This window comes from Castanea sativa, chromosome 4 (assembly GCF_040712315.1).
Source record: "Castanea sativa cultivar Marrone di Chiusa Pesio chromosome 4, ASM4071231v1".
Classification (NCBI taxonomy): domain Eukaryota; kingdom Viridiplantae; phylum Streptophyta; class Magnoliopsida; order Fagales; family Fagaceae; genus Castanea; species Castanea sativa.
Window position 1 is genome coordinate 33650345 of NC_134016.1, and position 72089 is coordinate 33722433.

The 72089-nt window shown below is 35.1% G+C and overlaps 2 protein-coding genes and 2 pseudogenes across 2 annotated transcripts; all 4 read left to right on the forward strand.

Moving 5' to 3' along the window:
- Nucleotides 1–9208: 9208 nt before the first annotated feature.
- On the forward strand, nucleotides 9209–13629 carry LOC142631697 (isoaspartyl peptidase/L-asparaginase-like). The gene is made up of 4 exons (XM_075805945.1): nucleotides 9209–9483; nucleotides 10707–10940; nucleotides 12439–12525; nucleotides 12867–13629. The coding sequence occupies exons 1-4, from the start codon at nucleotides 9322–9324 to the stop codon at nucleotides 13347–13349; spliced, it is 966 nt and encodes a 321-aa protein (XP_075662060.1). The 5' UTR covers nucleotides 9209–9321; the 3' UTR covers nucleotides 13350–13629.
- A 5150-nt stretch (nucleotides 13630–18779) lies between these two features.
- On the forward strand, nucleotides 18780–19800 carry LOC142631029 (flavonol sulfotransferase-like; annotated as a pseudogene).
- Nucleotides 19801–22393: 2593 nt separating this feature from the next.
- LOC142632752 (cytosolic sulfotransferase 18-like) lies at nucleotides 22394–44861 on the forward strand (annotated as a pseudogene).
- Nucleotides 44862–52324: 7463 nt separating this feature from the next.
- LOC142632178 (flavonol sulfotransferase-like) lies at nucleotides 52325–53736 on the forward strand. Its single transcript, XM_075806590.1, has one exon. The coding sequence runs from the start codon at nucleotides 52463–52465 to the stop codon at nucleotides 53501–53503; it is 1041 nt and encodes a 346-aa protein (XP_075662705.1). The 5' UTR covers nucleotides 52325–52462; the 3' UTR covers nucleotides 53504–53736.
- Nucleotides 53737–72089: the final 18353 nt, after the last annotated feature.

The window sequence follows — 72089 nt, forward strand, 5'->3', positions numbered from 1 at the left end:
ATGTTATACTTATTTAATCTTTTTAGATTGAGAAAGCTAGGGAGTTGTTAAAAGAAATTCACGGTTACTTTTTTTAATATAAATATTGTTGGCTAGTGTTGAAGGATTTTCCAAAGTGGGCATCTACTATGCCTAAGGAAGATTCAAGAAAAGAAATGCCTTAAACTCTAGATTCAATAGATCAAGGAGGGGGGGGGGGGGGTTGATGACACTATGGATTTTGAGAGGCCAATAGGTAAAAAACTTTTGGTTTTGTTTATTTGTCTCCTCTTCTTATGGAGTTGCCATTAAAACTTTTGATTTGGTTTATTTGTTTCATTTTGTTTATGAAGCTGCCACTAATCTCATTGGCTATGTTTTTTTGTTGTGTTAAGTTTAAGTACTAGCCAATTGTTTTGTTGTGTTAAATTTAAGTACCATTTGTCATCAAGAAAGTGGCAAGCTCAACTCTGTTTAATTCAATGGGTTTTCTATGTGAGTTAATGTTATTGGATATGAGTTATGTGTGTAAGGTTTCTATGGACTACATTGGTAGTTTAATTCAATTGAAACAACTTCAACTTGACAGGTTGGCTTTTAGATTGCATTTATAAATATGTTTTTGGCTTTTTATATGAGTCTTGACAGGTTCAACGTTTTTTTTAATTTAATTTTTATTTTATTTTTAAGGTGACAGGTTCTGAGGTTTTTTTTTTTGAAGGTGATAGGTTCCAAGTTTTTTTCATTTTTATTTTTATTTTTTTTAAATGCTTAAAAAAAATATGTTACCACTAAAAAAATATGACAGTTGAATTAAGAGGATTATTTGAAAATGTTACCATTAGAATAAGAATATTTGAAAATATGACTGTTGGAACAAATAATAAAGAAAGAATAAATAAAAATTAAAAAGAATGAAGAAATAATATTTAAATGAAGTGGTAAAAAAAATAGAACTTCTGATAAATGGTATATTGCAAAATGATGTGCTAAAATAATAAAGTAGGCTTTTGGTGTGTTAAAATGATATTTTTTTATGAAAGACCTGATGGTGATGACGACATCTTGACATGCATGGGTCGTGAACCATAGGCCAATGGAGGAAATGGCAAATAGGGAAAGAGCGGGTTTGGCCCATGAAAAGGAGGTTGAACTTGTACATGTGACAGGGCCATCACAGGAAGCCCCTTTCCCCTAGCCCAATGCCTAGCAGACGAAATCATCAACCTCGGTGCTCATTAACCAAAAAAATTGCCGAGGCGATGTTGAGGAATCACTACCTAGGAACCATAGGATAGGAGGTAGGCCTAAATTCAACAACAACCATCTCTGCATTAATTAGATGTTCCCATCAAATAAAAGATGCATTTATTACTAAACGATTAGCTTGAACAGTGTCCCACACTTAATAACCCCTCAACTTTTCCAGAAGGAGAAAAAACGTCTGATGAGACAAATATCTTCTGAATCTCCTCATCACCATCTACTACTGAAGGAGGTAGAAACCAATATAAATAGAACCCCTAGGGGTTCAGAAAATTAGGAGAGAAAGTATTGTGAGAATTGTAGAATTGATTCTTGTACTTGTTCGTGGTAATACTTATCTTCGGAGGCATAACATTTGTATCATAATCCAACTCTTTGTATTTAATGTCTTTTTTTCCTTCTATAGCTCTCCTATTGTAAACTCTTCAACTGTACTTATATATATATAAAAACTGAAGCGTTGCATTTATTATTAGAACGCTCCGATTAAGCCAGATTAGCGTCCATGTCATTATCTTTTTTTTCTCTTCAATTTTCCTATGATTGTTTTTAACATTTATTTATTTTTAATATTTATACTTCCTCAACCTTTCTCCGTCCTTTACCTTTTCATTTCCCCACTACTTCTCCAACATTTCTTCCTCTCTTACATTTTCATCTCCCCACTAACCTCTACATTAATGTCATTCTTCCTCTTCCTCTTCATCTTCCTTTATTTTTGTCTCTTCTTATTCACACATTCTTACTATAAATTCGTCACTATCACTTCCATTTTATGCATAGTTTTCCCTCACAAAACAAAGGCTCTCTCTCTCTCTCTCTCATTTTTTTGGGGTTTTTTTTTTTTTTTTTCTTGTATCTCTACTTTAGGCTAATAATTTTTTATATTCTTCAAAACTGTACTTTAGGTTAATGCAATTTAGTTTAGTTTTTTAAATTTTTTTTTTTTGTTCTCTTTGATTGTTAAATTTTATCTTATTGCATTATAAAGAATTAAATATAGCACATAAAAATATAATATTATTCTATTACATAGCATGATTTGGATAATTTGATATTTATTGTTTTTTTTTGTTTTCTTTGATTGTTAAATTTTATCCTATTGCGTTATAAAGAATTAAATATAGTATATAAAAACATAATATTATTCTACTACATAGCATGATTTGGATAATTTGGTATTTACTGTTTTTTTTTGTTTTTAATTTTTTTTTGTTCTCTTTGATTGTTAAATTTTATCCTATTGCGTTATAAAGAATTAAATATAGTATATAAAAAATATAATATTATTCTATTACATAGCATGATTTGGATAATTTGATATCTATTTTATGACACATCATAATTTTTTATAGTGCTCAATTTAGATGTTAAACTATGAGACTTTACTAATTTTTGCTTATTTTTAATTCTTTGTGGTGGACAAAGTACTCTTAATAATTGTATTAGAAGTACTCTATAATGTCATTTATTTAGAGCAGAGCAAAGCAAAGGCCAACCAAACAAAAATAATCAGATGGGTGACAAATTTTAGCTTTTTCAATTTTACTTTAATTGTTATTATTATTTTATAACAATGTATATATAGAAATTTAATTCTTAGATTTTACTAATAATTGTTTATTTGATAATATGTATTGGGTGGATGAAATTACAATTTACACAAAGAAAATAACTTAATAGATTCTCAACAACAAATTGTTTTTCCTAATTGGTCCAATTAATCATTGTTAAGTTTATTAATTTTCTTAGTTACATTTTTTGGTGTTTTGGATTGTAGGCAGAAAAAATAAGGTTTGAGAAAGTATGTTTAAAACTAAAAGAATAATTTCCAAATTTTATAATCTATTTAATGATTCACAAAATGTTATAAATAACGTTTATTAAAAAATGAATATTTTCGTTAACTTGCCTTTTGAATTTTTGAGAAAAATTGTATTGTTTTCATTTTGGTATGACAAAATTTATATTTATGATTTATAATTGTTCTTATATTACATTTATGATTGTTTCTAGAATAAATAAAAATATGATTATAAAATACATTATTCTTTATTAAATTAGTTTAATTGTAAAAAAAATAAAATAAAACCACCATAAAAATGATTATCACGCACAATGCTTGGGTTCGCGATTAGTGGAATTTAAAAGGAATTCAATTCTTTGAATTTTATCACTCTTAAAATCCCAAACAATTTCTCAAAAGCTAAACAATCCACAAAGTTATTCATCAACCAAACAGGCCAACTAGAGTCCAAAACACAAAAATTCCAGCCACAACACAACCATCTACTTAAACTGATGTACTTTGAAGAATTTAAGTTTCATTTAAAAAAATTAAGATAAAAAAATTTAAATTGTTAGACCCCAAGTTCTATACAAAAAAATAAAATAAAATTAAGATTCAAACTCTACTATCTTTTCTCTTCCATTTTCACAATTTCTGGGTTACCAAACAGTCCAATTAATCAGTAAATGACAAATAATTAATATAAGAAAAAGGAAATCTAATATAACTAATGTGTATTGAACCATAAAAAGCAAATTATCAAGCACCACCCAAGAAAAGCAAAACATTTATTCCCCTTCCTTCAAAAGTTTCTAAGAAAAGAATGGTTACCAATTGATTGGTATGATCTTTAATAGAATAAAAAGCTTCTAATGGTTGTGAGGCTTGATTGTTGGCATCTATCAATGAGTGGACAAACGGAATAGAGATAAAAAAGAAATTTAGTTCACTATATAAAATGACAAGAAAAAGAGAACAATAGCAATTTTTCTTTGGTGAAAATAAATGTCACTCTTGCTATAAAACAAAGACCAAAATGAAAAAATCAAATTGAAGTTAATTATCAAATAGAAAAATATTATAGAAAACATATTGAGAGTAACATTCTTGCAGCCTAGAGAAGGGAAACCACAAAACAATTTATAACAAACATGATCAAATGCCAAACTCAAATCAATTTTGAAAAAGAAAAAATATATTTGAATAATTTTGAGGCAATGAAAACTCAAACTCATTCATCATGAAATCCCAAAATTGAATTACATTTTTTTTTTTTGTAATGAGATGGAAATAAATAAATAATGAGAATAATAAAAATAACAAAACTCATTTTGAGTTCACCCTTTGGACTACGCTACTAATATTTGCCTCTCATGTGTTTCAGTTTCATTTGCAAGCCCTAGAGTCATTTTTTGTCTCTTGCACTCATTTGATTGGATTTTGGCATACTTAAGTCATGATAGAAAGCTCTTATAAGAAGGCGAGACCTTGTTAAATTAATTGTGATGACCGAGGATTTGCGAGTTTACACACCTCTGAATATTCGACCCACACAGAAGTCTTTGTGGATTTTAGGGTTTTTATCTAGCCAGAACAATATGAAGCTTACAATTCCATCCTACATCAATTAATATTAGAGCCTTTTATTTTTCTCTTGTAATTGCTAACGAACAGGACTGTAGCATTTTGGTGACTAAGATTATGAAGAATCGAGTTCCTTAAAAGAAACTAATTACTTCAATCCTAATTGCGCAAGTGAGATTTTACTGCTTGGATTCTTGATTTGGAAGAGATTATGTTGAATATTGGAAGACAGATTTGTAAGAAATCTAGAATAGCGATAGAAAATAATCATAGCTCCAACCATTGTTGTTCAACTGATGTTTAAAGAAAAACCCAATGCAAAGTAATTAATTTATGGGAATTGCGTTTAGCTACATCGATATCTAGCATATTAAGTATTCAATTTTGTGCCAATGCAAGTATGATTATGTAGGAAGAGTTAGTACATAATTAGACCCTGGAACAACTTAAATCCATAAAGTAGAGATACTGACAAAATGTGGGAGGTTTCTAATTAGGCCGAAAGCACCTTTGTTAATTTTACTAACAAAATTTGAAACTTTTCATTAGATAGTCATGACTTATAAATTTTGGGATTTAAATTGTTAGGTTACTAGTATATAGATTGGCAAACAATGAATAAAAAGTTAATTTTTGTGTGTGTTTTAGAGTGAATTTCAAGATCAAGACTCGTGCCCTAAATATCTCAAGAATAAAAAAAGTTACTATAATCTTAACACATAGTTTGACACTTTTGGTTCGATCAAGACAATTTTGATACTTGTCGATCAATCGAGAATTACAGATCTTGATTTTCAATCAGGCTTAATAACTCGCCCAAAGTCTAGAATTTCAAGCCCCACTTGCTAGAGTATAAAAGGACTAATTAGGGATGCCAAAAAGAAATTTTGGAGAGCTGGGGTTTTGTGGCTGAATTTTTGCTACTTCTAACTTCCCAATATTTGTAGGACCCGTTATATTCTCTCCTTTAAAAGATTGCCTTAGGCCCCGTCTATTTGGAGTGAAAATAAGGAGGATGGAAAACTAAAGGAGGAAAATAGACATTTTTCACTGTTCGTTTGGAGAGAAAAAAAAGGGAGGATGGAAAACCGGGAGAAAAATTTTCCTCTCGGGCCCACAAAAATTTTCCTCCCAAATTGGGAGGAAAATGGTGGGGAGAAAACATTGGGATGGGGGCTTTTACTAAAAAGCCCCCATCCCACTTGACATGTTCTTTTTTTTTTTTTTTTTTTAACGTTACTGTCTGAAAGTTTTTTTTTTCAACATTTTACATATTATGTAATAAGGGTATAATAGTTAATTTATATAAATTATATTTTCCATTCTCCCACTTTTCCACCCCTCCAACCGAACACACAAGAGAGAAAACTAAATATTTTTCATCCTCTCAATTTTCCATCCTCTCACAATTTTCTATCCTCCCACTTTTTCACTCCTTCAACCGAACAGAACCTTAATGTGCTCCAATTGGAAATGAAACAGAATCAATTACCTCCATTCATGAAAGATGGAGGCTGACTGATGTGAAGTGGAACTGACCTTGGTGGAGGTTGATTGGCGTTTTGTTAAAATAATCTTTCCTCTATTTGTCTTTTCCTTACCTCCAAACTGCTAGGCATAAAGAATCAAAGATTAATCTTATTGCAGACTTACTTTTGTTTATCTTACCTACTATAAGGATTTTTCTATGTATTTTATTTTTCGTTTACTGGTATGGTGGTGGGGGGTGTGGAATATTGTGGGAATCTCACATCATGAAACCTACAAGTGAGATCAACATGAGAGGTGTCTTTTGGCTCTTTGCAACCACCATTCTTCATCAGAAAAACTTGGGAATACTATCATATATGTATGGCATATGAAACCGGGTTGGAGTGGTGTCTACATATTGTCAAGCGAGAACTTGCATAGCTGATTTGGCATGTGTTAAAAGAAGATAAAAGAATATGTAATCTATCGATAAAAAATTTAGAGTTGTATTAACAAGCAGCGTAAAGTGCCCGTTAATAATAATTTTTTTGTTAGTTTTTGGTAGTAATAACAGTTTTTGGGTAACTATTGGCAGTTTTTTAATTTTTTATATCTTTTTTGGCATTTTTTTGATATTTTTTTTCTTTTTTTAAGTGAGATCCATAATGAAAAATCTTAAAAAGCACAGTACGATACTTGTTAACATTTTCTATAATTTTATATTATTAATTCAATAAAAAGTTATTAAGTAGTGTAACTTCGATTAAAAGTACACTACCTAATAACACATACATACCGACCACCACGTATACACCTGTGTTCTCCATTTATTGTGGTGTCTGTGTCTCATATGCTGCATATATGTTAAGAATGGTCGGTTTATATATATATATGTTAAGACTGGCACCTGTGTATTCTTGTCCTTATCTCTTTGTTTTTTCCATTAGTAGGGTTGGTGGAGCAGAAGAAAGATTGCATAGGATTCTTTGGTTACATTTTTTTTTTATTACTATTTTTTAAATAAGATATAACCAAAGAGATTCAATAAGCAAAACATGCATTTGTATTGTCCTTGTGTCTGTATTTATAAATAGATTACATAGTACTTCTTTAGATTTGCCTAGCATTTGCCAGTATTTCTCCCTCAATATTGAGTTTCAAAATACTTGGTATTCAAGAATTGCCAACATTCAACTTCCAAAAGCAAATATTTGCAGCGTAACATCTAATTGGTTTGGTTTCTATAGAATCTGGAGAGGAAGAAACTCAATCTTTGTTACTGTTGAACTTTCTCTTCCTAGTTCCTAGTTCTTCATAATTTCATATAGCTCCCAGGTGGGCTTCAAATATTAAAGATTGACTCATAAAAAAAAAAGATTGATATTGTTAAGGGCTTTATAAATTTTAATGATTCTATTAATTAGCGTCATTGTTGGGATCATGCAGCTATATATGCATAAAAATGTACTTACATGTATGTATTTGTACGTATGTTTCACTTCTTTTGAACTCAGTATAATATTGTTTTGTTCTAATACATTGACTAGCTAATAAGTTCTTTAATAAAAAGAAAGCCTTTGGTTTTTATTGACTTCTTTTAGCGTTCATTTGGTTGGGAGATTGAAAAGTGAGGAAATAGGTGAGATTTTAGTTTTTTCTCCGTGTGTTTGATTTGGAGTGAAAAAGTTGAGATGAAAAACTTATTTGTTTGGTTAAGGAGAAAAGTGAGATATAAAAATGTAGTTTGTATTATAAATTTATTCTTATACCTTTATTACCTAATATGTAAGAATTAAATTTTTCTATATCATTAAGTGTCCGTTTGACAAAGATTATTTTTGCTAACTTATTTTACTATTCAGTTTATTTTTGTTACTATTTATGGGTCCCATTGCACTTTTTGGTATTATTCATAGATCTCACTGTACTATTTCAGCTAATTTTTACCCTTATCTATAGTATTTTCAGTAAAAAAAAATTTCAATTTCAACCAAAGTAAGTGGATCCTAAACGGGTGTGACATTGATTATTTTTGCCAGCTTATTTTATTATTCAGCTTATTTTTGCTACTATTCATGGGTCTTACTGCAGTTTTTGATATTATTCATGGGTCACACTTTATTATTTCAGCTAACTTTTACTTTTATTTACAGTATTTTTAGGAAAAAAATTTTCAATTTCAGCTAAATAAATTGTTCCCAAACAAATACTAAATAATAAAAATATTACTTATTATCAACTAAATTAATAAAATAAAATTTTATAACAGTTTACCCATCATAAATATTACTCTTCCTTATTATTGTATGTGGATCTCAGCTAGCTTAATTGATAAAATTTTTAATAGTTGAATAAGAGATCTGAGTTATATTCAGATAATGTATAGGTTGAATATCTCTCTATCTCAAACAGAAAATCTTATTATATTATATGAGAAGAAGTGTGGCCAGGGGAGCGTAGATGCTGTTTTAAAGAGGGGTAAAAACGTAAATGTACCGGCTGAAGCAGCTTTCCACAAAATCAATCAATTTTTCTTTCTAATTTAGGTAGAAAACATTTTGATTTGCTGAGAGAAAATATCTGCGCCTACCAACTTCTCACCTACAATCATTCCAACCAATACCCAAAAAATCATTTTTTTTTCTCTCTCTAAAATCAGCCCAACCAAAAGGGTTTTAATATTGCCGCATAAACTTTTTAAAAGTTCATATATTAACCATAATCATTTTTTTTATAAGAATTTATTATAAAAATACAATGTAACGTTACTAACGTATCATTACTCTACTCTAATAAGTATTATTAATTTTGTTTGTACTTTGTAGAGTGAGTTACAAGTTGGATTTAAGTAAATGTCGTTCGTTTGAGAGAGTGGAGGAGGAACTTTATCGGTTTGTTGATCGAAACATCTCTTGACTAGATACACCTGCATCTGAAGAAAACAAAACGAAGTTCATGGCACGAGGTACTTTGACAGCTTCCATGAATCATTTTCTTAATCACCTTTGCATTTACAATAATACCCCTTGTCCCCCCTCTCTCTCCTTCTCTTTCTCTCTCTTTCTCTCTCTCTCTCTCTCTCTCTCTCTCTCTATATATATATATATATATATATATACATCCTTCCAACACTGGCTTCGCAAACCAGTTCTACTCAGCTTTCTCTGACTCTCTCTCTCTCTCTCTGTTTTCCAAAGGAGAAAGCCTCCTGAGAGAGAGTGAAAGAGAGAATAATGGGGTGGGCCATAGCTCTACACGGCGGCGCCGGGGATATCCCAGTTTCACTAGCGGCAGAGCGACGCCAGCCACGTGAAGCAGCGTTGCGCCACTGCCTAAAGGTCGGCGTGGATGCTCTCAAAGCCCAAAAGTCTCCACTCGACGTTGTCGAACTCGTGGTACGTAAACTACTGACCACCCCAACATGCCCAAATCTCTCTCTCTCTCTCTCTCTCTCTCTATATATATATATATATATATATATATATATATATATATATATATTATATTTCTTCATATAATTATAATACTCCGTTTTTCACGTGTTGGCTATGTGTACGTAGGTAAATTGTTGAATCGTGCAATTTGTTGTGTCATGTGATTGGCTTTTGTGTCTGTTATTTTTTATTTTTTATTTTTACGTTTTTTGATTTCAAAATCTGGGAATTCGTGTATATTTCTTAACAGCTCTTAGTGAAGGCGTTGTTCAATAAAAAAAATTGAACTAGTATCTAATTAATGTTATGCATATTCTTATACCTTTTGTTGGAAATTAACTCGTAGATGTTTCTTAGTCCTAATTGGCTAGCCACAAAGTTAAAAAATTCATTTTACATTAGTCCTAACCCCTAATGGTTCAAATTTATTATCATCTTTGAGAAACTGCCTCTGCTCAGTGGTAGCTTTTCCAAATAAGAAAATTCTCAGCACATTGACGCCGATAATAATTCTATTACAGCTTACAACAATAAGAATAACAGAAATGTTCAATGAGCACTTTTAGTATTAAATAATAGAAGAAAATGGGTTTAGTGACTTTACTCTATTTGTTTCCAAATTAACATTTTCTAAAAAATGAATGATTTTTCAAAATTATTTTCTAAAATCCTACCCTAAATAAGAGAAGTTAAGAAATCGTTTTCTTATGACCTTATTTTTTTTTTCCTTGAAACTACCAAACACATTAAAATGCAAAAAACTATCTTCACATCAAATTTTTCATTGAAACAAATAGATATATATATATATATATATATATATATATATATTTATTTATATTTATATAAAGGTGCATAGTAACGTTTTTGATCAATCACTTTCATCTCACCTTTAAATCAACTAAGTTAACTGCAATTAAATTTAAGAACAGGTATTTGTTAAATATTAGCATATTAGGTTAAAGGACATTTGTACTTGAAAAAAAATGAGCATTTTGAAAGCTGTTCATAAGCGAAATAAGCTAAAAACTAAACAAAAAAACCTGTGACAAATGGACAGTTGAAACAGTGAATCTCTGGCTAAACACGGTCATTAGTATTTTCTTTCTCATTGAAGGATTTTAAACTCTGTTCTATATTTAATTCACTTTCTGATGCTACCATTGATGATTTCCCATGTACAGGTTCGTGAACTAGAAAACAATCCACATTATAATGCGGGTAGGGGATCTGTCTTAACTAGAGAAGGCACAATTGAAATGGAAGCTTCTATTATGGATGGCAACACTAAAAGATGTGGAGCTGTTTCTGGGCTTACTACCGTAGTTAATCCCATATCCTTGGCACGACTTGTCATGGAGAAAACTCCTCATATATATCTTGCTTTTGATGGGGCAGAAAGATTTGCAAGGGAACAAGTGAGTGAAAATCTTACTATGTACTTTTGCTAGCCTTGAACTTATTTCTGTTGCACCCTTAATTTTCTGTTTCCAATTGAAGTCAATCACATGATTTTCCTTATTCAGAAAAAAGTAATAATTTGTTGATGGCAAAATGATAGCAGTTCCACAAATTTAGAATCTTCTGTTGTAATGCTGATAAGGTTTGCTGCCTAGAGGTCAGCATCTCTATTCTGTTCTTGGTCACAATATTAGAATTGCTACACTAGCATGCTACTGAATCAATACTTAATTTTAATGTTCCCTTTTCACTTTCTCCATTTTCTTTGTCAGAACAATTGGGTGAGATAGGCATTTAACTGAGTCTCTTGTTTCCAGTGATTCTGAAAACCCAATTTTGTAGCTGTGCAGTCATTATAATGGACATCCTTCAATCTTTTCAGAACTTGAATTTAAGGAATGGGTAAAAAAAAAGGTTAACATAATCCAACTTTTTGTGAACTCCACAGCTAGGTTCAATTTGGTTTGTCACTTCACAAATTTAATGGGTGCTTTAGTAAGATGAGTAATTTTGAATTTTGGTCAACTCTGATATTAAATTGAACTATTTTTGGAAAAAACCCTCTGTTGCATCCCCTACCCCTTGTCTATTGTGCTACTGTCTGTCTTAGTCATCTTTAGCCTTGAGATTTATCCCAAATTATTTATTGAGCTGTTTGGAAAATTTTTTGGATCTTTTGTGATATTTGTTTATAATGGCCACGTCCTAAACTATTGTAGGTGCAATATTTTCCTCAAATTGAAGAGTTGTAATCAACTGCAAACTTTTAAAATCTATGCCTCTTATGTCATGTGACTACCATTTAAGCACGTTGAGCTGAGGAAAAAGAAATCAACATTGAGATCAATGTCTAGCACATATTTTCAGCAACCATGTCGATGCCTTAGAACATGGTTAATTAATTATTTCCTGAATGTAGCCTTATATATCTCATTAAGTTCAGTAATTTAGTCTCCTTGTGAGTTTCATTCTATGAAATAATTGCTACCAAAGGCTAGCCTTCAAAACATGGTTATATAGATAATACATTTCGAATTTCAGTAAAATAAAACTGGTATTGCTTTTGGTTTTTTGTCTAGATTGGAACAGAGCAAGTGATATATAGGAATTATGCTTGGTTCATTGATGCTTTCACTTTGATCACCCCCTAGTTGTAATAATAATGATGATGATGATGAAGTGTTGTTACTTATCCATACATACATGTATGTATTCTAGTTGTTATAATCATTATTATTTTAATTGCATTTACCTAAATGTGTGATTTGTCTTCATCAAATTTCTTGTGACTGTTCTTAAATTGTCCAGGGTATTGAAACTGTAGATTCAAGCCATTATAACTACAGAAACTGTATTGTTGTTGTTAAAATCATTGTTATTTGAATTGCGTTTACCTATATGTGTAGGTTATCTTCATCAAATTTTCTTTTAACTGTGACTTCTTAAATTGTCCAGGGTATTGAAACTGTAGATTCAAGCCATTTTATAACTCAAGAAAATATTGAGAGGCTAAAGCAGGCAAAGGAAGCGAATAGAGTTCAGGTACTTTCTTCTCTAATTTTTTTGGGAGAGTAGATAACTATGCTGAATTTGCTCTTTGAGTTGATATTGGCTTGTGAAATTGTGTTTCCTCATTTACTTTCATGGTGCATATCTCTACCATTTTGGTTTCCCAACTGCTAGTAATTTCTTTGTCTTGGCTACAACCTAAAGCTCTTCAGAAATTTTCAGTACATTGAGCAAGCTAACAAATCATTTGACACGGGTCGTTGCTCAAGTTTCTAATTTTTGCGGGTCTAAAACCTGTTTTCCAACCATTAGTGTGTGTGATAGTTTTTATTTTATTTTATTTTTACTTGGTAACTTCTTCTGTAAATTTGCAGATTGATTATACACAACCGATTCAAAAAGATGAGAAGAAAGAGACACCAACAGCTGATGGTGATAGCCAAATTGGGACGGTTGGATGTGTGGCTGTTGATAGTCATGGGAATCTAGCTTCTGCAACTTCTACTGGTGGATTAGTGAACAAGATGGTTGGTAGGATTGGGGACACGCCCATCATAGGGGCAGGGACATATGCCAACAATCTCTGTGCAGTTTCAGCTACAGGAAAAGGTGAAGCAATAATGCGTGGCACTGTTGCAAGAGATGTGGCTGCTCTTATGGAATTCAAAGGTCTTTCTCTCAAGGAGGCTGCAGCTTATGTTGTAGAGGAGTGTGTTCCAAGAGGCAATGTTGGCTTGGTTGCTGTCTCAGCCAAAGGAGAAGTCACAATGGCTTATAATACAACAGGCATGTTTCGAGCTTGTGCTACTGAAGATGGGTATTCAGAGATTGCAATATGGCCTTCTGTGCAAAACTGAGTGCTTTAGGTGAGTTTCAGTTACTTGAGTCCAGGAAGTTGCTTCGGTTGACTCATTGTGAGTCACCCACACTCTTAGTATTTGGCAAATGACTAGTATTTATATCTTGCTGTATTATCCAAAATAAAGGCAAATGATTGTTATTATGTGGTCGGACCAATAAGTAGGATTAAATTTTCAATAAATTAACATCACTGCACCACATTTACCACTTTACAATGCTTGTACCACTAGTGTATATATGGATCTCGAATTGAACAATCAAGATTTTCTGTCTGAGTAACTATTTCTAGAACACTCTCTCACTCTCACAATGTCACTTTCAATTTTGAAATATTGCTCTATCTCCGATAGCATGCAGTCGATAATGAAGACAGATATATAGAAAGTTTATTTCTCTTTCTCCACCTGTCATTTTTTCTTCTTCCTCCTCTTCTTCACCAAAAAACTCCATAAACAAACCTCCAAACTTCACTTCGATACAAACCCATATCAATCCGAGTCCATTTTCAATGTTTGTAGACAAATCCGAGGCAAACCCAATCCTTGAACCAACTATCACAGACCTGATTCGGGTCCTTTACGTTAGGGTATGGATCTTCACTTTCTCTCTCAAAGGCAATAGCGAGTACTCCACCCCGAGCCTCCATAGCAATGGTGACAATTGCGTTGGCTTGAGTTTTGGGTTGATTGGGATTTTTTGAATGAGTTTTCTGTTAGGTTGATTTTGAGTTGGATTTGTGATGAATTTTCAGATTTGTTTGAGTTAGTTTGTTTTGGGTTGATTTCTTCTTCTTCTTCCTCCTACTTATTTTTGTGGATTGAATGGAGACAAGGGAAGAGAGAGAGAGAGAGAGTTTGACAAGAGTGAGAGAGGAGAGAAAAAAAAAATCAATTTGAAAGCTACAGTAACCATGTAAATATACATGGTTACTGTAGCAATTTTTGTATTTGTACAATGTTATAGACCCGCTAAAGCAAGTAGTTTTTGAGGAAAAATGTGTACAATTGACAATTTTTTCTATATTACAATGATTGAGGCGAGTGCTCTAAGTATGTTAGTGATAAATTTTTTTTCAATCTCAAAGTCAAATCTTGCCTCCAGCATTACTCTTATAAATGTCCATATCATGGATAATTACCATGTCATTAGACTTTTTACTCCTAGTTTCACCATCAAATTATATTGAGAATTCCTTTTATATAGAATACATCTTCTTGGCCATCATTTCCTTGTATATGATCATTTGTCTCCTTTGATGTGCAAGCCTTGGCATTTACTCCTTTTTTTTTTTTTTTGGTTGACAAAGGATAGGTTTTATACGTGCAAAAACACACACACACACATCTCCTGATAAGTGGTTTCCATAATTTTTTTAAGTTTAAATTTTAAGGAAATAAAACTACATACTTTTTAGGAAAAATTATTTATTGTTGAATACAATAAATAATAAAATTAAATAAATCATTAGCAAATACTTTCTCGTGGCATGGTGGTCAATAAAAGGTTTGAGGAATGATGGAAATGGAAATGGAAGGGTATGTTTAATAACTGTTTTTTCCCTTATTTTCTATTTTTAAAAATAATTTTCTATTTTTGAAACTAAAGAACTTGTTTGGCAACCCAAAATGGACTAAAAACAAAAATTGTTCTTAAAACTCAATTTGTGAAGGAAACTGAAAACATGCATCGTGTTTTTAGTTTCTAATTTTCAAAAGCCAATGAAAATACACATTTAATTTAATGAATCTATCTTATTTAATAAGTTAACATTAAAGTTCAAATCTTAGTAACAACATATTATAGTATTTTATATTTTTTCCTTAAAAAACTATTTTTTTAAATTTCAACTAACCAAACATGTTTTTAATTTTAAAAATACAAGAAAATTGTTTTTTCTTTATATTTCCCAAAACAAGTTTTTGAAAATAGAAAACAAAAACTGTTACCAAATATAATCGAAATGTCTAGCACATTATCAGCAACCATATTGATACCTTAGAAAATGGAAAAGTTATATTTGGAAAATTCATAGTTTGCATTATACTTGCAATGTAAATTTTAAATTGTTGTACAACTACAATGTAAAGTTTATATTGCTAGTACAAATGTAAAATTTACCCTTAATATTTCCCAAATGTAAATATTTATTTATTTATTTTGTTATTTTTAATAGAAGAGAGAGATGAAAGTGAGAGAGAATTTTTTAATAAAGAAGAGGGAGACAACAGAATGAAATGAAGTTTCTTAAGTATCACTTGTAGCTACAGTGAATTGCTAGAGATAGCAGTTTCCTATAGCTAGTTGATAAAAAATTATAGATTTAGCATTTGGGATGTAGTATGGATTTTGGTTGTTTGAAAACTAAAATAGCTTTTTTGCAAAAATAAAGTCTCCAATGTGAATACTCTTGTATTTCATAAATCAGTATTTTGGTCTAGTTATGAGATTCCATCTGCGAAATAAATGCTCACAAAGGACAAGCCTCAAAACATAACATGATATATATGAATTAATCATGTGTGGTTCATTGATGGATTTACCTCAATAAAACAAAGGGTCATGTTAAAGGGGAGTCCTAATCTTCCGTCACACTATTTCTGCTCCATTATATACTCTACAAATAAAAACATGCCATATGTCCATTTATTTCATTAAATGCTAAATTTATGCCTTCTATTATTTCAATTTCCTAAAATAAATAAATAAATAACCTATCATATTTAAGTAATTGAAATAATAGAAGGCATTAATTTAGCATTTAATAAAATAAATGGACATGTGACATGTTTTTATTTGTGGAGTATATAGTGGAGAAGGAAGAGTGAGATTGAAGATTTGGACTCACTAATGGGTGCCCTTAGAGTAATAGTTAACAATTCATTTTAGGAAAGTTTTGACGCTACTTTTATGGGAAATAGAAAAAACTGTCAAAATATTAATTACTTTTTTTTTTCTCATAAAATTTTTCTTTAAATAGATTGTTAATCATTATCTTAAGGGCATCCTCCAAAAACAAATACTTTCTCGTGGCATAGTGGGTAAAAGAAGTTTTGTGGAATAATGGAATGATAAATATGCAAATGCGTAACACATTATCAGCAAGTGGTTGGTGTAGCAACTAGCAACATTATTAAATGAAAGCCTCTTGAAAACGTGGGGACAAGGCTTCATTATATAAAAAAAGCAAGGTTTTGAAACTCGAACCGTTCATTGAATCGTAAAAGGGAGAGGTTCAAGGTTTTTGAGGTCGAACCGAAGTTGAACCAGGGTCGAATCGTGATGATGTCATAATTTATTTAATAACTAATTAAAGCCTAAATATAGATATTAAATTTATAAAACTAGCAAAATTGACTAATATATCTATATATGTGAGGGAAATTTAATGATTTTCAAGCATATATTTAATAATTAAATAAGAAAGTTAAGAAAATAAAATAATAACCATGAAAACATTAAAATTTATGACTAATTTTTGAAGTAAAGTTGAATATCTTTGAAGGATTTTAATTATAATTTTTTTTATTTCTTCTAAGAGATGGATAATTTAATTAAGTAGAATAAAATTGTGTTAAGTTGTTTTTATAAAAAAAAAAAAATTGCTAAGGGGTTGGACCGCACGGTTCTTGACACCGGTTCATGCGGTTCAATCCTGGTTTTAGGGGTTCATAGAATTAACTAAAAATATGGTTCTTTATAGGAATGGCAATTTAGATCCGACCCATGAATATTCGGCACAGCCCGACCCTAATGGGCCGGATTTTACCCGGTCCAATAAAGAATAGGGTCAGGTATGGGTTTAAAAAAAAAAATCCGAAGCAGGTATGGGTCGGGTTCGGGTTTTATCAAAAAAATTCGAAATCCGACCCAGAACCCGGCCCGGATATATATATATATATATATCATTTGTAACCCTACCCTAAGTCACTACCCAGCCCCAGCCGCCCCTTTCATTCCCATTTCCCATCAGTCTTCAGTAGCCCTCACGCCCCTCACGCCCCTCATGCCTCAGCAGCCCCTCACGCCTCAGCAGCCCCTTACCCCCTTTCCTACCCCTCACGCCTCAATTCTTGCAGGTCATGATTTTCACTAAAAGATTGAATCTGCTTCTGGGTTTTCATTTTTTTTTTTTGGGTTTTGATTATAGTTTGTGTTTTAAATTTTGGGGCTGTTTAATAAAGAGATTGTAATGTGGGTTTGTTAGATTGCTTTGTGTATTAAAGTTTAGTTATGTTATGTGGGAACTTAATAATACCGATGGTTTGATTGTCTGACATGCTGACTAGAATGAAAGGCTCTAACTTTGTGTTATGTTTTGGTGTAATTAGAATTTATATGGATTTCAATAATTAAAATTGTATTTTTATATTTGCTAATTACAAATTGATAAAGTTTATTCCATTTTTTAATTCATTGTTATTTTAAGTTCTTCAACTATGTTTGGTGATTGTGATCTTCAAACAATTCTTGATGATAGGAGCCTAATGAAGAGGATGGGAGTTGTGTCACAGTTGTGGAGGATTAGACATTTTGTAATAATTTAGTAGCCCTTTTAATTTCTTAGACTTGTTGGATTAATTTGTTGGTTTGTAATTATTCTAAGCCTTTTGTAATTTATTAGTCTTTTTAATTTGTTGGTTTGTGGAGGATAAGACATTTTGTAATTTCTTAGTCTTTTTAATTTCTTAGACTTGTGGGATTTATTTTGTAGCTTTTTAATTTCTTGAACTTGTTGGGCTTGTGATATATATTTCTTTGGATTTGTTGGATTTATTTTATTTTTATGTTTAGCGGGTGATTTTAGCTATGATTTTGTTGATTAATGATTAACTGGTTATCTTAGTTAAGTGATTTATTGATTTAAAAACTTAGTTATGATTTATTGATGTATAATTAACAGGTGATTTATTGATTTATGATTAATCTATAATGTGGTTTGATTTGGCTACCATATAATGTGGCCTAAATGCCAAATTTTGGTATTTGGGCCATGTTAAATGGCTTGAATGTAGGAAAAAAAAAATTTAATGGGCTACAAATTTTTTTTTGGTTGGGCCAGATTTGGGCCCAAGAAGATAAATGGGGCCTGGCGGGGCGGGTCTAAGCCCCAGAAAAAAATACCTGAATAATAATCGGGCCAGGTTCGGGCCGCGGGTCGGGTCCGGGTATGCAAAAACCCGGCTTGAACCTGACCCATTGCCATTCCTAGTTCTTTATGCTTAAAAATTCAGTTTTCATCCTAATTCCCGGTTTTCACGATCCGATCTCCCGGTCTGGTCTGGTTCTGAAAATAGTGAAAAAAAGTGGAAAGACATCGTGAGCCATGCATGTACATATTAATGGCATCAAGTTTTGCACAATGGTTGAACTCAATACATTCCCATTTTCATTCCCAATTTATTTGAAGCTGGTTTCGCTTTCTGTCAATGGAATCCTATCCTTACAAAATGAACCATGGTACAGAAAGTAATGAGAAAAGAGATGATGGGGCTGATCCAGAAACCCATAACAAATACAAAGAGATCATTGCAACCCTCCCAAGAAGTAATAGACATCATTGGATAGTTGATCTCTACCAATATGAAGGACTCTTGTTAGCCCAAGACTATTTCAAGCCTCAGCCCAACGATGTGATTCTGAGTAGCCTTCCAAAATCTGGCACAACTTGGCTTAATTAAGGCTCTGAATTTTGCCATTTTGACACGATCCTCTTTTGGTGAGTCTACAAACCCTTTACTCTCTAGATTGTCACATGACTGCGTACCATTTTTAGAGCTAGAAATTGGGTCAAACCTCCAAAATTTCAATTCAAATATTTCACTTGTGGCTACACACATTCCTTACACTTCCTCACCAAAATCTATTATAAGTTCTGGCTGTAAAATTATTTACATATTTAGGGATCCAAAGGATGTGATTGTGTCTTCATGGCATTTTTCTCAAAAATTAAGTCCTGAAGGTGTACAAATCTCCACCATGGAAGATCATGATTTGAAAGAGGCATTTGAGTTGTTTTGTGAAGGAGTATCTATTGCTGGACCATATTGGAATCATGTATTAGGGTATTGGAGGGCAAGTTTAGAATCACCCGAAATGATATTATTTATAAAGTACGAAGATCTAACGAACGAGACCATACACTATGTAAAGAAAATGAATGAGTTCATGGGTTACCCTTTCTCTTTAGAGGAAGAAGTTAATGGTGTGGTGCAAAATATTATAAACTTACGTAGTTTTGAGAATTTGTCTAGTTTGGAGGTCAATCAAAGTGGACCTATGCAGTTTTTATCGGGCATAGTGGGTGAAAATAATGCTTATTTTAGGAAAGGTAAAGTTGGAGACTGGAAGAATCATCTTACACCTAAAATGGCGACACGAATTGATCAAATAAATGAGCAAAAGCTAAGTAGTTTGGGCTTGACTTTGCATGTCTCAGCTAATGCATGAGGGGGGACTCTATACTCTTTTCATGCCTGGCATATTTCAGTCTCAAAATTGTTGAGTATGGAAACTAAATAAAGTGCGACATTAGCCTAAGGTGGTACAATCGTTTGCGAATTACGGAGGCCATTGGTTTGAATCTACCAGTGCTTGTTTCAGGATTTCAAACATCATGACTAATGGTTTTCAGTGCAAGAACCACCAGTAAGTTACTTGATAAGGTTTGGTTGCTCCCTGTTTTTTCGATGAATTGTCTGATTCCTGTTAGTTTGTTATGTGAAGTGTCCATGTATTTTCTAGTGTATTGTTGAAATTGTAAGCTTGTACATAAAGTGGAATCGCAGTCCTACTTTTCTCTCTCTTTCTTTTTCCGATGTGTTTGCAACCCTACCTTTCCTTTTCACTTGCCATTTCAAAAAACCACGACCACAGGATATAGTCAATAAAAAATACATTACAAACTTGGGATCTTTTTGTGCCAATTTCAGCTAGCGACCCATGAAAAAACACATTTGGTTGTTTATAATTAAGCTAAAGTATTAAAGGGAAGCACGAAGTCGTTATTTTCTCCAATTCCCTTTTTATATTTTTACATTATTTTTCTCAATTCTTACCAATTATACGTAGATATGTTAATAAGGTTATTCATGAAGAGTTTGAGAAACTGATTTTACGAATGGGCGTGCGCATGTGCTACTTAAAAACTTAATGTCGGACCGTGACACTCCCTCACAATGATAGTCCTATGACACTCCTATGACTTGAACCTATAACCTTGGTTTTGATACCATTTGTCAGACCTTGAACTGTGTCATTACACCTCAAAACCAATTGGTGATGAGGAAGACACACTCAAATCTTTTATAATATTTGATATGTGTCTGTGGGCTTGTTGTTAGAGCATTTGTAGGGAGTCAAATTTTGGTCCCCACATTAATTTTGTGTGTTTGTGTCTGTTTGTTCTTAATACGCAATCAAATTCAACTTACTGTTTGATTTAGAGACCCATCTTTTATGCACAATTTTAAATACAAAAAACTTGAAATTTAACATTTGGTGGATGACATAGATAATGATCTTAGATCATCTTGAAATGTTGCATCCATGTAGAGTATAAGAAGAAGATCTAATCTAAACACTGACTAAAAAAAAAAAATTGCATCTAATAAAGAAATATTGAGTAGTGTAACATAGCTTAGAATTATACTAATTATAACTTGAACCTAATCTTACTTTAAAAATTATAGGGTTTAACTTGGATTACCCTTAAACTACAGGGTTTAAAATGAAAATATTCCAAATGCTTAATTTCATGCAGCTAGCGAGTTCTTGTTCTGTGCTGGAAGGAACAAAAAGCTAGTTTGGTGATTAATGCTAGATGGAATAAGCCTGGTGGCAAGTGGTTCAAACTCAATTTGGCTGGCTCATCGTTGGGTAATCCTGGAAGAGCTAGCGCAGGGGGCCTAATTCGTGATTCGAATTTACTCTGGGTTAAGGCTTCACCCGTAATATTGGGATATCTTCTAGTGTGGATGCGAAATTATGGGCTCTAAGAGATGGGCTACCCTTATGCATTTCTCTTAAATTTTGGTTCTGGAGATTGAAATTGATGCTAAAGTTGTTCTTGATTGGATTTCTAGTGAGTACAATTGTAATTTACATAATTCCTTTTTCAGTATAGACTGCAGGATTCTTATTAGTCAAATTTCTCAAATAAAGATGAATCACTACTACCATCTAACTAACTAGTACACAGATGCCTTAGCTAGGAAATAATTGACACTTTGTCAAAACCTTATTATTTTTTATAGTTCTTGTGGACATTTGCATGCATTTATTTTATGAAAATATGGGCTTGTACCATGAGAGGTTGAGAAAAACCTCTATTTTCTCTAGATAGTTTAATGAAAGTCGAATTTCTGCCCAAAAAAAAAAATTCTGTGACTTGTAATTTGTAAATGTGTCTCACAATTCATGGTTTTATTTCTGAAATGACTTAAAGCTGTTCTACTGACAATGACTAGTGCTCTCTCTCTCTCTCTCTGTTTTCTTTTTGCCTTTTCCTTTGGTGATACGTAGTAGTTGTTCTTCATGCCGGTAGCTGAACATGTGCGTATTTATGAAACGACAGCTAAATTCTCATTGAATGAGAGGTCTCCACTCGAGTCCACTTGTCCTGTGAAGTGATTAGTGAGGCCTTAAAATGCACCATATGATGATCTCAACCAGCCATCCAAAAACCCATCCAATTCCAGACATACCATCTCCAATATCTTTCAAGCTAGTTTTGCTTTTTACATTACTTCTACCAATGGAATCCTGTCTTTCCAAAATAAACTTTTGTCCAAAAAGTAATCATAAAGAAGACTATAGGTTTGACATAAAAACCCACTTACTTGGTTTAAGGCCCTATGTTTTACTATTATGGCACTACGATCCCGTTTTGGTGTGTCTTCAAACTCCTTAACGACCTTGGAAAGCAGTAGAAAGATAATGGCTACTATATATATATATATATATATATATATATATCCCATGCATATCTATATGCTCCCTGCTTTTAAGTATTAATGCACGCTCCATCCATCGTCTTTGATCAATGGTAAATCAACGCTCTGTTTGTTACCAACATTTTAAGCCTAAACCCAACAACATCATTTTATCTTGTTTTTTACCATCGTAACATGATCAAGTTTTGATGATTCTACAAATTCTTTACGCACAACAATGCCACCTGATTGCGTACTCTCCTTGGAGAGTAATCTAGTCCGTAACTACTCATTACAACGGAAACTAGACACCGCACTTGTAGATGCATGTTCCCTCTATAATAGATTCTAGGTGTAAAATTATTTTTATATGTAGAGATCTTAAGGATGAATTTGTATATTTATGACACTTTCTTCACTAGGGAATTGTCTACAATAATCTGGCACAACATGGCTTAAGGCCCTAAGTTTTGCCATTATGACACGATCTTGAAAGTAGAAATTCTCTCACTCAGCCCTCCAAATTTTAATCTAGACAATCCACTTTGTGGCTACAAATATTCCCTCTTTACCAAAATCCATTATAAAGTATTTGTTTCTCTATAGCTTTATTCTCGTAGGGTCAGCCACAAATACGCAGAACCTTCAAGCATGGAAGATCTTGATTTGGAACAGGGGTTTGAGTTCTTTTGTGAAGGAGTATATCTATTAAAGCTAAAAACTCCACCACACGCAATGCAGAGACCAAAGATTCGCAAGTGAGAGAAAAGGCAATCTAAATGGCGAGAAGGGGTAAAAGAAAATGGCTGGGATTTGATCAGTTTGTAAGGAATCAGTCGCGGTTCTTAAAATTTTTTTAGGGTGGGTTAGTAAGAAATTTAAATTATACTAAATTTAACAAAGCAATAACTTGAATATTTGCTACAATTGTGAGTCAAGTCACTAAGGAGAGTAAAATTGTTGTGACTTCAAAGTAAAAAAGAATATAACTGTCATCACCATCAAGGAGGATTGATAACCACAATATTTTTCTTCGCACTATTTTTTTAAGGAAAAATGAAATTAGAGATTATTTTTATTGAATAGGATGACCAAACTACAAATTTGAATGTTTAACGATTTTTATCTTTTTGTTTTATAGTAGGCTTTTGGTTGAATAACTAGATCACTTGTTGTTGTTTAATCTTATCTTGTTTTTGTTTGATTTATGTTTGTTGTTATTTGGGCTAAATTTATTGTTATTATTTAAGTTTTTTTTTAAAAAAATTTAATAAAAGAGATTAAGGATATTATGTTTGGAGGACAGAATTAATTTTGGAGTAACGCTATACCCACAATATTTTTACAATAAGGGTTCGTTTGGGAACGACTTATTTAGTTAAAACTGAAAACTTTTTGCTGAAAGTATTGTAGATAAAAGTAAAAGGTAGTTGAAATATTATAGTGAGATCCATAAATAGTACCAAAAAGTGCAATAGGACCCATGAATAGTAACAAAAATAAGCTAAATAGTAAAATAAGCTGGCTTCATAATTTGTTCCCAAACACAACCTAAATCTTATGCAAAAAGCTGTTATTGGTGGGTAAAAAAATAATATCAGTATTGAGCCCAAATTAGAATCAGTAACAGCTTACCACATTGGATTTGTTGTAAAATTATTGTGAAAATATTGTGAATGTAGCATTATTCTTATTTTTGTTGAATTCAACTTTTTGTAATTTTCAAGTCAAGGTGTTCAACATTTTTATTAGGGTAGTCACAATAGATTAGTTTAACATATAATTTTTTTGGCAACTGTATATATGCCTTTTTTAGCATTATTCTCATGCAAAGCCGCTAGTGTAAGGAACCAGAGTCAGCAGACATGCCAAAGTAACTGAGTGATGAAATGAGATAGGGATTTGATTTTAATGGGGTAGTCTCTTTACTCTCGTAGGCCCTCCATTCCAAATTTAGTAATTTTTACATTGGGTTGCTTTCCAAATGGCTAAACCCACCATATTGAGAAATTATTAGGTTCACTAGGAGGATTGTTGAAATGGTCTTTCCTCTAACCAATAAAAGGTTGCCATTTATGCAAATGTGACATCATCTATAAGATATTTTAGTTGTAAAACTATTTATATATGTAGAGATCCTAAGGATGCATTTGTATCTTTGTGGCACTATTTGTAAGATGAGTCCTAAAGTTGTGGTTTCTTGTTGCAAGGAACAATGTTGCAAAGAACAATTTTGCTTTGAGGATGCATTTGAGTTGTTTTGTGAAGGAGTCTCTCCTTTTGGACCATATTGGGATCATTTATTAGGGTATTGGAAAGCAAGTCTAAATTCACTTGAAAAAGTACTCTTTTTGAAATAGGGGAAATTACAGTAAATCTACCTATGGTTTGGCCTGTTTTTACTTTGCCTACCTGTGGTTTAAAACTTAACACTTTGCCCAATTGAGCTTCAATTCGTTTGCTCTCTGTTACCTACCTCACCCTCAGATGTTAGAAAAACACATTTTTAATACAAATCACAACATAACACAGATCAAAACCATGAACCCTTTGAAATCTTTCCTCACGAGCCCTAGAATCACAAAAATTCTCATCTGCATCTGATATTGAAATCGTGTTGCAAGAATAAACTAAGATGAGCAACGGGTTGTTCGAGGGACTCAAATTCAAATAATAAATCAGTCATTTTTTGGGTTTTCGAACTATTTTTATTTGGGTTTGTTTGGATTTTATAATTTTTTTTGAGCAATTAGTCAATGTTACATGTAATTTATTGAGAATATTGGTTGTGTTTGTGAAAAATGTGACCACTTGTGGTTTGGATTTGTGTTTGTTTATGGGCATTTTGTTTGTCGTGGTCATTGTGTCTCACTGTGGACCCTACGAATCTATTGGGTTTTAATTTTAGTGTTTGCATGTGCTTATTAGTAAAACAGAAAAAAAAAAAAAAAAGCAAAGTAGAAAATAAGGTCCCTTTGATGTGTGTGTTGCCTTCTAAAAGCAAAACAGATACATACAAGTGTTTATTCTTTATGTCTGTTGTTTACAATTCTTTAATTGTTTACGTGCAAAATGGTGATTTGTTATTGTAGATGGATGATAAGGAAGTGAAATTCGAGGTTCATTATGGGGGTACTTTTCTGTGGAATCTAAGTTTAGAATACTTTGATGGGAAAGTTGAAATAGTGTATAACGATCCTGATAGGCTTAGTTATTTTGAGATAAAAGGTATATGTGAGGAATTGGGGATTGCTGAACTATCTAGGTTTCATTATTTAGCTGTTGGGGGCAACTTAGAGCAAGACTTGAGGCTTATACATGATAATACAAATGTGGTGCCTATGTGTAAGCTTCATGAAAGAGGGCTAAGAGACACCATCATACTGTATGTGGAAAACGGTCATACTCCACTTGCAGTTGAAGTTCCTGAAGGTTTTGGAGGAGGGATATATGGAGGGGTTGGTGAAAGGGTTGGTAGAGGGGTTGCTAAAGGGGCTAATGCTAGTGTGGGGGTAGAAGACTTGAGACTCATACATGATAATACAAATGTGGTGCCTATGTGTAAGCTTCATGAAGAAGGGCTAAGAGACACTATCATACTGTATGTGGAAAGTGGTTATACTCCACTTGCAGTTGAAGTTCTTGAAGGGTTTGGAGGAGGGATAGATGGAGGGGTTGGTTAAAGGGTTGGTGAAAAGGTTGCTAAAGGGGGGTGATGCTAGTGTGGGGCTAAAAGAGGAGTTTGATTGGTTGAATGAAGGTTTAGAAGGAGAAGACTTTGGTGATGATGTTTTTGGTGAGTCTTCTCCACCTCCCAGTGATCCATTTGAGCCTAACAATGATCCACCTCAATCAACCATTGATGCACCTCAGCCAAACACAGATACACCTCAACCAAGCACTGTTCCACCTCCAAACATAGATTTAGAGAGTGTGTTGAACCAGCACTAGAGGATAATATTGCAAGTATGGATGGTTCTGATGATGAGTAGAGGTTTGGCAACCTAGAATTCAATGAGAAGACTGATATGACAAATGTTCAGTTGGTAAAAGGATGAAATTTCCAAACTCCAAGGTTTTTAGGAAGGCTTTGAGGGAGTATGTGATTCAGCATCACATTGATATCAAGTGGAAGTTGAATGAGAAGAAGACGAATTCTATACATTGTAAGAATAATTGTGGATGGAGATGTTATGCCTCAATGGCGATTGGAGACTGCACATTTAAGATTAAGAAACTTAATCCTGAGTGTACTTGCCCTCTATCATTTCAATATGGGCAAGTTACATAAGCATATGTGGCAAATAGGCATTTGGAAGACTTTAGTAAAAACCCTAATTGGGAGGTCTCAGGTGTTAAGCACCATGTTATGCAGCATATTTTAGTTAAGTTTTAGTCAAGTGTATAGATCAAGAAAGGTAGCTAGGGTTTGATCACTGGGAATGAAGAGTCTTAATAGGCCTACTGAGAGATTATGCAGAAATGATAAGGAGGACAAATATTGAAAGCAAGGTGATACTGCTGTCGAGGGTTCTTTTTACGTTTCTTGTACCTTAGACACGCGTCTTGATGTTAGGACAATGCTTAGTCTAGTCTTTTTCTAAGAAGGAAGTTGGGCTTGGCGCTCCGCGGAATGGGCTCCAAAGTTCAAGGGAAGACGCTGCAAAGTGGGCATATTCTTTGTTTCATCCGCAGAAAGAAATTTTCTCCAGTTTTTGCCACAGGTCTAGCTTTTCTGCTATGCAGTAAAGTTTTCTGCCGCGTATTAAAGCTTTCTGCTGTACAGTAAAGCTTTCTGCCATGCATTAAAGCCTTCTGCCGTGCAGTAAAGTTGTTTGCCGTGCGTTAAAGCCTTCTACTGTGCAATTAAGCCTTCTGCAATGTGAGTGACTACTCTTCATTTTTTACTGCAGAAATACTTTTCTACTTCTTGCACATAAACAAATCTAAAACCTAAAGAAAATACCAATCAAGCAAGTTTTAGCTTACATGGGTTAGCATTTTCTAAAATATATACATATACACATTCGTAAATATACTTATACGTATTCACATATACATCTATAAAATACATTTTGTAGAACATGAGAAACAAGATATATGTATATATATATACTTATGGTAGGGTAATGATTAGTTTGTGTCAAAAGTAAAACAAGTAATAACAAATAAAGAAGAAAGCTTCGACAGGAAAGGTTTAGATAGTATAATAGCTAACACAGTAAATATAATAAAAATTTACTACAGCAGAATAACTAGTACAGCAAGTAAAGATACCATAGCAGGACAACTGATGCAGCAAACATGATAAAAACGTGCTACAGCAGAATGACTAAATACGGCAGATGTAAGTTATAATGAGAGAAATCAAATATATTTGTAATTGAAATCAAGTATTGAATCTTCCCATAGAATAAGAAACCAAGAAGGAATCCAAACCCCAACTTGAACAACCTTGTCATAGGCTTCTACCATCAAAGTTGTGCATTTTGGAGAATAGGCCTAAATGGCTGCTAGCTATTACTTTTGGAGACTTCAAAGAGTGGGTTTGCTAAAAGGGAGGGAAAAGATGGTCTATTGATGCATGCCCCTATTTCTGCCGTGTTTTCTCTCTTCTTTTTACCACTTTCTTTCTTTCTCTCAGTTCTTTTTACTCTTAGTTTCTTACTACTCTCTTGCAGTGGGTTGTTTTTCTCACTTGGGTTTTTTCCCTTAAGTGCTTCTTCTATTGGGTCCCTCCTCCCTTTAGGTGCTTCCCCATTCAGTCCCCCTTTTCATCCATGGCTACCTCCTCCTCCTTTTATAGTGAGCTAATTCAATGGGATTTCTCCTTTTTACCCCTAGGACTTCACCAACTATTTTTGATTTGTTATGGGCATCCTTTTAGGACTACCCACCAACCCATTGGTTGCCCTGACTACTGTCATTGCTTAGTACATGTTTGCTGCACTACTACTCATTTTACGACAAAATTTCATTTTGTTTGTTCTTGTTGTATAACTCTACCTCTTGGTTCAAATGGATAAGGATTGGGCTACCTCACTACCTAGCTCTATGGCATGCATCAGATGGTCCCAACCATCTATTACTTCTTTTGGGTAAGATACCATCCCAGTAAGGTATATTCCCAAAAGAAGTCATGGCAAGAAACCAAATATAGACCCCCTTTTCCCCTCCACCACCAAACCACACCATTTGAATCCCGTTGATTGTGGGCCCACCTCTCTTGTATTGGCTGGGTACCAGTTGGTGGTGCTCTAGCCCTTCTGTGCTTGCTCTATTGTCTTCTATTTTTGTCTCCTATTGTTCCCATGATGTTTCTGCCGTAACAGATTAGTTTTGTTTCGGTCTGCTACGTGTTTTTTGTCTTATTTCTTCATGCGTTTCCTGCTGCATTTGTCATTTTCTTTGGTTTGGCTTTTATTTCCTTCACGTGATTCCTGCTGCTGACACTTCCTGCTGTTCCTTATTTCTTTTCATTGTGCTTTTTCATATCAGTTTTCACGCCTATCTTTTTAATACAAAAGGATTTGGGCCTTTGTGGGTCAAATAATGTTGACTAGATCAAAAGAGTCTTGGGCCTAATTTGTCTTTATCTGCCGAAGCCAATCTGCTAGAGAATTGTATTCTATGGCAAAGCTGTATTTTGCGGTAGATTTGTATTCTGTTACAGATCGCTTTCCCTTGCATTTCTTTCTTTGGACCTCTCTTGCTCTTTGGTCTTCTTGGTGGGCTTTTGGGCCTTGCTTTTCATTGGTCCTTCCTTTGGGCTTTTGGTTACAGATCAAAAAATTGGGCATCAACATTCAGCCCCCTGATCATATGGATTGCTCTTGCAATTCATATGCGAAAACTTATGCAGTTTTCTTTCGTGGGTTGTTTCACAACTCATATGCGAATGCTTCTCTTTTTTTCTTCGCGTGCCTACTGTTTCAATCTCTACTCTCCTTAGGAGAGTCGTTCTCTTTCTTTCTACAAATTTATGACCCTTTCTTTAGCTCGATTGTTTCTGCTGATTGCCTGTATGTTATTATTTGACTCGTGCCTGCTGGGCCTCTTTTGGGCGTGCTGTATGCTTTCCTTCTGCTACATTCCAGTAGCCCAGTACTATCATTGGGCTTGTACTCATGCTTTCTTTCTGCTACATTCCATTTTGTCGCTCTCGGGCTTCTTTGTCCCATTTTATTCTTTTAGGCATCCTCGATCCGTTTCATTATTTTCGGGCTCCTTTGTCCCATTTTATTCTTTTGGGCATCCTTGGCCCATTTCATCGCTTTTGGGCTATTTTGTCCCATTCGGGCTCCTTTGTCCCATTCAGGCTCCTTCGTCCCATTCTATTCTTTTGGGCATCCTTGACCCATTCCAATTCTTTACTCCCACGAGCCTTTGCTAAGTCTTTTAGGCTTCCTTGGCCCAAATTACCACATCCTTTACTTTTGGGGTTCATGGGCTTTCCATCAACCCCTTAGTCACTTAATTCATTACTTTTTGCCTCTTTGGCCCATTCTTGCTTGCTTTTTATTTCTCATAATGCCCATGGGTTTACTACTTCTTTCTCTGAGCTCCTTTAGGCCCGCTTGCTTTCTTTGAGGCCCATTTGCTATTTTCTAGGCCTATGATTCATTATTCATACTATTCGAGCTTAATGGTTTTCTTCTCAATTTACTAACTTGTTTCTTCCCATATTGTTGGGCTTCTTCCTAATATTGGGTATCCTTGCCAAAGTAGGCATTAACACTACCCTCACTCAATGGGATTGTCGATAATGATGATGTGTGCATCCTTCTCTTCTTCATCATTCCTCTGCTTGTTTCTTGGTTTGCTTCTTGGAAATTCCTTGTGATCTTGGACTTATACAATGGTACTCATTTCTTTGCTTTTGTAGAGATAAACACTCATTTTTCTGCTTCTGCGGAATATGTAGACACTTTCTGCTGCAATACATGCACTTATTTCCCTACGTTAATGCACCTCTTACTTTGCTTCTGCTAGAGCAGCATCTATACTGTAGGAAGTGAAGGCTATAGCAGATTCTGTGGCAGAAGAATTAGGCTTGATTGCTTCAGCTAACTTACTTTCCCCACTTATTCCTTAGTATCATCTCTTCATTCTTCCATAAGCGTAGTTGCTCTCTAAGAATGGTCAGAAGACACAGATGTCGTGGATTCCTTCCTTGTTGGGTTGTTCTTCATTATGATGTTCTACATCTCTGTAGAATGTTCAAAATTGGCTCTTTGGATTCTTTGACTCTTCTTTCTCTTGCCAACTTTGCAAATAGCACTTTGTGGAGCGAGGATCCTTCTTATGGTCTTCATTTTTCTTTTCTTTTAGCCACCTAAGGTTGCTTCACTTCGGGCTTCATTCATTCTCCAAAAATAAAGAAAGTGTTGTCCTCTACTACCTTCACATCTAAGCCAACAACTGAAAAGAATTTCATCAAAATTGCTCTGCCACATCACTTTCTTCAAGTAGAGTTCTTTCACAAGAGAAAAGCTTCCTCTAAGTGTGTAGATCAAAGGGTGGCTTTGCTCCCTTTTCTTGTGCCTTCTTCTTCCCTTTGCATTCACGCATCTTCATTTCTTTTGCTTAAAATAAAGCGTAGAGCTAACATTGCAAGCCCTCATCATAGTAGAGTACTCTTTCATTTGTTGATAATATTTTTCTATTGTGTTGAAGAACACATATATTCTTCATCGAGGTGAATTTTTTTATGGAGAAGGATGCTGGGCCTTTGCTGTTTGTATTGCAGGCTGTTTCTGATTCTGCCATAAATTCTACTTTTGCTGCAAAATTGATCTTTCCATAGAAGTGACTGAGTTTGCCACTCATTTTAAGGCGCCTACAAGTGGTGCCACTACAGATATTTTTCGAAGGGAAATGAGGATGCTTTCATGAGAAATCTTCACCTTCTAAACATTTTCTTTGTCATTTTACCACAGCAACTATTAATTCCTCCGTGTTTGCTTTTGTTTTTCTTCTTTAACATATTCTTCTTGTCATTCTGCCACAGCCGCTGTTGGTGAGAATATCACTGCCTTTTTGATGAAAAGGCATAGATGTTGTTGTGAACTAAATCTCTTAACTTTGTTGTAGTCTTCCGCAGATCTTATTTCTCTTAATTCTTTTTTCTCATGTTGCTAAGCTTGGTAGTGTCTTTCCAATTCTTGTGGAAGGTGGTCTGCCATTGAATGCGTTACTAGAGAGATGCTTGGACTTCATCATTGATTTCCACCTTTTGTTCCTACTGTGAGTTCCTTTGTCATTCAGCTTTCTGCGGAGCACTCCTGAAGCCTTAAAGTCTCATGAAGAGCATTTATTTTCTACTATAGTGCTTGTTAGTTCACCTTTACATATGTTTCTGCCGTATCTTCTCCCTCTGTCAAAGCTTCCTTTATAGGAATCCTCCAATCTTCTTCACATTGTTCCTCTTGGAACCTTTCTTTAACATCTCCATAATAGACTCCCTCCTCTTGCTGACTTCTATCCTGGTGATATCTCCTTCAAAAATTATTTGTGAACCTAACGCAGCCAATGCATCCCCGTACTAGTTCTCGTTCCTTGGGGCATGCTATCTCAAAAGTTAAGAACTTTTCCTCCATCTTTTAGGCCATTGTTCTATACAGGGCTAAGCTGGGTTCCTTCAAGGAGAAGCTTTCCTTGGCCTGGCAGACCACTAGGTTCGAATCACCCATTACTTTCAAATGCTTGATCCCCATTTCTAGGGTCGTGGCTATCCAAGTTAGGTAGGCCTCATATTTTGCTATGTTGTTTAAACAAGGGAATTCTAATTTAAATGAAAGCACCATGGCCTTGTCTTCTTCATGATACAAAACCACTCTCACTCCTAATTGGGTGGTAGAAGACCCATTAAACTTCATCACCCATTACTCTTTGACTTCTTCTGCCATAGCTACTTATCCTGGGACCTCGTCATCTAGTAGGAATTCTTCTTCTCTCAGGAATTGTGCTAGCAAGTCTGCTATAGCTTGGCTCTTTACTGCCTTGGGCGTTCCTGCTTTTAAGTCGTATTGTGACAATTGTAACAACCACTAGGATATTCTGCTAGAAAGAATTGGCTGCCGCAACAAAGCTTTGATTGCATGAGACCTAGTCATCAGCCATACTTCGTAGGCCTGGAAATAATGGCGTAGTCTTTGCGAGGCATATACTATGGCCAAACATGCCCTTTCTGTCCTTGGGTAATGAGTTTCTATATCCTTTAAGGCACGATTGATGTAGTAAACCGGTTGCTCTATGCCACCTCCATCTTCTTGGGCAATCAATGCACCTATGGCATACGAGTTGGTGGCTAGGTAGAGTAACAATGGTTTTTTTGCAGACTGGGGCTTGCATAGTAGGAAGGTTCATCATGATCTGCTGCAATCTTTTGAAGGCTATCTGCTGTGCTTCTTTCCACTAAAAGCTTTGCCCCTTCTTGAGTAATCTGGCAAAAGCGGCAATAATTAATGCCAATCTGGGGATAAGTCTCTGGATGTATGAGACTTTTCCCAAGAAACTTTTTAACTCCTTCATTGTGGCTGGTGGTTTCATGGTTGCTATGGCTGTAGCTTTGGCTGGGCTACGTCTATTCCTCTGCTGTGAACCAGGAAAGCCACGAATTTCCCAGAAAAGCACTCCAAATGCACACTTTGGGGGTTCATCCTTAGTTTGAAAGCCCTACATCTCTCAAATACCCTTCTCAAAACTTGGGCGTGCTCTTCTCGCTTCTTTGATTTCACCACTATGTCATCCACATAATCCTCCTGAACCTGATGCATCATGTCATGGAATATAGCCGTCATTGTCCGTTGATAAGTTGCACCTGCATTTTTCAACCCAAAATGCATCACAATATAGTAGAAGTTGCCTATGGGTGTTCTGAAAGCAGTTTTTTTTTTTTGCATCCTTTTGTGCCATTTTGATCTGATTGTACCCACTGAATTTGTCCATGAATGAAAACATAGTGCTCCCTACCCCAGAATCTATCAGTAGATCCATGTTCAGTAGTGGGAATTCGTCCTTTAGGCAAACTCTATTGAGAATTCTAAAATCCACGTAACACCTTATTTTCCCATTCTTCTTCTTCATTGGCACTATCTTGGATAGCCAGCGCGGGTGTTGAATGGGCTTAATGAATCCTACGGCCAACAATTTTTGTACCTCCTTGACTATTTGCCCTTCTATCTTAGTGGGGAATACCCTGGCAGGTTGGGCCACTGGCTTGGCCTCGGGGTCCACATTCAATGTATGCACTACTAGCCCACATTCATTGTAATCCCATGCGAAGACATATTGAATTCTTTCAGCAACAGTATTAATTCTGATTTCTCCTTTTCTCACAGTCTTGAGCTAATTGAGATGGGTCTTGGTTCTTATGGGTCCGACCCCAGGTTAATTTCCTTAAATTTATTTTCTGCCACAACCTGTACATCATTTTCTGCCACAACTTCTTTGTTTTTCACTTCATTACTCTCCTCCTCTGAGCTTTCTTGAACCACGCAACACACTAAGCTTTTGTAGAAGATAGATGTTGTTGCTACGTCATCACAGATTGGAATGTTACTTGACCATGGTAGGTTGCAACAAATTGAATGGGTGTTGCACTATGTCATATCATGAAGTTTGAAGTTGCTGCAGATCAAGTGGCGGATGAATGTATACTTGTTGAAAGGCCACAATCAATGCTTATAACATAGTAGGTAATGTTGCTGGTACATATTGATGCTCTAAGCGCTTTGCAGAAGCCTTTCCAAATTTGCTGCAGAATGGGCCTTAGCCCCCAACATGTGAGACAACTGGATGAGTCCTTACCTTTCTGTAGAAGGCTTCCCAAATTTTTTTGCAGAACGAGACAGCCCCCAGCATACGAGAATAATCCCTTAGCTTTCAGCAGAAGGCTTCCCATATTTGCTGCAGAATGAGCTTTAGCCCCCAGCATGTGAGACAACTAGATGAGCTTGATATCACTTTCTCTTGGTGTTGATGCTCCATCATGTGGTTCATGCATTTTCCCAAGCTGCTTTGGCTTCGTTCCTCTGCAAGCACAATTGCTTCCAATGTATTTTATGCTACATATGATTGTGGCTATAGCTTTTCTGCAGATTCTTTCCAAAAACTTGCGATCATGACTCATTTGCGGGTTTAATTGAGTGTAGCCCCCATTACGGGCTTCTGCCAAGAACGCACAACCATGGTTCCTTTGCTAGCTTCTAGCCAAGAATTCACGTCCACGACCTTTTTGCTGGCATTTTCTACTAAGACCCATATTTCTTGGGTTTCCTCTTCATTTACTTTGAGTATAGGCATATTTAGATAGAGCTTGCTACGTCTCTTGCTTCATGGTTGGCTAGTAATAGCCAAGAGTAGAGGCTTCTAATGTAGAATTTTCCCATAACGTGCCAACATCTTCCTGGGACAGCATGCTTCTTTATTCCTGTGGCAAAATGCCCTTGTAGCAGAATGCCTTCAATAAAAACCACGTAATAATTTTCTGTAGCAATAAGATAAGCAACTCTATTCACGGTAGAATGTCTATGAGCAATTGTTTCTGCTATTTCCCTCTTGTACACAAGCTAAAAGAAGGATCTTTGAGTTTATCACTGTTGCAAAGTTCTTCTAGGATGAGACGTGGGCATCAATGAGCTCCATGACTTGAAGAGTGCTGGTGGACTTGCATAGTTTGTAGTACAAGTGATTTGATAAATTCTTTCTTAGAAATATCATAAAGATCATGATCATTAATGCCACTCTAGGTATAAATCCTTTGAGGTGCTTCAAAGAAAACTTCTCAACTCTTCAAGGTCGTTGAATCGGTTTGCTAGACCCGATAATGGACAAAGAGCAGTTTCCAAGCAGCTTGTAGATTTGGGCTTCTTTATGGAGAGTACGCAATAATTGAGTGGTTGGCTTCATTCCAAGGTCTGGATTTAATTTGGACACTTCACCACCCTGTCACATGCCTTCAATGTATTCTTTGGTTGAAAGCGAATGTTTCGATATCGCCAAATCGATTACTTCTCCTTCCTCCCTTCATTGATACTGATATATTTTTTGATGTAGTAGCAAAAGATTGATTTAGCAAAAGTGAATATGAAAGGCTTTGTATGCACCTCTCTTACTTTGAGAACACGTCTCAAATTTGTTGAATAAAATCTAGACTTGAATTTCTTGCTGTAGCAGAATCGTCCATTACCCTTTTACACATCTTCACACTGTCGGTGTTCCCATGAATTCTTTATGGGGCAATGGTTACTCTTGTTGTAGAAGAAAAATCACATTGGATTTGTGGTTGCACTTAGAAAGTTTAAGAATTTGATGCTGAATTTTGTGGTAGGATATTCAGCGAAAAGACCTACTGGACTTTAATAAAAAAATTTGCTACAAAACATTCTGCTGTGAATATTCTACTGAGATATCTGCACTTTGGCTTCTGAAACTTTCTGCCACAATATTCTGTAGATGAGCATTCTGCATTTTTGAAATTCAGCAGATGCTGCTGTGAACAGTCTGCTGAAGGATCTGCACTTTGTCTTCTGAAACTTTCTGCTATGAAATATTTTGCCAATGAACATTTTGCATTTTTGGGATTTTGCTACAAAATATTCTGCCAATGAATATTTTCCATTTCTGAGATTCTGCTGCGAGATATTCTACCGATGAACATTCTGGAATTCAACAAATTTTGCTATAAATAATTTGCAAAGACATCTACATTCTGGCTTCTGAAATTTTCTGCTATAAAATATTCTGTGGACGAACATTCTGCACTTTCAGCAGATTCTACTGTGAACAATCTGCCGAAGGATCTATACTTTCTGCTACGAAATTTCTGCAGAAGGACATTTTGCACTTATGGAAAAGTTTGCTGAAGGATACTTCATAGAGGAAAAATTTATTCGCCACAGTGTAGTAATGATGGGAAGTAGAGCTAGAATCACTAGCATGAAAAAAATGATTGAAACCTTGTGAGGGAATGAAGAGATTTTTCTCTTCTAAATGCTGGAGTTAAAGGTGGAGATGGAGAGAGTTTAGAAAGCTTCTAGTATTTCCTCAAAAGAAATAAGAGCAAAAACTGGTGGAAGTTTTGGTTTTACATGTTTGAATAAGTGGCTTGCCACATGTCTCACATGCATGACAAGGAGAACAATTAGCATTTAAAGGATAGGACCAAATATTGTGAAGGCCTTCTATTGTAGAGTTCTTAGGATATTTCTGCTGTAGAACTCTATGGTGTTGTAGTGATATTTTGCCACTATGTTTAGATGCAATGCCATTGAACTCTTACTATAGCATTGTGATATTCTACCACAACATTCTGCTGCAATATTCTACCATAGCATTTTGTTCATGATACTACTCTGTTTTAATTTTGTTGTGTTCTGCTACAAATTTCTGCTATGGTACTGTCCTGCTGTAACGTTGCTGCAATATTCTGCCATAGAATTCTGTTACAGTACTATCCTGCTGTAACGTTGCTGCAATATTCTGCAATAAAATTCCACAACACCATTTTGCTGTAATGTTGTCGTGATACTCCACCATAGAATTCCACTATGGTACCGTTGTGATGTTTTGGAAACTTTCATGAGAGTATAACTTGGACGGTTTAAGAACATCCGCGTCTTGCTTTGGTATGGACTTGGAAACATGTTCGCGGAGAAGAAATATCTCATTCTCCCCATCTTGATCCCGACTCCCCAATGGAGTCACCAAAAATGTCGATGGTTCTTTTTACGTTTCTTATACCTTAGACACGCGTCTTGATGTTATTTGAAAACGCTTAGTCTAGGCTTTTTCTAAGAAGGAAGTCGGGCCTGGCGCTTTGCGGAATGGGCTCCAAAGTACCATTCTGCCGCTGCAAGTTTATGCACAAACATTGAATCCAAGTCCAAGGGAAGACGCTGCAAAGTGGGCATATCCTATGTTTCATCTACAGAAAGAACTTTTCTCCAGATTCTACCACAGGTCTGTCTTTTTTGCTATGCAGTAAAACTATTTGCTGTGCAGTAAAACTTTCTGCTATGCATTAAAGCTTTTTGTGATGCAGTAAAGCCTTCTGTCGTGCAGTAAAGCTGTCTGTCGTACGTTAAAGCCTTCTGCCGTGTATTAAAGCCTTCTGCCGTGCATTAAAGTCTTCTATAATGTGAATGACTACTCTTCATTTTTTACTGCAGAAATACTTTTCTACTTCAGAAATACTTTTCTACTTCTTGCACATAAACAAATCTAAAACCCAAAGAAAATACCAATCAAGCAAATGTTAGCTTACATGGGTTAGCATATTCTTAAATATATACATACACATATTCGTAAATATACTTATACGTATTCACATATACATCTATAAAATACATTTTGCAGAACATGAGAAACAAGATATATGTATATATATACTTATGGCAGGATAATGATTAGTTTGTGTTGAAAGTAAAATAAGTAATAATAAATAAAGAAGAAAGCTTTAGCAGGAAAGCTTTAGATAGTATAATAGCTAACATGGTAAATATAATAAAAAGTTACTATAGCAGAATAACTAGTACAGCAAGTAAAGATACCACAGCAGGACAACTGATGCAGCAAACGTGATAAAAACGTGCTACAACAGAATGACTAAATATGGCAGATATAAGTTATAATGAGAGAAATCAAATATATTTGTAATCGAAATCAAGTATTGAATCTTCCCATGGAATAAGAAACCAAGAAGGAACCCAAACCCCAACTTGAACAACCTTGTCATAAGCTTTTGCCATCAAAGTTGTGCATTTTGGAGAATATGCCTAAATGACCACTAGCTATTACTTTTGGAGACTTCAAAGAGTGGGTTTGCTAAAAGGGAGGGAAAAGATGGTCTATTGATGCATGACCCTATTCTTGTCGTGTTTTCTCTCTTCTTTTTACCACTTTCTTTCTTTCACTCCGTTCTTTTTACTCTTAGTTTCTTATTGCTCTCTTGTCGTGGGTTGTTTTTCTCACTTGGGTTTTTTCCCTTAGGTGCTTCCTTTATTGGATCCCTCCTCCCTTTAGGTGCTTCCCCATTCGGTCCCATTTTTCATCCATGACTACCTCCTTCTTTTATAGTGAGCTAATTCAATGGGATTTCTCCCTTTTACCCCTAGGGCTTCACCAATTGTTTTTGGTTTCTTATAAGCATCCCTTTAGGACTACCCACCAACCCATTGGTTGCCCTGACTACTGTCATTTCTCAGTACATGTTTGCTGCACCATTACTCATTTCATGACTAAATTCCATTTTGTTTGTTCTTGTTGTATACCTCTATCTCTAGTTTCAAATGGATAAGGATTGTGCTACCTCACTACCTAGCTCTATGGCATGCATCAGATGGTCCCAACCATCTATTACTTATTTTGGGTAAGATACCATTCCAACAAGGTATATTCCCAAAAGAAGTCATGGCAGGAAACCAAATATAGAACCCCTTTTCTCCCCACCACCAAACCACACCCTCTAAATCCCGTTGACTGTGGGCCCGTCTCTCTTGTATTGGCTGGGTACAGGTTGGTGGTGCTCCGGCCCTTCTGTGCTTGCTCCATTGTCTTTTATTTTTGTCTCCTTTCGTTCTCACGCCGTTTCTGTCGTAGCAAATTAGTTTTGTTTCGTTCTGCTGCATGTTTTTTTGTCTTATTTCTTCATGGGTTTCTTGCTACGTTTGTCATTTTCTTTGGTTTGGCTTTTCTTTCTTTCACATGATTTCTACTGCTGACACTTCCTGGTGTTCCTTGTTTCTTTTTTTTGTGCTTCTTCATATCAGTTTTCACGCCTATATTTTTTATACAAAAGGATTTGGGCCTTTGTGGGTCAAATAATGTTGACTGGATCAAAAGGGTCTTGGGATCAATTTGTCTTTATCTGCCGAAGCCATTCTGCTAGAGAACTGTATTCTGCAGTAAAGATGTATTCTGCGGCAGATTTGTATTCTACTGTAGATCACTTTCCCTTGTATTTCTTTCTTTGGACCTCTCTTGCTCTTTGGTCTTCTTGGTGGGCCTTGCTTTTCATTGGGCCTTCCTCCATTTGGGCTTTTGGGTACAGATCAAAAAATTGGGCATCAACAACTGCAAACAGAGATGGAAGATGAGAATGCACAACCCAAGTTTAAAAGGAAGCGCATTAGGTACAATGCTCAGAAGCTAGGGTTTCTAGGTGGTTGTAGACCATTTGTTAGGCTGGATGGATGCCACTTGAAGGGTAGTTTTGGTGAGCAATTACTATTTGCCATTGCCAAGGATGGAAATGACAATATATTTCTAGTGGCAATGGTTGTGGTTGAGCATGGGATCTGGTTCTTGGAGCAATTTGCAGATGACATTGGTAGGCTAGATGATCTTAATTTGTTATTCATCAGTGACAGGATAAACATATTATCATATTGCTCATGTTTATTACTTGCTTGTGATTTCATATTGAATGCTTACTTGGTTACTCGCTAACTTGCTTCCTTTCTTGCAATACTCAAGGCCTTATCCCTGCAATGGAGACTCTATTCCCAATTGTAGAGCACGAGTATTGGGTGAAGCACATATACAAAAACTTCAAGGTTAATCACAAGTGCATGGAGTTGAAGAGTATACTGTAGAGGTGTGCTGGCATACCATCAGTTAGAGAATTTGAGAAGGGGATGCAGTATTTTAAGAGTTGGGATGAAGAAGCTTGGAAGTATTTTGCATTTATAGATCCTGCACAGTGGACCAAATCCCACTTTTCTCCTGGGGCTTTAATAGATTTTCTAGTAAACAATTTGAATGAGAGTTTTAACTCTATGATTGTGAAGCCTAGAGACAAGCTAATATTATCAATGCTGGAATGGATTAGGGTTAGGCTTATGAGCATACTGTACATAAAGAGGACTAGCATAGAAAGGTATGGTGGCAAGTTGTGTCCAAGCATACATGACAAGTTGGAGAAGATGAAAGTAGAGTCTAAGGGCTTCTGTGCAATGCCATTTGGGAGGCTTGTGTATGAAGTTGACAATGAGAGGGAGAGGCATGTGGTGGACTTGGTAAGGAAGACATACAGTTGTAGAGTATGAGACTTGACAGGCATCCCTTGCAAGCATGGAGTTGCAACCATTTATGTGAATCGTGAGAAACCAGAGGATTACACCCATTCATGCTACTACAAAGATACTTATGTGGAGACATACAGAACACCCATACCTCTTATGCTTGGCTAGTTTGAGTGGATCTCAAGTGGCCAACCTGCTCCTGTTGCACTTACTATCTATAAGCCACCTGGCAGGCCACTCATAAAAAGAAATAGGGATGCTGATGAGCGAAGGAACCCTTACAAGGTGTCTAGAGCAAACAAGCCAGTTAAGTGTGGGAGGTGTCAAAAGGAAGGGCACAATGCAAGGGGATGCAAGACCAATGTCACTAGTGAAACACCATGGGAGAGGAGAAAGAGAGTGCAGAAAGGTAAATTTTCATCCCAAGCCCCATGCAGACAATGATTCCAAACCCAATCTTCATCCCAAGCCCCATCCTAATCTCAGGCCTTAGCATCATCTCAGCTCCCACCAACTCATTAGCCTTATACTATGGCCTCATCCAACCAGACAGCAGGGTCACAGCCACTTGGTTAGACTCCTTGGTCACAACAACCAACTCAGTGGTATTCTGCAGACTTCAGGTACACAATTAGAGGAGCTCCTTGGTTCTCTTCAAGCCAGCTAGCACCACACACCCCTACAGAAACATGGGACACTAGAGCACCATCATCAGGTACTGTAGTTTTATGTTTGATGTTTTATTCATAAATCTATGATACTGGTAGCTAACATCTAAATTCTTGTACTTTGTAACCTACAAAACTACTTACTACCAGATGAGCTACTTTCAGAGGAAAGAGTGATGCAGCAAAGACACAAAAATGTAACACAAGAGGTCGAAAGGACAGCTATGGGAGGAGAGGCAAGAGCAGTAAATAAAGCTTATGTGAAGAAGATTGTTGCTATATATATATTTAGTGTTAGGGTAATATGATAGGTGTTAGGGTTAAATATATTTTGTAAACAATGGTAGGGTAGACAATTGTTGGTTATATATGTTGTTAAAACATCTGTTGGGGTTTGTGTTATTTTTGTAAGTTTTGTAAACAAGGGCAGGTGCAACTTTTTTGTAGTTGTTGTACCAAATGTCTTATATTGACTGTGGGTTGATGAAAGACAATATTTAATGCCATTGTAAATGTGTATACAATTTCCCAACTTAATGGCAGGTGTTCAAAATTATTATTTTGACTAGTTGTTGTCATGTGATTGATTATTACAGTTAAACATAGCAAGTTTATGTGTGTATATATTGAATACAATAGGTTTATTGAATACAGCAGGCAGGGACTGAACTAGGACTTGAACTTAGGGGGGTCAGGGTCGGCCAAAGTCTTTTGTTTGAGGATTATAGAAATTGGGATATCAATGCTAGAGAAGGCAAGGTGACAGTATCATTATTGGTTTTTCAATTGCTTTTTGAAAAAAACTATACTTTCCCATAATCTACAAATCAAATTAAAGTCATAGTAACTATAGGAATTTATTATAGTTTTAAAAATTGGATTGGACAAAGAATAAAAAATGAGTAGTTCTTGGTTTTTTAGTCAAAATGGTGACATCATAACTATTATAATTATGTATTTAACATTTTAAATACTTAAAAATTTGGTTTTATTCTTTTCATATTATTCTATACCCAACCTTTTATAATGCTATATATTAATAAATACAATTTAAAGTTTAAACCCATATCAACTACTAAATCAATATATCTGCTAAAATATTGGCTAATTAATAGCATAAGAGGAGAGATATTTCAAAAGTTGCATATCCAAAAATCTAATGATAATAACGACAGCTCTCAAGCAATCAAATGATAAGGAGTAAGTCTATCTTTTCTTTCCAAAAAAAAAATAAAAAATGATAAGGGGCAAGTTATACACATACTAAATAAATACATAATAAATGTTTTTCATCAAATTTTTTTTTTTTTTTTGGAGAATTGTTTTCCATCAATTTGTAACAGCCAGAAATAAACTTTCATTTTATTTTCCTTTTTAAGTTCTTTTCACATATACAGATAAGAACAAGTCTAAATGTCATAAAGCCCACAACAATGTAAAAAAAAAAAAAATACTACTATAGTAATAAAATAGAGAGAAGTTTAGAAAACTCATCAAAGCAGACACAATAATCACACAAAGAGAGAGAGAGAGAGAGAGAGAGAGAGAGAGAGAGAGAGAGAGAGAGAGAGAGAGAGAGAGAGAGAGAGAGAGAGCAAAAAGGGGGAAGATCAGATTAGAGAAGACAGTGATCAAAAAACGATACCTCAGCCAATTGTCGAGTCACCAATGGACCCAAGGAAGAAGGCTGGAGCGTTTGTAATTTATTTGGTAAGGGATTTGTGATTTGTAATTGTTTATTATTATTTTGTTGTTGTTATAGACCAGATATGTTATTTGTTTGTTGGTAATTTGGATTTTTCTAAAGGTTTTCATTATTATCTAGATTTGTGAATTGTTTGTTGGTGTTTTGGTTTACCTAAAGGTTTATCTTGGTGTTCTTGGAACAACTGGGCTAAAGAAATGGTCAAATAAATTTTTTTTTTTTTGGTTTTCATTTGTCAATTTGTAAAACTTTTGTGGGAGGGGGGCCAAGAATAAATATTAAGGGTCAAGATCTAAAATTTTGTGTAAATTTATATACTCATATATATTTTTTCAAAAATTGAGGGGGGCCATAGCCCCCTCCCCTCCACCCAAGCCCCATGATAGGTCCGTCATTGATAGCAGGTGTATGTGTTGAATATAGAAGGCTTATGTGTGCATTTGTTGTCTTTTCTTGCAAGTTGACAGATGGTTGTCATGCACTTTCAACACAACCACTTTAAGCAACACAGTTTCAATACAATTATCTTCACACAATGCACTTTCTACACAAATACTTGACACAATTCTGCACTTTAAACAAGTTACAGCATCCAACACAGTTCACAACATCCAAAAAAACCTCAAGACACAAGTTGCCAATTCACTTTAAACAAAAACACCAACAACATCTAACATAAATAACACTTTATCTTACAAAAACTTATATTATAAAGTGGCTTCAAGCCAACAGCATCTAACATAGTTCTATTACAATACAAAGTGGCTTTAAGCCAACATTGGCCAATTAAGGACCTACTTTTACATTGCAACCCACCAGGCAGACTCAATCTCATCATTCCAACATTCTCACTTGAGCCAAAACAAGAAAAAAACATAACCAAAACAAAAAAAGACCATGATAGAATTAGTGCAATTCTACACTTTCTCTCTTGCTCTAAAGCTCTCACTACTATCTCCTTGGCTTTAATAGAGGAAGCTCGAAACTTTCTCTCACTCTTAGTAGGTTTTGCTACCTTTTTTTTGAGCAATTTCTGCCATTTGGGTGCCTTCTGCTGCTGTCTGGGTAGCCGTTCTTTCCGTTTCATTTGCAAGTTGCAGCTCACTCCACAGTAAATCCAGCTTTTGTTGCACCAAATAGGTAGCTTCATTCCCATGCATACAAGTGGGATTATCAATCCAATGAAAGAATGGGCACTTGGGACCAACCTGTTCATAAATTGAATTGAACATATCACGCTCCAAACTCACTTGAGTCATCTAGATTAACTAAAAAAATATACTTACCTTATATCGGCTACAACTCAGAAACCTTCTCCTAAAATTATCCGCTGTCAGACTTGTTCTCAGCACACAAGTCTCATATGTACACATATTCCCACTTGAATCTGAGTAATTTCTACTCTAAGAAGACATCTCTTATCAACTTCTGACCAAATTTCTTGTGAATCAAAGCTAGCATCTAAAGGTGAAAGCCTAAAACACATAAAGCACAAATTTGTACTTGGCTTGCTGTATCTTTGAATATTCAATGCCTCAAGACAACCCAAAGTCAGAATGTCTAGGAATATGAAAGTTTTATGCAACACGGTCAGAAAAAACAAAACCCCGGCTCAATACAAGGATTTTTCATGATTCTAGGGCTCGTGAGGAAAGATTTCAAAGGTTCGTGATTTGATTTGTGTTATGTTGTGATTTGTATTAAAAATGTGTTTTTTTAACGTCTGAGGGTGAGGTGGGTAACAAAGAGCAAATGGATTGAAGCTCAGGTGGGCAAAGTGTTAAGTTTTAAACCATAGGTGAGCAAAGTGAAAACACGTCAAACCACATGTGAGTTTACTGTAATTTCCCCTTTGAAATATGAAGAATTGAAGATTGACACCCTATTTTACGTAAAGCAAATGACTGAATTTATGGGTTAGTTTTTCTCCTTAGATGAAGAAGTTAAGAGCATGGTCCAAAAGATTGTAAACCTAGCTAGTTTGAGAGTTTGAGCAATTTGGAGGTGAATAAAAATGGAAGACTTTGTCTTCCTCTTGTCGTAATTCAAAATAATCCTATTTTCTAAGAAAGGTGAAGTCAGAGATTGGAATAATTATCTTACACCTATAATGGCATCATGTCTTGACCAAATAACGAAGCAAAAATTAAGAGGTTCTAGTTTGAATGAGTGTATATGAGTTTGCACTCGTTTTATGGCCTATGTGCACCATGCGTTTTACCATCCATATTGTAAATCTAGACAAGAAAACAAATATTAGGTATCTTTTTTCCTCATAAGAACATTATATTTTCTTGTAAATAAGGTGTGGCTGCTACACACCACATGTGTGCTCCCTCTTCATGTGTTTTTTTGAGTTCCCCCTCACCCATAATGTCCAATAATTATAGTATGATAAAGCACTATGTACCTTCAATTATCATTAGCTAATGTCAATGTTGTTTTTTCCCTTTTTTGTTTTGTGAAAATATGAATGATAATGCACCTAATAACTTTAAAAAAAAAAAAATTAATCTGATAAAAATTTATTGGGTGGTGTAATGTTACCTATATGTGTGTGTGTGTGTGTGTATATATGTGTGTGTAGGATTGGGTTCAAGTTACACCTAGTGTAACTCTAGGCAAAATTACACTACCTAATAACTTTTTTATCAGATTAATTTTTTTAAAATTTCACTTTTGGATTACACATTCTCTATGTTCTTAACATGCGTTCCAATTTACATGCCAATCGGATGTTATTTATGATTCAAACCTTAAACTTATCTTTTATACATTATTTTGAACTACAAAAACTTAAATTTAAACAATTGATTGATAACATGTTTATTAATTTTTGACAACCTTAAATTTTTTCAAGCACAGATAATATAAGAAGAAATAATATAATATAATGGTGAATTTGTTAAAATTCGCATTCAATTAAAAAATATTGAACTGGTATAACATTGCTTTATAGGTATACAGAACCAGTCTAGCTCACAATTCATTTCACTGGAATCAAAACACCCTACTTATAGGTACACCATACACATGTTCCTGACCCTTCTTTGCCAAAATCTATAATAGATTCTAGGTGAAAAATAATATATTCATGTAGAGCTCCTAAGGATACGTTTGTATTTCTATGGCACTTTCTTCGTAATGCAAGTTTTAAGGGTGTGGATTCCTCAACAAGCGAAGATGCTGACTTTGACAAGGCATTTGAGTTCTTTTGTGAAGGAGTGTTTTATTAGGGGTTGTTAGGTTCATATTTTTATGTAATTAGCATATCTTATGACAAAATGTATTTTACTTGTATTTGGGTAAATCTAAGTAGGTTCAAGATGATCATTACAAGTGATTACATTAAAGATATGGAGATTACTCAAGAACTGCTCAAGAAAAGCTGAAAATGCAGGTCCCGATACCTCCTTGATATTTTTTGATCGATTGAGATTTATTAAAGCTCAATACCTGTCTTGATACCTCTCGATCTATCGAGCTTACGGGATTTCTAATATAGCCTGCAATGTCTTGATTCCTAAAAGCTATTTGTTTATGGGTTTACATAATCCTTATAGGACTAGAAAAGCCCAAGGTTTGTGTAAATCTAATTGGAATAGGAGAGCCTATTTATGTTGGAAAAATACATATTTGTATCGCATAAGAAACATACGCAGCGGAAAATTAATGGATCTACTTCATTCACAATTGATAACATGTACTATGTAAGTTTTAGAGTTTAAGAAAAAGAGAGCGTACCTTGGTGCGGTGAAATTCAAAACTAAAGATTAGAAGTACTTGGGAACACTTTTAATCTTCACTCTAATTCCACTTAATGCTTAAGAAGTGTGGTCTCTCAATCAGTTTCCAAGGAGAGAATAAGAGAGAGTGTTCAACACCCACATACAAAGCATTTCATTCCTTATCTAATCTTAATAAATAAATAAATAACTAAAGTTCTTGAAATTCTGTATGTTTCTCTTCTTATATATATAACCGATTATCTAATTAGACTAGCTTTTTGGGCCATTCCAATTGGGCTCTAGTATGTGGCTTGGAGTGGGAACAAAAAAGAATAAGACTTTAGCTCCAATGGGCCTTGAGCTTTTCTGTCAACTCTTGAAATTTCAAAGTTACCATTAATTATATTAAATACCACTATATGAATATAATTGCACTCTAGGCTTTATTAATAAATTATATCTCAAGACTTTATTATACATACAACATATTCATTAAAATATTCGTAGTAATACAAAGTCATGAATATAGATTGTCACTTTGAAGATTACTACATCTTAATCCTTGAGTACCCGGTTTAATCCTTTATGTTATTTATCATATATTTATGAAATCCAATTTCATAAATATATACTTTAGTAACTCCTTACTAAAGTGGTTAGACCCAATACTCTGAATAACCAAACTTATTAAATTTATCTTAAGGAAATATTTTATATCTCCATTAAGAGATTATGAATTCCATTTTGAGAATAAATGTTTCATCAACACTAAATGTGGTTGCCCAACATACTGAAGTTTTGATCGTAACTTATAGATCTCACTTTTGATATATCAAGACAACCTACACCTCATGATCAGGTTCATTATTCTCTCAGGATTTAGAGTTGATGTAAATAAAAGTCGTGAGATTTATTATTCATTTTACAGTCGTTAGGAGAATAATAAATCTCATAACGGTCTAGTTCAATATGTCTTAACTCTTAAAACATATCAACATACCAACTAGAAGTCTCCACTTCCATTATTAAGACAAATCATCTTAGTTGATATTTTATAGTCTTCGTAGATGAAACGTCCAATTTCATCACAGATTACAAACTAAAATTCTGAGTTTACAAAGAACTTGTGATTTATATCTTCTGTGACTTTTCACATAAATCGCATACTATGCATCTTATGGACTAAGGTAATGTCCCATTAGTTCATTTATAGATAGTCTCATATAATTAAACAATTTAATTGTTTATGACATGCCAATAAATTGGATTTTAGGGCATAAACCCCAACAATTTAAAAGGCCCATAAAGCTCCTATTTAAATAAGGAGGTGGAGAAAGAAAACCTGAACCTTAGAAAGTTTCATAAGGTTTTCTTTTTGAAACTCTAGCCTCCTCAAACAAAAGAAAGAGATATTGCTGCGTTTATTGTACGCCTTTGGGTTTTGTAACTAAGCAAAATCTCTAGCACCAACATTGAAGATCTTACTGGTGTTTCTCTATGAAGTTGTTGCAAATCAACTATAACAATCAAAAGATTGTTGTGGAGTTAGTCACGTACTGGGATTCATACAAAGGAGTTAGTTATAGATTGAAGATTTGTCCAACAAAGGAAAGAAGGCTACTACAATATCAAGTTTAATTGGGTATTGAAGTGAAGGTTCAACTGTATGTTGGTATATTGGGATAGGCTAGGGTAGTAGTAAGATTCTGCATATTTGTAATTGTTTAAGCATTGATTAGTGGATTCTTAGGAGTGGTGATCTTAAATTCATCCAGTGGAGTTTTTGTCTTGCGAGATGTTTTCCCTATTTGTTAACAAATTATCGTGACAATTTATTTTCCGCTGCGTTTTAGTTATTTGGTGATTTGTTGGTGTCTCTATGATTTGCATGCATGTAATTTGACATAATTAATCAATCTGAATAACTAAATTAATTAACTAGGGTCAATCTATCTTAACCCAAAAGGGACCATATTGGAATTATGTATTAGGGTATTGGAAAGCAAGCTTAGAATCTCTTGAGAGGCTATTATTTTTAAAATATGAAGATTTAAAAAATGAAACCTTTTGTTTATGTAAAGAAAATGGTTGAATTTATGGAAAATGACTGAATTTATGGATTACCCTTTCTCTTTTGAGTAAGAAGACAAAGGAATGGTCCAAAGTTCGTAGAACTGTGTAGTTTTCAGAATTTGAGTCTGTTTGTTTTGCGTGTCCACGTCCCACGTTTTTGGCTTTTTGTTTTGTTTTTTTTTTTTTTTAAGTGCAGTGCATCTTGCACTGTTCATGGGACATGAACAGTGCAAATAGGCATAGGAATAGTGCCAAATAGTAACCGAAAAATATTTTTTTATTGTTTTCAAATTTTAGCCAAATAAGCAGTATCCAAACGCATACTTTGTCCGATTTGCAGGTGAATAAAAGTGGACAGCTTCATGGACACGCTTACTTGATTGAAAAAAAAAAAAAAAGCATTTTTCCGAAAAGGTGAGACCGGAGATTGGAAGAGAGTTGAATTGATGAATGTGAACAAAGCTTGTTCACGATTCCTCTAATGGAGCTCCAATGGTATCTTCAATGAAGTTGATCATAGCATAGGCTCTCAAGACAACTTCGATCTGGTGCCTCTAAACTAAGTAATTGTTGTAATTCAATTTCAGTGTCATCATGCTCACCATGTTAGAAAAGAGAGAGTGAAGGATCAATTCCATGGCTAGTAGCTAGCATTGGTGCTTGTGTTAGAGATTGTAATAGAAGAAGTTGAACTTTGCAGAGGAAGCCATTGAAAAAGACCTCGGTACCATGAAAGGAAAAGTAATTCTAGAGAGAAAAGTAAGACATTCCAATATAATAATGGGAAATGTATTAAAACTGTAATAAGCTTACAAAGAGACTTTAGGCTATATATTTATACAACCAAAATAAGCTAACTAACTCTAGCAAAAGATTACAAACAGAGTTTATGCTATTTATACAACCAAAATAAACTAACAAACTCTTGCAAAAATCGATTGGTGTCTTGGTCTGATAATAAAAAGCTATCACAAGGAGCGAACGTCATTGATTGAAACTCTTTATGTGAGTTCTAGTTAGCTCAACTGGTAAAATTTCTGATAGTTGAATAAGAGATCTGAGGTTCAATTCTCACTTACATTAAAAACCAATTGATGTTTTAACCTGATGATAAAGAGCTATCATCAGGAGCGAATATCATAGATTGAAACTCTCTCCAAAAAAAAAAATAATAATAATAATAAAACTTTGGCAAACTTTAGCGCCATTTACTCAGCTCTAACAGACATTTTAATGAACCAATACATACAATACACGTGGCCTTCCACTAACAAAATTTGTCACTAACAGATTTCTCTTAAACTACACAGAGCTTTGGGTTTTACTTAAAGGCTACATGTCAAATTGGTCACAGCCGCATTAGCTTGAGATGCATCAGTATTGGTTAGCTTTACACCAGTTGCTAGCATTTTTTATTTTAAACTATAAAGCTGGTATTAAAAAGTGAATTTTAGTAATGGTAGGGGACAAGTTGTCTATTTCAAATTTTTTTATTTTAGTTTAGGGACATTACTTAATTTTATAGTTTAACGAGGAAATGAACTTGGCCCAATGGTTTAGAGGGACAAAGTACAATTAACCGAAATTTCTAACTCACCACTGCCAGTATGCCCTACAGACATTATAATATCATACCAGTACACATGAAGTTATGAACAGCTATCCTCCACCAAAACTTAATAATTTCGCATCACATTGCAAGCATTTGTCAGTTTAATACTGGACTTTAATTTATTCTTTCTAGAGTATTGCAAAGTTGATTGATCTTAAAGATTTGATCGCACTCAACTAAGCATCTCCGTAGTAGAATTATTAAAGTTAGAACTCCACTAGACGCAATATTGAAACGAAAGATTCTCAAGTTTGAGGCAAGCTAAAACCTGGGAAAGAAACAACATAAAATGGCTGTCATTTGATTATTTGGGTCCAATAATTTGTCGTAGATGGACCGGATGCACAAAACTCTTACTGTTAGGTTATGAAGATTTAGGATTAAATATTTAGAGTCCTAATTTGTAAATGTTGGCAAACTGATAATAAAAACATGTTTAGAATAGGTGTTAGACATTGCTTAAAGTGTTTCAAGTCAAGTTTCAGTAATATTCAAGTTGCAGGAAAAATAATTAATTTTCAATGAAGCTCGACCGATCGGAGATCAAGCTTGACCGATCGAAAATTGTAGAAAAATAAATTTTCTATAGATTTTAAATTAGGCCCAAGCCCGCAAAAACGTTTAGGGTTTCAATTCAACATTCCTAAGTATAAAAGGAAAACCCTAACAACGTTTTGAAGACTCTTGGAAGACTTGTGAGTTACTCCTGTGAGATCTAAGAGGTTATGTGCCTTCTAATTCTACAATTATCTACCGGAATAAGATCTACAATCAAGTGCTGGTGGAATCTAGTTGTTGCAAGATTAACAAGTGGTGATCTGAAGCCTTTGAGTGAGATCTCAAAGTCATAAGTGTGGAGCTTAATTTAAATTGTGTGCTGCAAATCTAAGAGAAAAGAGTCTGTGGATTCAGAGCTTGTACGTGGTCATGTCAGTAAGTTACTACTGGAGGTAGAAATAGATTTAGGATTAAATTTTTTGTAAAAACTTCAATTCTCTATTAGTGGATTTTTTTACTTTGAGGATTGTTCGGTCAAATCTTCCCCAGGTTTTTACCTTGAAATGGTTCGTTTTATTGGTTTTCTTGGGTGATCATATCTGTGTGTTATTTATCTTTTCTTTGTATAATATGATCTTTCACTATTTAACCTAGATCTTTTAATTAACCTAAGTAACTACTTGTCTAATTCATTAAGTTAAACTAATCTATTTTAAGAGGTCTAAACAAATAAACACTTACTTTTGTGGGAATGAAGAGATGTCATAATAGTCAGTCTTACTCCTAATAATATGAGGATTGATTATGTCTCTGGGGGTACCATGCATCGATGGACAGAACTGGAAAAAGAAATATTGAAACTTGGGGTTAAAGTATAGTGACGCCAAGTTGGGAGAGCGAGTAAAAAATTTGCGAAACCAACAAAGAGTATCTTCCAGCAAAATGTTAGGATTATTCTACAAATTTTGGAGAAAAGAGGTCCATGCCTCTGGAATGAAGATGCACTCACAACCTGGCTGGATTTGTTAGATAAGTGGACTAACCTTTGATTAATATCGTCATTATTCTTGGGATATTGTTTATTTTGGATCTCAAATCTCAATCGAAATTGTGTTCGTTATTTTTGAGAAGAGAGGCAATTGAAATTTTTTCACGTAGTGCCATTACAGCCATTTGAGATGGTAAAATATTTTTTTTGTAGAGAATTTTAATCTATGACGTCTGCTTCTGATGCACTCAAAACCATGAAGACGGTGTGTTTGTTCATTAGGTTCATCACAGCACCAAATTGAAAAAGACTCTGCATTTGTTACTACTTTGTTTCCCTCAATAAATAAAAAAAACCTCACCGAACCCAAATGGTTTCTTCAGCCACTCTGACTAATTAGTCTAATTCTAAACGGACACTTGCAAGCAAAACAAGCAATATATATATATATATTAGGCTGAGAATCGATTATCTAGATTTTCGCACTCCTTACAAAAGCATCTCTTCTAAAATAGTCAGATTATCAGAAAGTCTACAGATGCAAATTGTGCCACAACTAGTGATGGTCGGTCATGGTCCCCATGTAAATGATGTAAGAATAATGCTAAATTTAAGACGAGATCTAAATTTGATTGCAGTGGGGTAGCCTTGTTGGTCCCCCTGCATGCATGTCTACTATGCTATGCATGAACTCAACTTGCTCTATATAATATTTGTAATAGTTATCTCTTTTGTGCGGCTAGCTTGCAATGATGCAAAGAGCTACTTTTGCATCATTATTTGCCTAACATTTTCCTTGTGATTGTCGTCTCCCTTCAGCTATCTGGTACTAGATATACGTACATTCTCAAAATATTTCGAGCAAGTTTTGCTTTCTGTCCATGGATTACTCTTCTTCCAAAATGAATCTTAGTCCCAAAAGTAATGAAAAAGAAGAATATAGTTTTGATCCAAAAGTTTTTGAGGAATACAAACCGTTAATCTCGTCCCTCCCTAGAAGAAAAGGATGGGTTTTAAATCAATTCTACCATTACCAAGGTTTTTGGCACAATCTCTTTTACTTAGAAGGACTCTTGTCAGCTCAAGAACATTTCAAGCCTCAACCCAACGACATCTTTTTGAGTAGCGTTCCGAAATCCGGCACAACATGGCTTAAGGCCCTATCTTTTGCCATCGTGACTCGTTCCAGTTTCGATGCTTCTAAAAACCCGTTGCTCACAACCACGCCACACGAGTGTGTACACTCCCTAGAGGGTGATCTAGCCCATAACTTGTTTCATCGGAATCTAGACACTCCACTTATAGGTACGCATGTTCCCTACACTTCCTTACCAAAACCTGTTATAGATTATGGGTGTAAAATTATATATATATGCAGAGAACCCAAGGATGCTTTTGTATCTTTATGGCACTTTTGTTGTAAGGCAAGTCCTAAGGGTGTGGAACTCTCGGCCAGAGAAGATCTTGACTTTGAGGAGGCATTTAAGTTGTTTTGTGAAGGAATTTCTGTTTTTGGACCATATTGGGATCATGTATTAGGGTATTGGAGTGCAAGCTTAGAATTCCCTGATAGGATACTATTTTTGAAATATGAAAATTTAAAGAATGAGCCTGTGTTTTATGTAAAAGAAATGGCCAAATTTATGGGTTACCCATTTTCTTTAGAGGAAGAAACTAAAGGAATGATTGAAAATATTGTTGATCTATGTAGTTTTGAGAATTTGTCCAAACTGGAGGTCAACAAAAGTGGGTGGCTCCACGGTCGACCTTACTTGATAGAAAAAAATGCATTTTTTAGGAAAGGTGAGATCGGAGATTGGAAGAATTATCTTAAACCTATGATGGTTGCACGTCTTGACGAGATAACCGAACGCAAGTTTAGAAGTTCTGGCTTGACATTTAATGTCTCATCTGATGCATGAATTGTTATGGGAATTCTCGATTAATCCCGATCTTGTGGTGGAAAATTGGAACCAATTGTGTTTTAGTACGCATAGAGTTTTATTGAACTAAGAACAATTGTTACCTACTCGTAGATGGTTGTGTGGGTAATACACACCCGTGCGTGATTCCTGTTAGTGATTTTTTTTTTTTTTTCCTTCATTTCCCTGTTCGAAATATGATGTACTGCCCACTATTGATCGAAATTGTATCTTTATTTGAACCTCAATGTCGTTACTTGTTTTCCCTTTTTTATTTATTGAAAATACATGACATTAATGCATGTAATTGACTAATTTCGCCTTCATTTGTCAAATAAAAGAAATATCTAATGGATATTTGGTGGCAATTCCAATTGTAAAAGGAATTGATAAATTGAAAGCACAATACTACTTGCAAAACATATGCATAAATACATTATACAAATCCTCTATACTATATTTTGTGTTCCACGGATTGTGAGATGACATCTGTTTAATTTTTTATTTTCATATAAACTTCAATTATTTTAAAAAGAAGGTAAAAATAATACACAATAAGTTATAATTAGTGAAAAATAAAATGAAATACAAAATGTAATATAGATGATTTGTATTCCATTATGCGAGTTGGGCCAAAATATAAGCTAACATGCATATCAATTTTCTGGGCCATTAACTTACATAACCCCTTAGAAGAATGTGAAGAAGCCTGCTTTTTTTTTTTTTTTTTTTGTAAATAGTAATACTTATTAGAATATACACGAAAATAGTAATAATAGTATTTTAAACCGGATTTATAATACATTACATATATACACACTAAACATAGTTTTAGTGTAAGCCACCTTGCAACAGCCAAGGAAGGTCAATCTCTCTACTTTTACTGGACTGGACATTAAACATATTGTCCTGTTTGAGTTCTTCACTTCTTTGGCAATATTGAAATTTGTACATTTATAAACAAGTTACTCTAAAAACGGTACTGTAGGGTCATTGGGCCCAGGAATATATGTGAGGTGGCCCAAAAAGTATTTTTCGGACTAGAAGCCCTGTCCGAGGACACAGAATGGTCCGAGGATGTATGAATGTTAACTCATAAGAAAATACTAAATAAAGAAGAGGTAATTTCTGAATAAAATATGTCCAAAGGGTTAGTCCGAGGAAGATCATGTCCTCGGCTATGTGAAACCGAGGTAGGAAAAGGATTGGTTAACATCTACAAGCTATGTTCTAGAAAATCCAACAAATAAGGGTATATACGGTAAACGTAGAGGATAAGAAGATGGGTGGTGGAATATCTGAAATAAAGCTGTTACCACCGCTCCCGCATTGAATACTTTGCAACAGCCATTCTGGGCACATTAATGGGAAAGTGAAACCTGAACATCAGGGTGGAATTTTGCTTCTATATCCAAAGACTTCAGGGGAGGTGGATGGGATAAGTATCTAAATCAGTAATCTAACCCTGACGTGGAGGATGAAGAGGAAAGGAAGTGGGGAGTATAAAAGAAAGAAGGGACCTTAAGCAAATGAGAGAGAAAAAAGGTCAGAGAAAAAAAAGACTGTAGATCTCACTACTCATAATTGTAATTTATCTCAGGAGCAAGTAATATAAATTATCCTCGCCTTGTGTTCAAGGAGAATATTTATTTCATATTCATATAAATAGTTCCTTATTGATACTATTGTGGTCTAAGCCCATCTTTTTTATGTTATCTAAACATTATAAAACCTATATTACAAGCCCACTCTTTACAAATTCTATTGTAAAAAGGCCTTTCAGGCCCATCGCCTTCTGACTGTGGGTTCGAGCTTGAATTATGTCCTTACAGGTACATTGTATAAAATTCTCTTTAGATAGCTAGTCCAAATTTAAACAATTGCGCTTCTGTCTATGGATATTGCTTTCTAGAAATAACAATTTATAAAGTTGCCAATATCTGCTTTTTAGAAATAAAGTATATAGTTGTGCCATGTTTGCTTTCTAGAAACAAAATAGTGACTGAAAGAAACTGATTTAGAACCAACTTTTATGGCTTAGTCAATTTTAAGCTATTTAGCCAAATTATCCCTAATAGTTCAAGGTTTTTTTTTTTTTTGAGAAGGTAACAGTTCAAGTTATTATTAACCAATTGACATAAGCATGGATAGATAAACATTAAAAAAAAAAAATAAAATAAAATAAAAAATCCAAATCACAAAGCAAAACAAGTTCTCATAAGAATACTGAAGTGTTTATGGAGAGAAAAACCTGAGAAGTGGGCAGAAAAAAAACTCCAAATCCTCTAGCACCAAATTATCCACTAATCAAGAATAGTTGTGGTACATGTCACTTACAATACCCTTTAAGCTATGGAATGACTATGTACTCGAGCCTCCAACTCCTTCTAACAACCAATTCCTCGAATCCTTTCCTTTTGATAGTCTTTGGTTCCGCAATTGAGCCTCCAATTGCAATGACTAAGTCTCTTTGGCAATTATGGGATTATTGCTCCAATGATTAACACCAAGAACTTTCCGTATTTAAATGTGCGTGATGGTATGAATCTCCTCTCATAGAACTTAGTAAATTGAGAGGGAGAACTTAGAGAGATGGAATGGATTTTTGCACCAGGGTTTTAGGACTTTCTCTAGCTTTTCAATATGGGGAATAGGTCTAGAAAATTCATGAAAAATGGGGCTTATAAAGAGAAGTTGAAGTCTAGTATTGTAGATAAGTTCGTAATTGAATTGCCTAAGGTTCATGCATTTTCACTCAAAAGTGGGGCAAAATTGTTTCCTCAACTGTTTTTGTGAATTCTCTCGATACTTCACTAGACTCTTCAAGTTTGCTCTTGCAAATTCCTTCAGATTGCAATTCCAACTTTCAACTTCAACCATCTACAACCGATTACAAAATTATACTCACAACATTACATTAATTACATTGTAAAATTGAAATTCAAAATTACATCTTAACTTGCCATGGAATTGGCTAAAAACCTAAATGTCCTAACAATCTCTCCCTTTAAACGGAAGAACTAAATCGAACAAAGCTACAAGTTAGAAGATTGAAATTGAACAAAATTGAAGTTACAAGATTAAGTTGAATTTGAGTCATGTTAGAGAGTGTGATTTGTAATTTAGCTATTATTTTATGAATATATATTTTTCTCTCTATGTAAATGTGTACTTGTATGTATTTAAATTTCTCTACATTTATATATCAATGTTATAATTCTGATGGCCAAACCAAATTTTATAGTTTCGCTCTAGCTTAGTATGGCCCAAACCAAATTCATATCCTCCGTAGTGAATATGAATGGACAACACCAAAGTGCAATTATTTTTTGACAGGAGGTACCTGATGACTAAATATTTCTGAAATAAATGGCTGTTTCTATTTGAATTTGATTCATTGTGCCATTCTTTATTATAAAAAGAAAAAAATGACTGCACCAATTCACCAGAAAAAGAAGGGTCCGGGACAAGCTAGTCTTGGAATTTAGCTCTCTGAAATTATTGCACCAAATAATGCTCTCTGGAATTTAGCACCATGGTCTTCAAAAGCATAATGAACTGAGAAGAAGACAATAAGTCTGATCCAAAATCCCTCACATACAAGGAAATTGGGTAGCTTATCTTTACCAGTACAAAGGTTTTTGGTATGGTCCATAACACTTACAAGGAATCTTGTCAGCTCAAGACCATTTCAAGGATAGCATGATCTCCTTTGTATTTTCCTCCCTTGGTTTTAGCAGAACAACAAGATATCAGCTCTTCTCCTTAAATAGATTTACTTAAATCTTTTAACCATTCTTCAATGATTTAATGGTCTAGATTTTGCCATGTTAGCATTTCACTGACAATAATCTTAATTGTTTTGTTTGCAATATTATTTTATTACTTTAAGAATATTATTAGTGAAATACTGACATGACAGAATCTAGACCTTTAAATCATAAAAGAGTGGTTAGGATTTAAAAAAATCTATTAGTAAAGTATCCTAAGAAATCTAGAGGATCTGAATTCGAGTAACAATAGTAGAATTTCAAATAAATTTAAACATGCCCAGCAAGAATAGGCACGATCTCCTCCATATTTTCTTTACTCTTTCCTAATATATCTCTTATTAAATTTACATCAATTATGTTGTAGAGATCCAACCTAACTAGGTCCATACATCTTGTAATAGTTTCTATATAAGTAAATACAAGAACTATCTTTGACTCAACAGTAAGACAAAGTTCTCAAAATTCTTTAAAATTACCCTCAGTTTTTCTCAATAACCGAATTTTACCCCTTGACAAAATAAGTTGGTGGTTCATTTCTCAAAAAACCCAATCTCACAATTGCACCTTTCATCACAAAAATTTGAGAATATCTCTGTTAGTTTTAGATCCTTGTAAATTAGATTGTTTAACCTAATTAATTAACCAAGTAGATACTTAGGTTTATTTTTTAGATCTAGGTCAAACAAACATAAATCATTTATGTAAAGTAGCGAAAATATAAATAACACAATGATATGATCACCTAAGAAAACCAAACCGATAAAAACCCTAGGGAGGATTTAACCTAGGTATCCTCAAGGTAAAAAGCAAATTCACTATAGAGAATCGAAGTTTACAATAAGACTTAGACCACTAACATCCTATTGCTACCACATATAGAACTTATTAACACGACCATGTGCAAGCTTTCAATTCATGGACTCCTTCTTTATTAGGCCTTTGCAACACAAACACCCACATTTGTGACTTTGAGACTCCACTCAAAGGTTTAGCAACACAAACTTTCCTGTTTGTGACTCTAAGACCACCCTTGAAGGTTTAGATCTTCAACTATTGTTGATCTTGATGCAACAACTTTAGATCTATCAGATCTTGAGATTCTTCAAGGAATAACACCGGTAGAAGATATGAGAGAGCTTTTGAATACAAAACCCTAGATACAAAAAGAGGCACCCTCTTCTCTCTCTTTAAAGCCTCACAAAAATGTGCTTAAGGTTTCCTTTATATACTAGAAGAAGTAGATCTAAAACCCTAATCCTTCATGGACGTGAACTGCTGTTGAGCTAAATTTAAAATTCTGTAGATACGTGCTTCGATCGATCGAGCCTGTCTTTCGATTGATCAAATTAGGCAGATTTCGAATTCTTCTTTCTGCAGCTTGTATGTTCTTTAATCTGGACTTGTATCACCTTGATCATTGTCTAATAATACCTATAGACTCTAGGATCTATATCTAGACAAGTTTATGTTCACGGTTTGCCAATTGTTCTAAACTTTTAGAACCTAACAATCTCCCTCTTTTGCAATCCGTGACAAAGCTCACATACAAAATGAAATACTCAAATTCAAGAACTACCCAATACAATAAAATGCCCAAATACATCACAAATCCCAATCTAAGACTCTTAACCTAGATGTTGCAAGAAAAGGTAGAAGATCTTGATTAGAATGTACATGTCTTTCCTAAAACACTCAAAAGAACACATCAATGGATGTGTAGAAAGAAAGGCATATAAACAATATGAATCAATAAAAAAAAAACAAAAGTAAATTCTAACTCTTCCCCTAAATTTGATACATCAAAATGTTTTTATCTTCTACCCTTTTCAAAAAACAATTTTATCTCCCCCTATACAAAACATTTTAAAAACCTTTTAAAACATGATTCCCCCAAATTGCATTTATCTCTCCCCCTTTTTGTCACGTATTGACAAATACAACTCAAACAAAGAGTAGATTGACAATAAACATGAAAGATAAAAGAGAATTAAGGAACCGCAAAATTCAAGTTCTATAGAAAATAGAGGCAACTCCCCCTATGAAGAGCAACAATTTCCCTATGAAGAACATAGGTTTTGAAAACATATTTCTCCCCCTATAAAAATAGGAAAAACAAAATAAGTTTTGGCAAAAACAATTTTGGGGAAAATTTAGGAGGTGGGGATAAATAAATAGACACAAACCAAACTCAAAAAAATTGGGGTTACACATGAACACAAATATTCCCTCTTTCAATAAATGCAAACTTGAAACTATGTGACCCATAAACAGATGGTGTTTGAACTCAAATTAAGTAGAGAAAATATTTGCATATTATTATCCATCATATCTCTTTAGAAAAGTATTTTCTGCAGTTCACACATAAAAATAGCATATACTAAATTGTACAAAACTCAAAAATTAATCAATCAATTTTTAAATCAAGTTGAGTACCCAATTTAGTAAAGTGTATGCATGTTATGTGTGGAAAAAAAATGAGAGATATGACTACAAAAATGCAAGATGGATAGAAAAAACAATACAAAGCATGTGAATCCTAAACACAAATGATGCATGAAATAAAAATTGGTCAAAATTTTAAAAACTGAAAATTTTCCAATTTCGAACGATCAAACATCGATTGAACATCAATCGAAGTAGCCTAAGAGCAAACTTCAAAAACAAGGAAAATTTTGATTGATCAAAAAATAGATTCAATCGATCGAAAATTTTAAAAATCAGATTTGAGTGATTGAAAAATACATTCGATCTATCGAGACTCTGAAAAACAGAATTTTTTGAAAAACCTGAAATTTTTCTGCAGAATCATTTTTTAAAAGATTTTTTATGACATGAAATGCATGTAAATGATTCCAAAAGATTTTCAAAACACATTATCTTCAACTTAAGTTTTCAAAAACAAAGTTTTAGATTTTTCTTCTCAAAACTTAAACCAACCCTCAAAGAATTTTGCATCAAACATCACAAAGTGTATAATCTTGGATGGCCACACAAGTTTACATACAATCTCATGTACAAAGCTTAGCAAAGAATTACTTATGATGTGTGTGCAACTAGTAAGAGCATGAGATACACATAAGGTGATATGTAGATAGTAAACAACCAAAATTTCTACATTATTCATCACATCTCACCTAAAGAGTTACATCATATAACTCTCACATCTCCTAGAAAACAAACTTGCAATCATGTGTGTGTGTGTATATATATATATATATTGCCTTATCATATTTTTATGCATATTTTTCTTTTTCTACCTTTTCTTTTCTTTTAAAGGCAAGACCTTATGATTTTTTATGTGCAAAGCTACACTATCTCGAACACAAAATCTTAAAATATGCACTAAGGTGATCATGATTGGCTAGTAAATAGTGGTGAGATGGTTATTTATGTTTTTCTCTTAAGATTTTTTAATTCTTACAATAAAAAGAATGTGACTTCAAAATCAAGATCATTTGAACAACCACTATAAACACTCACACAAATAGGCACTACATAGCACAAACTAGCAAAGTGCATATAAATAAGCTTATCCAAGCTAAACAAGGTACATAGTCATGAAGTGTAAATTTTATAGGCCAACCTCAACTACACATTTATGATGTGTAATACAAAACAAAAACAAAATCTTTTTGGATTTTCAAGAAATATTTCATGATTAAAAATAAAAGGCAAACATAATGCTTAATGAATAGAATGCAAAAACAATGTATGACAGTGCTAAACTAAGCTATAGATGATACACAAACAAGAAATATCAATTTCTTAGTTAACCCATGAGTACATGTATGAACTAGTACATACTCATACAAAATCATATTTATCTCAAAATAAACATGCACTTAGTTAAGCAATACATACTATTCAAGTTTTTCCACAATGTCAAGCATGTTCTACATCAAGAGAGAGATATCATAATTCATATAATCCTCAAGAAAAATAAAACAAGACACAAAATTTTTTGTCTTTTTGAAAATTTTCAATGTTTTTGGATTTTTTTTTTTAAAAATAAAAAACAACCTAAAAAACAAAACAACCAAAAATAGAAACAAAACACGTCCACAAAAAATTGAAAGAATTAGATAAGGGACAAGTAAACAACACTCACCTTAGAAAGTATTTTCTCACCCATATAGCTCAAGTCTTTGGCTTTGTAGGTGAAAATCCATAAGAAGCAAAGTATATTTGAGGGATTACACCAATATTCTAAGAAAAACTGAAATCCTGCAAATTCCTTTCACGAGCCTCAAAAAGATCAACTGAAACAATAGTATCCTTTTTATTCAAATCATCACAATCAAAAATAGAAAGACACTTAAAATTATCCATGGTAACAGGGATCAATGATCAACTCTAGGTCAAGAAACCTAAAAACAAGAGCTAACCCGCTCTGATACCACTTGTTAGTTTTTAGATTCCTGTAAACTAGATTGTTTAACCTAATTAATTAACTAAGTGGATATTTAGGTTTATTATTCAAATTTGGGTCAAACAAACATAAATCATATATGTAAAGCAGCGGAAATATAAAAAATACAATGATTTGATCACCCAGGAAAACCAAACCGGTAAAAAAAACCTAGGGAGGATTTAACCTAGTTATCCTCAAGGTAAAAAGCAAATCCACTATAGAGAATCAAAGTTTATAATAAGACTTAGACCACTAACATCCTATTGCTACTAGATGTAGAACTTATTGACATGACCACGTGCAAACTCCGAATCCACGGACTCTTTCTCTGTTAGGCCTTTTCAACACAAGCACTCACACTTGTGACTTTGAGACTCCGCTCAAAGGTTTAGCAACACAAACTCTCCTGTTTGTGACTCCAAGAACACCCTTGAAGGTCTAGATCTTCAACTATTGTTGATCTAGATGCAGCAACTTCAGATCTACCAGATCTTGAGATTCTTCAAGGAATAACACTAGTAGAAGATATGAGAGAGATTTTGAGTACAAAACCCTAGATGCAAAAAAAGGCACCCTCTTCTCTCTCTTTAAAGCCTCACAAAAGCATGCTTAGCGTTTCCTTTATATATTAGAAGAAATAGATCTGAAACCCTAATCCTTAATGGACTTAACTGCTATTGGGGCCGAACTTAAAATTCTGCAGATATGTGTATCGATTGGTTAAGCTTGTCTTTTGATTGATCGAACAAGGCAGATTTCGAATTCTTCTTTCTGCAGCTTGTATATTCTTGAATCTTAACTTGTATCACTTTGAGGTGTCACCTGCCTATAGGTGGAGTGGATTTCGTATTGATAAGGTTTTTGGGATTAATATTATTTTTGTGCTTAGTGAGTAAGTGGGTTTATTTTTTTAAGAATGCTTTTAATTTTCAAAAAACGAGTTTATTAGATTTTAAGTAAAACTTAGATACTGTACATTAGATTTCTTAATTGAATTTACAAGCTTTGTTGCATTAATCAATAAAAAAAATATATGAAAGTCAAGCCATAATAATAATAATAATTATTATTATTATTAATAAGGAGGTGAAACAATAATTATGAAAAAAAGTACCACATATATACATATATATATATATATATAGCTTGTCATTTTTAATAATTTACATCTCAGAGCATTGATACATGGTATCTAAACACTCAACTTTTTCAAAAATTTTGTTTTACCAACTTTTACCAAATGTCCCGCCTTATATATATATATATATATGATAGGGATAAATCCCAAAGCAGACAGATCCAATTAACAAAGTTAGTCATAAGAGACGGTGTTGTCAAAAGAGATGGTCTAGATAGCCTAATAGTCAAAGCACTAGTAGATGGAATCATGTGTTGGACGGAAAGGCAGAGAGCCGGACAGACTCTTTAAGGTGGACGGACTCAAGGGAGACAAATAGACTCTTTAAGAAAGCCACGTGGCACCTACGTGGCCTAAGTGGTCTCCAAGGAACCTAATATGGAAATATCTTGCATTCTACGCTCAACTGTAATCAGAGGAATCCCTATAAGGAAAGAATCCCACGATATATAAGCACTGAAGAGGATCTTCTCTACAAGAAAATACTTTCTCCATCAAGAAACGGAAGTCAGCTCTACACTACCATAAAAACACCAAAGCCTTCACAAATCGAAGTACGCATAATTATACCCTAGCTCTGGCACTCTAGAGTGATAGAAAATTCTCTTTTCTAACTTAACCTTCGGAGGGTTTTTGGCCGGTACCACACCGGTACTCTCTGCAAGGTTTTCTCTTTATTTGTGTTGTGTAGGTTACCAAGGACACTTGAGGACTATTCAACTCACTGACAATTTTCAGTATCATTAGTTGGCACCGTCTGTGGGAAACTACGATAGAAGCCATATTGCCCCTTCCTAGACAAAGAGTTGTATGGTACTCACACGCTTGATGGCAACCAACAACAATCAAGAAGGTGAACCGCACGCCACTGTCCTCAAAAGACAGTTGCAGACTTTAGCTGCGGCTATGGAACACCTTACTAAGCAAAACCATGACTTGGAATAATAGCTGCGCCAAAGGGACGTTAGGCCCCGTAATCAGGAAGAGGAACAGGAGGGTGACAGTCTTCAGCACACCACCGATAGGTGGAATAGAGAGGGACCAGAAGGCAGTAACGCCTTCAGCAGACCATCTGTCACAGATACAGCACTGCCACACATGGTCGCAAAGATGCAGATGATGAAGGAAAAGATGGATTTAATGATGAATTATAACACCCCAATCCCATACGAAGGATGTAGATGCATGACCTGTCTTATAAATAATCAACAATAATATAATGGAACAGAGCGTAATTAAACATCCGTAAATAAACTTCATCCCATCAAACTATTTCCTATGAAATCCATATAAAAAATAAAAACTTTAACAATAAAGTCTCCAAATACAATCTCAAAGAGTTCCATAAATGTCAAACTCACTATCCTAAAAAAATATACTAAAACAGTTCACTAGCTAACATAGTTCCAAAAGAAGTCTTCAATCTAAGGCTCCACTGATCTACCATCAAAAGGCATTCCACTGCTCTAATTTGAAAGGGTGGAAAAATGGGGGTGAGCTAGAAGCTCAATAAGAGACTACATAACATGAGGATGTCTCTCAAAACAAAATAATAGTATCTATGACAAAATATAACCTTTACAAAACACTTGCATATAGATTTAACAGTAATATAATAAATTCTATAAAACTGTCAGGAGTAAAAAATTTTATTATAACACTGAAATCAGTAAATAAAATAATTACCACCTTAATTGGCAAATATGCACTAAATATTTAGAAACAATATATTATGACAATAAAGAATTTTTCCACTTATAAAGTTCAGTAACAATAAAACAGTAGTTTGATATGAAAAACATTATTCAGATAAAGACATAAGCTACTAAACACTCAGTGGGTGATTCCTATGGGGCACAATAACACTAACCTCAAAAAGGAAACATTGGCTCCAAAGAGCAAATGATAACACTGCACCACACCACTATAACACTACTTCGGCCGAAGACTAACACTTAACCCTGTGTTGGCAAAGGTTGCAGACTGTCTAGCTAACTGTTTGAAAACATTCTTACTTTATTATAATATTGCCAATACTAATTATATATCATATAACAAATACTTTCTCAAAATAAATATAGTTTTGAGTGATTCTTGACATATACAGTTTCATAATAATATACAATAAATACTAAAATCAAGTATGTACAAGGCATTGATAATGGTATAAGTTTTTGGAAACTTCACTTTTGCAATTATGTATATATAAATATATTTTTACCAAAAGATATATATAAATATACACGTCTTGAGAGATGTCATGTTCTGAAGTCCACTTACCTCTAGTTGTTAAACCAAGCTTCACCTCAACTGTCTGAATCAATATCAACTAGAATCTAAATAAGGACAAGACGACTCAATAAGAATGGATACACTAAGGCAGCAATAAAAATATAAATTTCACTCTTAAAATTCGTATCTCACTACTTATTCTGAAACCATAGCTAATTTAGTACTCAATTGCTTTATCAAGTACTCCATAATCAATACCTAGTAAACAATTCTAATGAGCCAAATATGTAGATCTCTATGTTATTTAATTCTCCCAGTACAAGTTGGCTTCCAAATAATCACATGCTTGTAGATCATATTAACCCAAAATAAATATATAGCATCCATAAAATCTCTAACCGTAGGACTTAGTATTCTATAGCATGTATTGACAAAAATTTAGGAACTAGAAATCATGCTATCAATTACCAGGTTCAATAAGTTAGCACCACTAGTAATTAAGCTACGTAAATCCCAAATAACAAATCCCCTAAAAGCTTAAGTCATGAGTCCGTATGTAAAAGTTAATTCAAGACTAATATACTACACTAGCTTTATAGATTATCCCATAGATCTTTGTGAGAGAGGCATACCTGAACACACGGATGCAGAAAATATTTTTTTTTTTCTTCTGTAATCTCACAGTTTCTCTCTTCATCTTTCAGCAAGAAGCCTTAACCCTAACTTACTTACACGTTAAAACTGTTTCCACTTAGGCTGAAATTTAAAACTCATATATTAAGGTTGTTTAGATTGGTTAGGACTCTAAAGAATTCCAATAACACTCAAACTCCTATTCCCAATTGGTTTTAACCTCTTATCCTTTTCCTTAAACAATAAGGAGACTAAAAGTTAAATATAAATAATCCACACAAAATAACTATTCACGTTACCTTTTTTTGTGTGTAGAATATCATAATATAAAATAATATCACCTCCAAAATAAATTAAATAATTCATCAACTCCACTCTAGAAGCAATTAAATTAAATTTAAGTGAGACGGTTGTTACATGAATGCCTATAAGGGACGGGTGTCGAATGACCTCGACGAACTGGTCCATCGGACGGATTCGCCCTTCACAGCGCTCGTCACTTCCTTCCCCCTCCCCGCAAAGTTCTGGATGCCGCAAATAGAACCCTATGACGGGTCTAAGAATCCGTTGGATCACTTGGAATCATTCAACACTCTCATGCACTTACAAGGGGTCCCGGACGAGATCATATGCTAAACATTCCCAACTACGCTGAAAGGACCCGCAAGGGTATGGCTTCGCAGATTGACGCTTAACTCTATCAGCACCTTCAAGGAGCTAAGCGCACAATTTGCTTCGCACTTCATTAGGGAGCATAGGTACAAAAAATCCACTGCATGCCTGATGAGTATCAAGCAGTGGGTGGATGAGACACTGAGGTTATACATAACACGGTTCAACAAAGAAGCATTTTCGATAGATGAAGCAGATGACAAGATACTGGTTGCTGCATTCACCAATGGCTTGCGGAAGGGGAAGTTTCTATTCTCCTTAAACAAAAACAACCCAAAGACCCTATCAGACGTGTTTTATCGGGCCACTAAGTACATGAACACGGAAGATGCACTGCTAGCTCGAGAGGAAAAGCCCAAGAAGAGGGACAGGCAGGAAGATGCGTAGCAAGAGAGAGGACGGAAGACCACTAGAACAGGAGATTGACATGAGGATGGACATTCCAAGCCACCCACTGGAAGGTTTTCAAATTTCACCCCGCTGACTACCCCAATCTATTAGGTTCTGATGCAGATCAAGGATGATACAACCTTGACATGGCCGGGCAAGTTAAAGGGAGATCCAAACAAAAGGTCTAGAGACAAGTACTGCCATTTTCATCATGATCACGGTCATGGCACATCTGAATGCTACGACCTAAAGCAGCTGATCAAGACCCTCATTAGACAAGGAAAGCTACAACACTTTGTTAGCAAAGATAGAACGAATAACGACCCACCACAAGAGCAGCAAGTCAGCAAATGGAATGACAAGCGTCCCAGGCCGCACTTGGGAGACATCAAGATGATAATAGGGGGCTCCATAGCAGCTGGCTCAACCAGGAAGGTATGAAAAACCTATCTCAAGATGGTTCAAAATGTCCAGCTGACAGGATTTGTCCCAAAGATGACACAGATGGACAACCCCATAGTTGGGTTCTTGGAGGAAAATGCTCGACGTCTCCACCACCCCACGAAGATGTTCTAGTTATCAACATACGAATGGGAGACTAAAACACCCATCGGGTCCTAGTGGACAATGGAAGCTCTGCTGATATCCTCTATTACCTGGCATTTCAGCAGATGAGAATAGAGAAAGAACAACTCATAACGACCAATGCACCACTCGTTGGGTTTAGAGGAATGAAAGTGTACCCCATCGAGGCAATTACATTACTTGTGATGGTCGGGGATTACCCTCAACAGATCACTAAGGATGTTACTTTCCTTGTCGTCGACTGCTTATCTACCTATAATTCCATACTGGGCTAACCTACCCTCAATTCGTGGAAGGTTGTAACTCTAACCTATCACCTCATGATCAAGTTTCCCACCGAGTATGGTGTAAGAGAGGTACGTGGAGACTAAGTGGCAGCACGGGAGTGCTACATAGCGATGTTGGAGATGGAAGACCACTTGCAGACAATGAGCATAAAAGAGCAATGGACGGTTGCAGAACCCGTTGAAGGGTTGGAGGAGATACTTCTCGATAACTCCAGACCTAAGTGGACGACCAAGATCAGCACCCTCGCCAGTATGCCGATTCGCCAAGAAATCACAACATTTTTTAGAGAGAACCAGGATGTCTATGCCTAAAGCCATGAAGACATGCCCGGGATCGACCCCTTAGTCATGGTTCATAGGTTGAACGTATCACCCTCTTTTCCCCCTACCCATCAGAAGAAAAGAGTGTTTGCCCAGAAGCGACATAAGGCTATAGCGGAAGAAGTTCGCAAATTGTAGGTGGCATAATTCATAAGGGAGGTATACTACCCCGACTAGCTAGCCAATGTAGTGATGGTCAAGAAAGCCAATGGAAAGTAGAGAATGTGTGTAAACTTCACGGACTTGAATAAAGCATTCCCCAAAGATAGCTACTCACTCTCGCGGGTCGACGTCCTGGTGGACTCAACAACGAGACACCGGTTGTTGAGCTTCATGGATGTTTTTTCTTGTTACAACCAAATCAGACTGGACAAGGCTGATTAGGAGAAAACTTCTTTCGTAACCAGCCAAGGCCTTTTCTGTTACAAAGTAATGTCATTCGGTCTCAAAAACGCAGGGGCAATGTATCAAAAGCTCATGAACAAGATGTTTGCACATTAAGTTGGAAGGAATGTACAAGTCTACATAAATGACATGCTAGTAAAAAGTCGACAGGAAGATTAGCATTTGGAAGACCTCAAGAAGACCTTTGATACACTCCGCTCTTATTACATGAAGCTTAACCCAAGCAAATGCGCATTTAGGGTAACGGACTGAAAATTCCTAGGGTTCATGGTATCTCAAAGAGGCATTGAAGTCAACCCAGACAAGATCCAGGCAATAATGGAGATGGCACCACCAAGGAACGTAAAAGAAGTGCAAAGCCTCAACGGTAAGGTAGCGGCGTTAAACAGGTTCGTGTCAAGGGCAACGGACAAATGCCTATCTTTATTCCATACATTGAAGAAATCCATCGAGTGGACGGCCGAATGTCAACAAGCATTCGAGGACTTGAAAGCACACCTCTCTTCCTCGCCATTGCTAAGCCTTTCCAAACCTGGGGAGGAGCTGTTTCTCTACCTGGCTATCTCCCTAACTGCGGTCAGTGCAACCTAGTTAGAGAAGAAGAAAAGGTGCAGAAGCCCGTGTACTACACTAGGTACCCCCCAATGAAAAAGCTAGCCTTCGCCCTAGTCACCCTAGCTCGCAAACTTAAACCTTATTTCCAGTCCCATATAGTGGTTGTTCTGACAGACAAGCCCTTACGGAGAGCGATGAGTAATCCTGAAGCCGTTGGACGGATGGAGCTATAGGCAATCGAGTTAAGCAAATTCGACATACAATACTGCTCGCGCATTACATTAAAGGGACAGGTGGTTGTTGACTTCATGTCAAATTCACCAATGTAAAAGGCCAGGGGGCAGAAGAGCATCCTTAATGGAGTATCCATATGGACGGATCATCCAACAAGCAGGCTGGCAGAGTAGGAATAGTGATCCACTCTCTAGAAGGGGACAAGATAGAGTGCATGGTTTGTCTCAACTTTCCTATGACCAACAATGAGGCGAAGCATGAAGCTTTAGTGGCAAGACTAGATCTTGCCAAAGCAAAAAAAAGCCACAAGTATGATTGTTTATAGCGATTCTTAGGTGATCACAAGTCAGGTGATCAGTGACTAAGAATACAAAGGTGAGCGAATAAAGAAATATCTGGAGTAAGTAAAAATGCGGGTAGGCGACCTTCAAGCCAAGTTTGTTCAAATCCTTAGGGAAAAGAATAAGCAAGTAGACCATCTCGCCAAGGCCTCATCAGCGGAACACATGCTCATCTCCAGTAAGGTATTTTTGTTTGTTCACCTTTTGCCATTGATAGATGGCGTGGGTGTGTAGAAAATAGGCTCAGAAGACAGTTGGACCACGCCAATTGTTTCATACTTGAGAAACGGCATGATACGCGATGGTAAAGAAGCCGCGAGGAAGTTGAAGGTCAAGGCGGCACGGTTTGTCCTGATAAAATACATCTTGTATAAGAGAGGATTCTCTCGACTGTACCTAAGATGGCTAACCACTAAGGAAGCAGATTATGTTATGAGAGAAGTTCATGAAGGAATCTGTGGGAACCATTCAGGATCACGGTAGTTAGTACACAAGTTGATTCAAGCAAGATATTATTGGCCTACCATGCAGAAGGATGCCCAAGCTTATATCAAAACCTGCAACAAGTGTCAAAGGTTTAGCAACATCATTAGACAGCTAACAGAAGAGCTCATCCCAATAACAGCCCCATGGCCTTTTACTCAATGGGGGTTGGATATCATGAGCCTATTCCCAACTGCAATAATACAGCTAAAGTTCCTAGTGGTCGATATTGATTGCTTCACCAAATGGGTGGAAGCCAAAGCACTAGCCACCATTATGGAGAAAAATGTACGTAGCTTCGTCTGGAGAAACATTATCTGCAGGTATGGAATCCCCAGAGTCTTAGTCTCGAAAAGCGAGCACTGGTTCGACAACGAATCATTTAAGGACTTCTGCTCACTGTCGGGAATCAAGAATCATTACTCCTCACCTGCATACTCTCAAGCCAATAGACAAGTTGAGGTCACGAATCAATCCTTGCTCAAAATCATCAAGACTCGGCTTAAGGGGGCAAAGGGTATATGGCCAGACGAGCTACCAAGTGTACTATGGGCATACAGGATGACAACAAGGACACCAATGAGGGAAACGCCTTTCCGACTAGCATACGGGAGTGAGGTTGTTATCCCTACTGAGGTCGAGCTCACAAGCTTCAGAGTAGAGAATCATGATGAGAGTAGGAATGATGAAGCCATGCGCCTGCAGCTAGACCGAGTAGACGAAGTCAGAGCGATAGTTGAGCAAAGGCTAGCATGATACTAGGACCTCATGGCCAAGCACTACAATTCTAGGGTCAAACACAGGGACTTTCAAGTTGGAGATCTGGTCCTAAGGAAGGTGACGGGCACCACAAGAGATCCCTCCTAAGGAAAGTTAGGACCTAATTGGGAAGGACCCTACAGAATCACTTCATGGTAGAGGAAAGAAACCTACCACCTGGAGACACTCGACGGGAAAAGCTACACCATCCGTGGAATATAGAACATCTAAAGAAGTATTATCAGTAGGACAACTATCCTAAACTATACTTCTTCAATCCAGTCTACTTTTATGTCGTTTTCTTATAAGAAGTTGCTTATTTAGCCTAACGAGCGTTTTTGTTTTATGCATTTATCATATAATAAGAGGAGTTATTCAGTAGAAATTTGCGCAAATATCTTTACTACATTTTTTGTGCAAATATCTTTACTACGTTTTCGACCATCTACAAGGTCCACAAAGATGGGTACAAACTAGCATCCTTGGAACGGACGGATACAACCAATATCCATGATTTCTGAAGTTCGTAGAACGGATGGATACAACTAGTGTCCAAAATTTGTTAAGTCCATAAAATGGATAGGTACAACTAATATCCAAAATTTACCATGTCTATAGAACGGACAGATACAACTAGTATCCATAATTTGTTAAGTCCGTATAATGGACAGATACAACTAGTATCCAAAAATTGTTAAGTCCATAGAACGGACGAATACAACCAGAATCCATAAATTGTTAAGTCCGTAGAATCAACGGATACAACTGAGTCCATAAAACGGACGAATACAACTAGTATCCATAAATTGTTAGGTCCGTAGAATGGATGAATACAATTGGTATCCAAAAATTTATTAAGTCTATAGGATGAACGGACCCCAACTCATGTTATAAGTCCCCCCAATGGACGGACATGAACCAATATCCAAAGGTTGCTAAAAGGGTCCAAACCCAACATTCGTAAGTCCAAAGAATAGACGAATAAAAATTGTACTACACAGGTCAGACCCCAAAGGGGAGTGGACAGGTATATTTGATCCCACCTGATTTTAACATCGACTAAAAAATCCAATGAAATATAATGGCAAAGGCATGTTCAAACAACAAGTGAAAATGCAAGTGACGGATATGAAAAAAGATAATAGATAAAAGCCCATGGAAGGCAAAATGTTTACATCCAAAGCCCAATAACAGTGGGCAACGTTAAAAAATTACATAGAAATATTTTTCTCCCAAGGTTTCTACAATAGAAGTAGACAAAAAAAAAAGGGTAAAGAAAAACAAGACATAATGATAAGTTTCAAAAGCTAAGCTGGTCGACGGGGGCATCCTCATCCACAACCTTCTCGTGATCAGTTGGCTTGGCC

Excerpts from the sequence above, each read along its gene's own strand:
- LOC142632178 (XM_075806590.1), top strand. The coding sequence starts at position 52,463 with ATGGATTACTCTTCTTCCAAAATGAATCTTAGTCCCAAAAGTAATGAA.
- LOC142631697 (XM_075805945.1), top strand. The coding sequence starts at position 9,322 with ATGGGGTGGGCCATAGCTCTACACGGCGGCGCCGGGGATATCCCAGTT. Across the intron at positions 9,484-10,706 it reads TCGACGTTGTCGAACTCGTG|GTTCGTGAACTAGAAAACAA; the intron begins GTACGTAAACTA and ends TCCCATGTACAG. Across the intron at positions 12,526-12,866 it reads AGGAAGCGAATAGAGTTCAG|ATTGATTATACACAACCGAT; the intron begins GTACTTTCTTCT and ends GTAAATTTGCAG.